The sequence below is a fragment of the Lissotriton vulgaris genome, unplaced genomic scaffold, assembly GCF_964263255.1.
Source record: "Lissotriton vulgaris unplaced genomic scaffold, aLisVul1.2 SCAFFOLD_451, whole genome shotgun sequence".
NCBI lineage: Eukaryota > Metazoa > Chordata > Amphibia > Caudata > Salamandridae > Lissotriton > Lissotriton vulgaris.
Window position 1 is genome coordinate 96,061 of NW_028248472.1, and position 72,089 is coordinate 168,149.

Below are 72,089 nucleotides of genomic sequence, written 5' to 3' on the forward strand. Positions count from 1 at the left end.
TCATTTTGGTGCGCCCCCATGAGTACTTAAAAATTGCCTAACTGATCTGGAGAGCACAGCGACGCCAAACAGCAGCTGGTGTTGGGGTTGGCTGCACAATATTTAACTGACGTGATCATAGACACCATCGGCACTGGAGTTTAGGTGCGGCATTTTTAAGGTCCGCTGCTGCTTTTTCGTACAAACAGCTGGCGTTAAGCACCTGGACCAGAAGGGGGGCCCACAGGGAAGAGGTGATCTTAAATATATCTATGGGGACCCCGTCTGGGCCAGGCGCCTTCCCGCTCTGACTTTTACACAGAGCTTTTTCAACCTCCTCGAGAGTGAAATGCAGATTTCTATTGGGGGGTACTCAAAAGCAGGAATCAAGGATCCCGCTTGTTGCTCACCCTCATATACGCTCGAGAAGTGTCTAACCCAATCTGATTCAGGGATTGCTTTTTCTATTTTCGGGCCGGCCTCTTCCCTAAGAAAGGGAGTTCTCACAAGTTTCCAAAAGCTCGCACTATCATTCCTTATAGAAGCAGAATGAAGACCCTCCCAAGCTTCAGACCTCGGAGTATTCTTCCTTTCTTTATTTGCCATTTTGTAATCCTTCCTACATCTACTAACCTCCTCAGCAGATCTAGGTTTTTTGTGCAGCACCTTCTTTAGGAGCGCATAGGCCCTGGTACACTTAGAGTCAAACCAACCTCCCCCTTTTTTTTTATTCTTAAATTGCCTCATAAGGGAAGCCTTAATTTCGTTTGAGATTGAGAGGAAAGATACAAGACGAATTTGAGGGGATGAGTCTGCCCTTAAACACATCATAATTTCTGAAAAGCATTTATCAACCACTGTTTTGATTATCTCTGCCTCATTTACCATAGCCCATTTTAGTGTATAGCCATTAACGCTACCAATAGCTAAATTCATGTCCAAACTGTCACTTTCTTTCTCATTAATCAGAGTGGATGCAGTAGGTAGCAGGACAGTCACACAGAGCGGAAAGTGATCGCTCGATACTATATCAGAAACACTAAAAGAGTGGATTCTAGTACCATATTTATTAGAAACGTTGACATAGTCTATAGTTGTAGAGCAACCCCTACCATTGAATGTTGTAGATGACACCGACGGTGAGGTACACATTTCGTTTGCAAACCCCAAATCAAATTTAGGTAGCAGACTATTAAACTGTTCCCCTAAAGAGGAATGATTAAAATGTACCAGGCCTTCACCTTCGTCCTGTGCTAGGCCACACCTATTATCCTGTGTTACATCACACAAATTACAGTTAAAATCCCCTAGCATAATTATCATCAATTTGTGCTTAAAGATATGTTCCTGTATAGTCAAAGCTTTACTCAGTTTTCTTAGAACAATCAATACATCACCAGAGGGAATATTATTATATAGATTGACAATAGCAATTGGAGTATCACAAACCAGAACAAGTACCAAAATTTGGAAATAAGTGTCTATAACAGGTTCAATAACTCTTACAAGATCTAACTTGTTGGACAAATAGACACTCCTACCACCCTTTGGTCTTCCATGCAAAACAGCAAGGGCCAGAGTATGAAAGGTCCTATAACCGTTCAGATGGACAGGTTCAAGACTCCACGTTTCCTGGAAACAGAGCAGGTCTTGTGTTTGGATAAAATCCCACCAAATAGGATTTGTAATTTTAGATCTAATTCCGGCTATATTCCAAGATGAAATTTTAAACACCAATAGGTCTGTCAAGGGAATAGGCATGAGAGCAGGAGTCACAGTAGAGGGGCCAGTTCGTAAGAAGGGGGCCATTTGATCAATTCCCCCCTCTGTGCCCTCATCTGCTGTCAGAACACCCTCCGCAGGTTCCTGAGCCTCACATATGGCTGAGACTACACATGATAGTTTCTCCCTGGTTGCACCTGTATTTTCTCTTTTACAAGAGTCGGGAGTAAGGTCTACCTCTATATCAGGTGCACTGGAGGTACTAGTGTCTAACTGTAGTCAATCATTATTTTCCAGACCGCTAAGAGTTTCATAGTAATTAAATGTTGGAATACCATATCTTCTATCCTATGGTTCTTCCAAGTTCAAAGGCGGGCAAGGGAAGGCAGGACACCTAATTGGTCGAGGCGGAGGATAAAAGTAACCAAGGGGAAGAATATTAACAAAGTGTGGATCATGTGTCCCCATGGCTACTCTCTCAAGCACTGTATGAACCAGTTGTAGGGATCAGAATGATGTAACTACACAGTCACCCCTCAGCGTTTTGTTTGAGGTGTCTACCCATCTCGCTCTTCTAGCCATTTTGAACTCCGAGAAAAGATGATTTTTGAGTCCGATCCTAGAAGATAGGAAATAAAGAGATTTGTTTCTTAGGGTCGACCAATCTTCAAAGGCATTGGGGGGGGTAATGATCGAACATTCGCCAGAACCACAGTATATGGTGTTGCTTCTGGGGGCAGATTTAAATTAAATGAATTTGATGTTGCTCTTGTCTCCAATTTATCCTCTGCTCTTCCGTTTTGATGAGGTGGTACAAAGGAAGATACATTAGAAGCTACCGAGACTGAGACAGGTGGTCTATTGTCATTAATTGCAATTTCCCTTCTTGAGTCTTTATGCTCTAGTCGACCGGTAGGCTTTGTGTTGGGATTTTTGGCTTTGTCTAGTGCTTTAGCTGGAGCTGGTGCATTAGCTGAAGCTGGTGTAACAATTTTAGAGTTTACATCCGAGCAAGTGGCACTAAGTTGAGGTAATTTAAAAGTTGAATTTTCCTCAGTTGGTCTCTGCTTCTTATCAACCTTTACCTCAATGTTGTTGCATGTTTATCTAGGTTCCGGATCGATACTGTGACCTTATGCCCCTATTCGGCTATAAATCCATTTATTCCCTATATTGGCATAACCGTTCAAGTGCGATTTTCTGAAAAGTCATCTCTGGCCTCACACGAACAGAGCCACATTCCAGCATAGTTCCCTGCCACTTCCTTTGCGACCAATTAGTGCAATGACAGAGCAGTAGTCACTATCTGATATTCCTAGATAACACTCCGAGTTCTTCAACAAGATAAAAACTCAGCAAACCTGGAAATCCCCGCTTGCTATGTTTTGATTAGTAATAGAACTCTAATGAGCAACTGATAACTATCACTTCCTAGTGACATCTTTAATTGACGTCTTATGTCCAGCAAACTTGCGTCAAACCCTGCACCTGTCAGGTATAAATATTACCAACGTTGCCTTAAGCAATGCCTGTTGTACGAGCTACTGAAGCCAGCTGCCTGCACGACCCCGTGTTGGTAAATCTAGCACTCTGTCGCTGCAGCCTGCTATCCTGTGGTGGTGAAGCTGCTGATACCATTATCGACGCTAAAGCGCGAACTATGGTACAGTACGCTTAAGGAGCTGAACAGCCGTCCTCTGCGAAGACATCCAGCAGATTCCAGCTGCCCGCGGACGCTGTCCCCCCTCCTTCCTCGACGCGCTGAAGAGACCCGCTGCCTTTCTCGTGCAGAGAAATCCAGCCACGGCGTTTCCGGTTTACCCTCGCGGGTGACTGGGATATCGAGAGAGACCCCTGAAGGAGATACCAATCCTCCATCATTCTATTCAGAGGTATGGTATTGACTAAACCCTTAGACGAGAATTCTTGAAACAAACCTTGGCAAAACCAACTTAACTTAAAGCTACTTACTTACTCCCCTTTCACGTGTTAGGCTTAGGTCAGGCACACTGGGGTAGGCTTAGCTAGAAGCACCAGTTGTGTATGTTAGCCTAATGTATATATGACTGTATATATGTTTTATTACTTTTAAACCCTTGTATGGCTAAGAAACCATATCAATGCTTTTACAGTTCTATTTCGCAATACTTATCTTACTGTACGTACTTTTTATAATAACAAATATTGCAATTGTGGCAATACATTTCTCTTGTACGAGAAGAAAGACTGTTCAATAAATGTTAACCCTTTATTGACAAACGCCCGTCTCTCTATTCTCTACATCTCGTGAAAGTAAACTGCACTAGACTGACTGAGTGAAATACATGTCTATTGTTTCACACGACCCTAGAGATTGACTCTTGATCTGAGGAGCAAAGTTGTCATGTTGCACGGTTGTTGGAAAGCTGAATCCCTTATTGTCTGTGCCAAGGAAGCTGATCACTTCCTATGCAGAGAAGAAAGTTTCCAGTGACCTCTGAGCTAGTTGGTAACACACCCAATTAAGTTTAGCATAGTCAGTGGAGGCCTGGAATATCCGCAGTTCCACGTCGATACTACTGTTTATGTTATTCCAATGCGCAGGGCCTAGTGGGAAACTAGGAACTACACTACATGGCGCCCAACGTTTGGTAAGGCGATAAACTAACGCAAGACTTTTAGAGTAACTCAGTCGTGCATATTTCACACCCCTTTCTCCCGTAAATACTCCAATAGACGTCTGGAGTGGGTGAAAGGTTAAAATCCGCCCGACCTTAGTAGGAAGAGATTCCTATGTAAAGCTCTGGTTTATTCAACGTTGAAGGATACAGTGTTCCAAAATATTGTGCACCTAATCTTTGTCTCCTTGGAGACCTACTCTGCAAACCTCGCATTTTTACAATGCCAGAAAATAACGGAACCTCTGGGGCCGCAGTAGATGCGACTCAGCAAGGTCCCGAATACACAGACCCGGATGCTATTATCATCCCGGTCCACTTAAGAAGATCTATAACTTTAAAACTTATAGAAAACGGACTGACACCTCAAGGTGGTACAGTAATTTTCGTGATAGAGGCTCACGAGTATCGGCAGACAGAGGTATTCTATTCATGGATAAACTTTCCAGCGGTAAACGCTAGAACAAAAGAGTTTCACTATTACAAAATAGAGAAACCTCCGGAAGAGTACGCTCCTTTCGAGGAGATTGAAATTCCACTTAAATTTCAAGAGCACCTGCTCTGGTTTAATGGCGCCCTAAAACATACTGATCACATAACCAGGCTCGGTCCTCTAGGTAGACCAGGAGCCACGTGGCCGGTTCTAGCCAGCTACACACCACATCCTGACATTGCAAAAATGTCTAGAGAAGAGCTGTTAGTACAGCTAAACACATTAATAAAAATACATAAGCAATTAGTCCAATATGTAATGCGGACTGCAACAGTCCAGCCAGCTGTTAATACACCACAGCTGACCCCTCATCTGGGGAACACAAATAAAATTACACCACAGAACATACAGTCATGTCTTGGTAAAACACCCGTAAAACGGGAACAAATTCCTTTCTGGTTAGCACAGAAAATCACTCAAATAGAGGCAGTATTTCCTGATACTACCCCTATAGAGAAACACAGAATCTTGACCATCTGCCTTCCTATGGGAATCGCACCACACGTGGAGGACTGCGACACTTGGGGTACAGTCTTTGCTTCCATTTACACAAAAACACACGGTGTTCCGTCTATGGCGGTAATACCAGAAGTGCTAAAACAGATTCAAAATGAATTCGGTCCAGAGCCCGCTTTAAATCTAGGTATGAAATTACTGAAAGACTTCAAGCAGGTCACGGCTATATTATTAGCCAATATAAGAGGAGAAGCAGCATCTGTGGCGATTCGCCAGAAGTTGAAGGAAACAGATATAAAAGATCCTGTTGAGCTTGCAAAAATCATAGAAAAATGCTATGAAGAATTAGGTAGAGACAGCTTGGGTGGAAAACCAGTTAAGCCCCAACTGCTCGAAAATCCTGAAACATTATTTATTAAAAATAATTTAAACACTCCTAAAAAGAGCTGGGATGGAAATAAACAATCCACTCCCAAGGGAAAAGTTTTCCAGTCCAGAGGAAGGTCTCCTCGACGGAGGGAAAGAACTCCGACTCGAGAACGCCAGTCTCCCCAGAGGGAGCCCTCTGAGAAAAGATATAACCTTAGAAATAGGGATAATCTGAAAAAACCTGATAGATATCAAAGTATCGATACACGTCCCTCTCGATCTTTTCCACAGAATTCGGAAAGAAGAGGACGGTCAGACCCAGGAGAGCACACCAAGTCCAAAGACAAGGAACCTGCTCAAAATAAGAAATCTCAATTTCAGAAAAAGGAGGTAGCCAGTATTAGAGTAATCAACCATGCCGAGAATACTGAGGACACAGTGAAAAACGGGGAGTGGGCATTGACAATGTTGGACAGTGCAGCAGAAATCAGTATAGCGCGCAAGATCTTGATGAGTCATCTGGAGACAGTGGACACGAATGAATACATTCAGGTTGAAACTGCCGACGCCAGACTTAGCGAGCCCCATAAAATATACGAAATAACATTGCGTATAGAGGGTGATAAGACTAGGAAAATTAAGGGTCTATTTTGGGATAAGCTCTCAAAAGGCTATGATATTCTGTTAGCTGAAAAAGATTGGCCCCCAGAGTTTGTCAGGGAGTGCCCTCGTGGCGAAGAAGTGATTATGCCTGCCTTCTCAAATCACATTCCGATTCACAAAAAATATACATATGCAAGGAAATGGGCAGTGGCCCAGGCACCTGCATTATATAAGAATCATGTAGGATGGGATGAGGATTCACCTCCTCACAAAATCCAACTAAAAAGTGAACCAACTGCCCAACGGCAGTATCCCATAAAGCAAGAAGCTAAAAAACAAGTCAGGGAGATCTTAGATCAACTTGAGTACCAGGGGGTGATTGAAACATGCACCTCTCAAATTAACAATCCTTTGTTTCCTGTCTCCAAGCCAGACAATTCATATCGTCTAGTTTTGGACTACAGACACCTTAATACATGTTGCAAAACTTTTGCAGTACAAAACTCGCATAGTGCAGCCCTAATGAATAACATAGTTAGGAAAAAATATAAAACGACATTAGACATTTCTAATGGCTTCTTTTGTCAAAACATTGCACCAGAAAGCAGATATTTGACCGCTTTCTCTGCATTTGGGTCACAGAAAAAATTCTGTCGACTCCCACAGGGGTTCAAGAACAGCCCAGGACTATTCTCAGCTAGGGTAACAGAGTTACTACAAATCTATGATGATCAAGCATTGTCTTACGTAGATGATATCTATCTCACAGACGACGACTTGGATACTCACTTGAAAAGAGTGAACACCATTATACTTGGGTTCGCAGCAGAGGGTTACAAATTCAACTTTAAAAAGTCTCGAATTGCCCATCTGACGGTACTATTTTTAGGGTACGAATTATCAAGTGAAGGGAAAAGCCTAGCGGACAACTTCTTAGAGAAGTGCGCTGTACTCCAAGCTCCAAAAACGCTGAAGAATTTACAATCCATACTAGGTTTTCTGAATTTCGGAAGAACTTACATACTAAATTACGCAGAGAGGGTTAAACCTCTCTACGAACTAATTAAACCTGATTTTAAACAAATCAATTGGACTCAAAAACACACAGAAATTTTGAGATCACTGCAAACAGACATGTTAGCAAAAACAAAATTAGATACACGTGACAACACACGTGATCTTGTAATCCGAGTCATCCCAGGAAGATGCGGATTCACGTACCTAGCCTCTAATGAGGGAGAAAAGGTACCTATTTCAATTAAATCTCACTTGTACACACAAGCAGAAAAAACATTCAGTCACACAGAAAGAACTGTGAAAGCAGTGCAAATCGCATTAGCAAATGAACGAGAACTAGCACACGGCAAACGGATTAATATCCTTACAGCGGAATCCGCCTTCGAGGCGCTATTCAGCCCAGTAAACCTGCCTACAGTGTCACTGGATCCGAAATGGATACAGTGCATAGATTCTCTAGGAGCGGAAGACGTGAAATACTATTTCGCCCCGCAATTTGAAGAACTGAATGATTTAGAGTATGAAGAAGAATAACCTCTGCCAATCGAAATTCTGCCTCTCCCACAATACGCCTGTATAATCTATACAGATAGCTTTGTACAGCATTTCAACGTAGAGAGAAAATCCTACGATGCAGCATGTGCGATCATTAAAGGTCGTTGGCTGTGCGGTAAATTCAGACCGAAAGTAACAAAAACTGAATCTGTAAGAAACTGTTCGGTTCAGAGAACTGAAATCAGATCTTTAAAGATGGCGCTAGAAAATGCAGAACGTGAATTCCCGACACTTATAGTGTGCGATTCTCATTTTTGCGTCAACTCTTACAACAATAAACTGCAGAGTTGGATCGAAAACAACTACAAAGATGACACAGGTGCCACAATAAAGCATAAATTGCTCTGGAACGAGGTAGCTCTTTTACACAAAGAACTACAAAAGACTCACGTGATTCACGCACAGAGTCTTCAACGTGATGGCGTTCACGTTGCAGGGAATTCATTGGCTAATACAGCCATAGCGGAAGCAACTAAACCGGCTTCCGTAGCAACAAAAAAAGCGTACAGATAAATACATAGACGGGGAAACCATGCTGGCAGTAAAAACGACCGTAAAAGGCGACTGTGCAGCACTACCCGTAAACTATCCACTCAATTATGCATACATAATCGATGCAAACTCTGTTCCTTTTGCTCGAATCCCTGGAGTGGGGGACAGAGTAATTCCAAACAGGAGCAGGAGGGGCTTCCTCTTACTGGAAGCACACATGGGGTTGGGTCTGAGACACCAAACAATCAAAGCCTCTCTGAAAGAATTACAATCAGAGTACTGGTGGCCAGGAATGAGTATAGATATTCAATGTTTTGCTCAAAATTGTGAAAACTGCAACAGAGATCGCAGAAATAACCAGGCCAGTGTAGTCTCAGGATCCCTTCTAGACAGCATAAGGCGGTCTATCTGCGCAATCAAAGAAGAGAAGCGCGTCCCAGTGTACACAGTTAAGACGAAAAGCACTTAAAACATTAGGCCTCCAGCGCTCGGCTGACGCTAGAACGGTTATAAAAGATTTGCGAGTCAATATCGGCATATACGCAATTACCACGTTCCATTCTGACCAGGGTCCTGCTTTCAGCTCTCGAGCCTATAAGGAGGCCATGGCCAGCATGGGAATTGGGTTGCGGTATTCTTGTCCGTCATACCCCGGAAGGGAACAGTGTGGTAGAAAGAAAAAACCGTGACATAAAGCAATCTATAACAGCGAAGGTATTAGGTTCAGGCGCTGGGTGAGTCAAACATTTAATAAGTGTCCAGACTAGTCTTAACAACATGCCAAGAAATTCTCTAAAAGGTTTCAGCCCATACGAACTATTGTTCGGAATTAGAATGCGAGTTCAGGACCTCGATAGTCAGATGTCAGTGGTACAAGAAGAAACAATAGACTTTGACATCAAAGATCGTTTGGCTGTTTTACAGGAACTGAATGAAACAAGAAAATCCTTAAGCAACGTATAGTTAAAGCAACAGCCAAGTACCACTGACGAGGCACCACCCGCAACAGCCCCAGCAAGGCCTGTCTGGATTCCAAAGATTGGGGATCTAGTCAGAGAAAAGATCGCGGTGAAGAAGGAATTTGGGCATTCTTACAGAAAAGCAGTACCTGTCTTAGCAGTCACCGGAACAAGATCAGTTGTGCTACCGGCCCTTGCTGGTAAAAAGGAGAACAGAGTTGTGTCTATCGATCTGGTAAAACCACAAGCATGTGGCCTATAATCAACAGTAGGCCCAGTGGACTCCCAAGAAACAACAGAATACCCAAACTTGCAACAATCCAAGAGGTTCAAACTGAAAGACTAATCACATTCGATCAGCCTGTAGTGCACAATGAAGGACTATGCAATAATGCCATGGAACTCGTGCCTCTTGAAACACAGATTGAAACAATTCGTCAAGAAACAACACCGGTCTACAATGATGTGGCATCAGAAAGTGCTACCGAGAGACAGATTGAAAGAACAATCCCATCAATTGACAGAACTGCCTCTGGTTATTTCATCAACTTCGACAACTTCTCTGAAGATTTAAATGACCCCGAAGTGATGCCAGAAACAAAAAAGATTTCTAAAGAAAATACAACAGGACTCCTTCAACAAATCAAAGAACTATATCTGGATTCACCGTTGATTGAGCATTGGATTATCTCAGGGGTATTCATACTCCTACTATGCCTAATTTTAGTTTTAATTTTAGGAAAGTTTATTACAATTGAATGGACACAGCAAGTCAGAACATCAACCTAGTCCTGAAACCACACAGATCATCCCACGTGAAGAAAAGAGAACTGTCAACAGTAAATGTCACAGCAATTCCAATACCTGGTGGGGTAGTATGGGAGAAAACAGACTATGAGATATATGGTCCGGTCGAAATCCTGAAGTATCCTCATCAAGTGAAGGTTTCCTTAAGTGACTTTGTGACACCAAGTACATTCTCTGATGATTGGCACTTTAACAGTATTAATGACATGATGTCTGATTTAGTAATGTCAGCTAGATTCACAGATCATGATTATTTACAAGGTTCATCTAGTTATGAGCAGTTATTCTGTTACACCCATTATGGGGATCATTACTTGCATAAATCTGCACAGCCTAGAAATGTTTTTATGTATAATCAATGGGAACATTGTTCTACGCCACCTAAAAGCAGTTCTAAAGCATTTTTTGAGAAATTCAAATACTTCTCAGGGTTTAACACCAGTGATGCAGAAACGTTTTATTATAAACTGTTAGATAAAACAGGAATGAAAACAATGCTGACAAATTCTAAATTGATATATTCAGAAGCATTTTATGACAAAATGATGACATTTGGTTTTGATTATTGGAAAAATAATATTGAAACGAAAACAATTTGGGGTACAAAAGATTGGCAGGTGCAAGGCATAGAAGCACTATTTAGAACCTGCATGATACCTGAACAAATGTTATTTTTAAATGACACAATACACCAAACATCTTGTCTTGGCCTAGCTAAGATCAAAGACCTTAAAACATCGTCTATTCCGAAGCCAATACCTGAGAATACAACCACAGATATTGAGTTAGACGTGTCACAAATTTTACATTTCAACAGAACACATCCTGATTGGAAAAAGTGGTTAATCTGGCCTACAGACACAAATAGCTGTCAAGATAGATTCCTGAATAAAACACAGGGGTTAAAAATGACCAGATTAGACTCAAGATACTCCCAGAGACAACATCCAGGGATTATAACAACATACAGTGTAGGGAAACTCTGCCTTGAATGGCTAACTTCGTCCACACTGGCTGAAATTAAGCAACACTTGTCTTTACTAAAAGATGGTGCTGATTTGCGCGATTTCATTCTTGGACCACGCAAACAGCGTCAAAAGCGTTTCATAGCGACCAGTATCTATGCTGCTTACAACGAGGCTTGGAAAGTAAAGCAAATTGAAACTGCTGGAAAAATACGAGAAATTGATCGTATTAATTTGGAGAAATCACTTTCTGTGGTAGACAATGGGTTAAAGACTCTATCTTCCAGAATATATTCGTTGGACAATATTGTATCCTCTGCCTTTGATGTGATAGACAGAGATTTGCTAATGTTACAACATGGCCAGTCTCAATTACGCTCTATTATAGAATTAGGCTGGACGCTGCAAAATCTTCGTTCAGGCTATGTGCCTTGGCGTTTAATCAACACGACGTCATTATTTTCCAGTTTTAACCTTGCTGATAAACAGATCAGTTTGGCACAGAAAGGAGCAGACTATACAATCCTGAGCATCGAAAAACTCGAGAGATTACCATTGACAATGTCAGAGAGTCCTGTCATTGAATGGATAATACACGGAATTATCACAATTCCGATAACAACTTTCCGATTTAAAAAGTGCCTTGAGTACATACCTGCTGGCCAATATGAACAATTGGGTAAAGGATATGTAAAATCCGAATGGAAATTACCATACACTCATTCTTGCTATAGTGACAGTGACAAAAATGTATTTCTTAGTGGTGAAAATTGTAAACATTCACTAAGCGGTATACTTTTGTGTCAGGGTATTAATTTACACGGAGCATGTGATGGAAATTCAAACAACCTTTCATGCCACCAGCTAGTCACACCTGCAACTCAGATAGAGCCCTTCTTTATGCAACTTTCGAACGGGAGTTACATTCTTAGAACGGATCACAGATGTTGTGGCCTCGTGCCAGGGAAAAGTTATCTAGTAGAAGTAACATCCATGGTCAAATGCTGTATGCAAGCATTGTTTCCGAGTGGGCCTCCAGACATAGTGACTCCCATCTGGCCTGGTCTGAATCTCTATTCTATACGAATTGATACATTAAGCAAAATGAAATCTGTACTTTTACAGACAACAGTGCCTATAACGTCATCTAAAGAGACGTATGATCTTCTAGTTGCAAGGACAGCTACTGAAGTTCATGACCTTTTATCAACAAATTGCCCCGTGCATTTCGTAGAAATGTTCAGCCAACTCCTTAACATGTCTAGTGCAACAAGCATCCCAGGCATATTTAAGACAGTCTTTACGGGACTGCTAACACCCTTCCAGGCAATTTTGGGAATCTTTCCTAATTTTGTGCACTCCATTTTTGGCGGCATACCATTATTTTTGGGACTCGTCGCTGGGATTCTATTTTTGACCCTCCTGCTTCGTTATGGCAAGCCTCGGCTCAGACATAGCTCCCATGGGAATGGAAGAAACAATCCTAGCAATGCGCTACCGGGACAGGATAACTAACGTTCTTGGATTGGCCAGGCTGAGAGATCTAAACATGACCTGGTTCCTTTCATTCAGACCGATATGGCAAAATTGCATTTTACCTGTGCTACGGTGTATGCTTTGCGGCGATGAATGCGTGTTGGACATCTGTCTTTCACTTCCATCAGCAGTACCAATGGACGTCGATACTTTGCTCAGTCCAATAACGGCTCACGCATTGTGTTGTCCCCATCGGCTACCAATCCTGATGACGGCATTCGTGGAGACTCCTGTACTACAGCCAAGTGGTAACAGTGGAGCGAGTGACAAAAGCAACATCATCCAGGTACAACGTTCTGTGAGCATTGCTGGTCCTGCCTTCGATGACAGCAATCATTCTCACACCTGCCAAGTTACAGCGCTATCTAATTTGGTTGAACTATCACCTGATTTTGTAGACCAATTCTTTGAGAGCCTGTCTGATACGATGTTCTCACCCATAGAGAAACAATAACTTTTTGAGAAGTTTTCCGACACACAGCGTTCCCATGAACTCTGAATTCGGCCTTCAGTTTTGATCAACAAAAACTGCCAAGAGCTTTGGAAATCTATTTTTCCCCGTTCAAGCAATTTTCTTTGAATTGGACAATTTTTCTAATATTGACCTTTTTTGGCACGAACAATTCTTTGCTTAACGTAAAAACTATTCTTAGAGAACAGAAGCTTCACACTTCTATTTCTTAACACATCTAGAGACATAACAACAGTACACCAGCCTCTAGCACACATGTTATTACAATGCATTTTTATGTGATGATTTATCTCGCCTTTTCTTCTGTCAGAGATACTTCATGTGTAATTCCTTTTGCATAATCGTTCATTGATTTCATATGCAATAATTTTTTGAATGATTACTATGCTTTAAAAAACGTACAGTACCTAAATTCATGTATTACAAGTACGCCTATTTTGAATGCATTTATGTATTTTGGGGTGGGCAATGTTACACATGCATCTAATTGCTTTAGTTTTAGTAATTTTGATGGACATTAACCCGTGGAGTGGGTGTTGCGTGTTTATCTAGGTTCCTGATCGATACTGTGACCTTATGCCCCTATTCGGCTATAAATCCATTTATTCCCTATATTGGCATAACCGTTCAAGTGCGATTTTCTGAAAAGTCATCTCTGGCCTCACACGAACAGAGCCACATTCCAGCATAGTTCCCTCTGCCACTTCCTTTGCGACCAATTAGTGCAATGACAGAGCAGTAGTCACTATCTGATATTCCTAGATAACACTCCGAGTTCTTCAACAAGATAAAAACTCAGCAAACCTGGAAATCCCCGCTTGCTATGTTTTGATTAGTAATAGAACTCTAATGAGCAACTGATAACTATCACTTCCTAGTGACATCTTTAATTGACGTCTTATGTCCAGCAAACTTGCGTCAAACCTGGCACCTGTCAGGTATAAATATTACCAACGTTGCCTTAAGCAATGCCTGTTGTACGAGCTACTGAAGCCAGCTGCCTGCACGACCCCGTGTTGGTAAATCTAGCACTCTGTCGCTGCAGCCTGCTATCCTGTGGTGGTGAAGCTGCTGATACCATTATCGCCCCTAAAGCGCGAACTATCGTACAGTACGCTTAAGGAGCTGAACAGCCGTCCTCTGCGAAGACATCCAGCAGATTCCAGCTGCCCGCGGACGCTGTCCCCCCTCCTTCCTCGACGCGCTGAAGAGACCCGCTGCCTTTCTCGTGCAGAGAAATCCAGCCACGGCGTTTCCGGTTTACCCTCGCGGGTGACTGGGATATCGAGAGAGACCCCTGAAGGAGATACCAATCCTCCATCATTCTATTCAGAGGTATGGTGTTGACTAAACCCTTAGACGAGAATTCTTGAAACAAACCTTGGCAAAACCAACTTAACTTAAAGCTACTTACTTACTCCCCTTTCACGTGTTAGGCTTAGGTCAGGCACACTGGGGTAGGCTTAGTTAGAAGCACCAGTTGAGTATGTTAGCCTAATGTATATATGACTGTATATATGTTTTATTACTTTTAAACCATTGTATGGCTAAGAAACCATATCAATGCTTTTACAGTTCTATTTCGCAATACTTATCTTACTGTACGTACTTTTTATATTAACAATTATTGCAATTGTGGCAATACATTTCTCTTGTACGAGAAGAAAGACTGTTCAATAAATGTTAACCCTTTATTGACAAACGCCCGTCTCTCTATTCTCTACATCTCGTGAAAGTAAACTGCACTAGACTGACTGAGTGAAATACATGTCTATTGTTTCACACGACCCTAGAGATTGACTCTTGATCTGAGGAGCAAAGTTGTCATGTTGCACGGTTGTTGGAAAGCTGAATCCCTTCTTGTCTGTGCCAAGGAAGCTGATCACTTCCTATGCAGAGAAGAAAGTTTCCAGTGACCTCTGAGCTAGTTGGTAACACACCCAATTAAGTTTAGCATAGTCAGTGGAGGCCTGGAATATCCGCAGTTCCACGTCGATACTACTGTTTATGTTATTCCAATGCGCAGGGCCTAGTGGGAAACTAGGAACTACACTACAATGTTAGTCAACCTTGATTCTATGTTCTTAACTTTTAGGGTGAGGGGTTCTAGAAAAGTCATTAGAAGGGTTTCCATTCTTTCCCAAAAGAAGTCATCTTTTGTTGGGTCCCTAACAATAGTTGGTGGAGCTACAGTTTCGGATTGATTATTCTCCTCTCTTCCTCTACTTCCACTTAACTTGTCAGCAACATAATTTTGTTTATTTTGGGTATTCCTTTTACTATTTGTAACAGTTTTAGTAGTTTGCCTTTCCCTAATAATATGTTTTTGGTAACATCTAGCCTTCTGCCCTCTAGTCCTCACACAGGGGCTATCACTGACATTTAGGACAGAAATTGGACTCACAGAGATACCTTGTCCCTCCTTATCTGGGACGTCCTCATGTAGAGGAGCAAGATCACCTATTTCATTACTGGTAAAAATTGTGGGGGTCACAGATAGCCTCGAGGTCGGAGGCAAGAGTTAAGTTATATCAGTGGGTGCCCCAAGAAGTATCTGATTTGGTGACATATTAGGATGTGCCCCAGGCAAAGCAACAAAGGATGGGGCTAATATGGAATCCTGGGAGTTAGTAGTTAGCATTGAGATGTTTGTATTGGGTAAAGGCGGAAGGGTACCTGGTGGGAGTGAGAAGCGTCTTTCTATGCTTTCAATTGCAGAAGCGACCACCCCAATCGTCTTCTGCAGCATTCGATCTATTGCTGTCAAACTAGGTAGGGGGGTGTGAAGACCTACGCTTTGTTTCCCATTGGAGATCGGTTGAATGGGAGTATTCTTCCCCATTTTTCTGTGATGAATGTAAGTATATTTAAGTGATGGCACAATCAAATTATAAAACCATGAACCTCCAAATAGAAGTTAAACCTTCACAATATTAGAACATTAATACTCATATAAAAATGATTGCTTCACAAATTAAAATAAGATACGCCTATGACTATTTAGTGGCCTATAGTATTTAATATACAATCACACCTAAAAGGTAAGGCCAAGAGGGGTGCCCAGCATAGCCCCCTCCAGCCCCGGATGGCCACAGATGGTCGCGCCCTTGTGCCGGGCTTCTCCCGGGACGCTCCTGGGAAACAGCCCATTATAGCATGAGTAGTCCTCACCTTCCCCTACGGCAGGGTGGATTAAACGCCCCAGATATGACATTATATGTTTTGGCACTCATAAAAAGCTAAAGAAAATCTTGGACAATCTTCCCGCCTCTGCAAGCAAAACTCTAGTCCACACTCTGGTGACCTCGCAGCTGGACTATGGGAATGTCCACTAATTGGGAGTATCAAAATGAAGCCTGCAACGGTTGCAACACATTCAGAATGTAGTGGTAACCCTAGTTCTCAATCTACCCAGATGGGCTTCAGCGACGAAAGCTCTGGACTCACTTCACTGGCTGCCAATCAGTATAAGAATTCTCTTAAAAGCTTTATGTTTCTGTCACCGGAGTCTACAGGGGAAAGGCCCTAGCTACTTGTATGATCTCCTGACCCACTACAAGCCTAATCGGTAGTTGAGATCGACAGGAGCACATGTGCTCAAAGTACCGAAAATTAAAAGGGCAAGGATGGGTGCACGCTCATTTGGCTATCTGGCAGACAAAAATTGGAACACTCTGCCACCTTTACTGCGTGTAGAAAAATCAGAGAAGATCTTCCGCAGAGGCCTTAAAATCTGGCTTTACCAGTTATAAGCTGTGCCTCTCGGTTTGACTCCTGCATATAACAGTTTCCATAGCGCGGGGACACACCAGTCGGTGTAGCCAGGCACTTTACAAATGACTTTATTATCATTATTATATGCACTATGTGCGCAGCCTCAATATGCCCACAACTGGACATACCCCATCAAATTTCAACCGCACGTGGCGGCGGAGGCAGACCTGGTACATCACACCCCCCCTATTCACGACACTATATCACCCACGTACAGAAGAACAGAAGTTACCATAACTGACTATGCAATGGGCATAGGATGGCCTAAGACATCGGGCATGGCTCCCATGCCTTTAAGCTCCTTCCATTCTGATAATCGATAACCCACTGATACCGGCACTGGTGGACTCCAATACTAAAAACAAGCATTTGCAATGCAAAAGGTCTTGCATTTGCGAGAGTTGAAGCTACTGGCATTATAAACGACAATGCCTTTAATTTATGTTTTAAAAACCAACACATACATAAAAGGTATTGTCATTTACAATGCCTATAGCTCAAACTCTTGCAAACGACAGACCTAATGCATTGCAAATGCTTGTCTCCCTAGACAGCGGTGCTTCTTGTGAAGATTACTATTTTTTCTCGGCTGTGAGCTATTGTCATCCCTCCTTCTTTTTTTAGGTCGAGCCTAGACATCGCAGCTGCCAGGTGATCTGTTGTATGAACTCTGTGGGGTCTGATCGATCCCAACGGTTCGGATTGGCTTATGTCTGTGTCATTCCAAAATCATAGCCTACAATTGGTTAATGGTTGGAACATGCCCTACCATTTCTTGCAAATTAATTCCCATGGAGTATTGCCTCTGGAACGAGCAGCACCATGCTTGTTGCTTGAATGCCTTTATCTCCTTTCCTTTCTTTGTCCTTACGAAGAGCTCATATTTTAAAGTGTTTTATTGTTATCCCAGCCATGAATCCCCAAAGCTTTCTTTGCTATTTGGGGACTTGGAACCCCTTTTTTGTCTCTTGTTATTTTCTGTGAGCACGTTTTGGGAATAGCACGTCAAGCACATATGAAAACATGCAGTTTAGTGCTGTATTGAACATTATGTTGTGGATAATTACCTTTGATGCTACTTAAAACACTCTCAAATGGGCCTGTCGACACCCTCAGCACCGCTGAATACCTGCACTTCCAGATCCACACTGATCCCAACACCACCTTCAGAGGAACCCTCGTCTACAGACCCCCCGGACCCGACCACAGTTCAGCGACTCCATTGCCGACTTCGTCAGTTCACACGCATTCGCCTCCACAGACTACATCCTCCTCGTTGTCCTGAACTTCCACCTCGAGAACAACAACAACACCAACTCCACCACCCTGATTGCCAACCTTGCCAAATTCAGACTTAGACAACTCGTCACAACACCCACCTACTCTGCCAGCCACACGCTTGACCCCGTCTTCTCTGCAAGCTCCCATGTCTCCTTCAACCACACCACCGAACTCCACTGGACCAACCATTGCTGCATCCACTTCACCTTCCGGAAACCCACCACGCACCACCGCACCCAACAGATCCCCCGACGCTGCTGGAGCAAAGTCCCTGAAGACCAGCTAACCACCACCCTCGCCCGGAGCCCACCTAGCGGCCCCACCGACCCCGCCACCGCCACTTGCAACCTCAGACAATGGATCGACGACTGTGCCAACAGCCTTGTCCCAATCAATAAACCCTCCAACAGACACACTAGCAAGAAAGCCAGCTGGTTCGCTGAGGACCTCCAGGCCTCCAAGCAAACCTGCCGAAAGTTAGAGAAGAAATGGCAACGTGAACAGACACCGGACAGCTACGCAGCCCACAAGAACGCCACCCGCAGACACCATCACCTCATCAGATCTGCCAAAAGGACCTCCTTCAAAGATCACCTAGACAGCAACGCGCACAACAGCAAAGAGCTCATCAACATCGTGAAGGAACTCTCCAACCCCAGCTCCAACACCAACGACATCCCAGCCTCACAAGACCTGTGCGATTCCCATGCCACCTTCTTCCATTGCAAGATCGCAGACATCCAGGACAGCTTCAATGCCACGGCCGCCATCCACACCGACCCCCTGTTCACCTGGATAAACATACGCAACGAATACACCATCAAAATCATGAACTCCATCCACTCTGATTCTCCATCAGATCCATGCCCACACCACATCTTCAACAGAGCCTGCACCACCATCGCACCGCATCTCCAGAAAACCATCAACCTCTCCTTCAAGACAGCGACCTTCCCGGAGAGCTGGAAGCACGTAGAGATCAAAGCCTTACTCAAAAAAACCAAGACTGACCCCAAAGACCTGAAGAACCTCCGGCCCATCACCCTCCTCCTGTTCACGGCGAAGGTCATCGAGAAGACCTTCAGCAGACAACTGACCCGCTACCTTGAGAAGAACAGTATCCTGGACCCTTCTCAGTCCGGGTTCCGCAGCAACCACAGCACCGAAACTGCTCTCATCGCCGCCACTGATGACATCAGGGCCCTGCTGGACAATGGAGAAACCACAGCCCTCATCCTCCTGGACCTGTCAGCTGCCTTTGACGCCATCTACCACCATACCCTACGCGCACGCCTCTAAGACGCTAGGATCCAAGACAAGGCTCTGGACTGGACCACCTTCCTTTCCGGAAGAACTCAGAGCGTCCGCCTCCCCCCATCGGCTCCGAAGCCACCAAGATCATCTGCGGCATACCCCAAGGCACATCCATCAGCTCTACATTGATCAACATCTACATGGCACCGCTCGCCCACGTCGCCCGACTACACAACCTCAACATCATCTCCTATGCTTATGACACTCAGCTGACACTCAGCTGATCCTCTCCCTCACCGAGGACCCTCTCACTGCCAAAACCAGCCTCCACGAAGGGATGAAAGTCATCGCTGAGTAGATGAAGAACAGCCGACCGAAGTTAAACTTAGGCAAGATGGAAGTCCTCATACTCGGTTCCACCCCCTCAGCCTGGGATGACTCCTGGTGGCCAACCGCACTGGGAACTGCTCCAACACCCACCGACCATGTACGTAACTTGAGTTCATCCTCGACTCTGCATGCTCCGCAATATCTACAGGTGGATCCCCACCGAAACAAGAAGAACAGTCACCCAGGCCCTCGTCAGCAGCAGGCTGGACTACGAAAACACCCTCTACGCAGGAGCGTCGGCCAAACTCCTGAAGCAACTTCAGCGCATTCAAAACGCCTCTGCATGTCTGATCCTCGACATCCCTCACTGCAGCCACATCATCCCACACCTGAGAGACCTGCACTGGCTACCCAACAAGAGGATCACCTTTAAGCTCCTCACCCACGCACACAAGGCACTCCACAACACCGGAACAGCATGCCTCAACAGGCGACTTAACTTCTACACCCCCAACCGCCAGCTCCGCTCCGCTGACCTCGCCCTCGTCTCCCATCACCTCACCGCCAAGACCTGGAACACCCTCCCCATCCTCCTACGGCAGACCCAGGACCTGCTAACCTTCAGAAGACCCCTCAAGACCTGGCTAATCGAGCAGTAGTAGTACCCCCCCTAGCGCCATGAGACGCTCACGGGTAAGTAGTGCGCTCAACAAATGTTTTGATTGATTGATTGATTGTCGGAAATCACACAGGCCAAGCCTCAGTTTTATAGCTTTAGAAGACCAAGGGCCACATGCATCAAGCATTGAATCAGCCCATTTGCGAGGGCAAAAAGGACTTTTCTGAAGCATTAAAAGCCTTGGCATTTGCAAATTGGGTAATTGCAATTTTTTTGCGATTACCTATATTTAGGAAATTGCAATTTGTCATTCCCTAATGCGCTGCAAGTTGCCTTTCCTAGATGCGAACTGTGCATTTAGAAAATGCTGATTACCATCAGCTTCAAGTTAATGGTAATTTGCGCATGCATTGAAAAATGCCCCAAAATGCATTTTTCAAAGTGCTATTAGGTAATATTAACCCCTTGTGTGCTTCATTCACCAATGGCCGTCGCGCGCACTACTTTTGTAGTGCTGCGCACATCCCTTGGCTGGTTTGGCCCCGCCCACTCATTAAACCCGCCGCACCTTGGCTGAATTGCCGCCGCGGTAAACGGGGTTAGGAATCACAATTTATTTTGCGATTTCTACATGCATAAGGATTTGCAATTCCAAAATTGCGATTCCTTAAAAATCGCTATTTAGGAATCGCAAATCCTAATGTTGATGCATGTGGCAGCCAATTAAGAAAAAAAGAATTATAAAAGAAAAAAAGATGTAAAATCTTTCAGAAACGTTTAAAGTTTCCGTTTGATCAAGCATTATGGCGCAGAAAGAAAGACAAGCAGCGTTTTTAGATAATTTCCGAAATGTGTTGCTTTTACTTTGAGGAGGCCAATTTGAAAATTGTCAAACATAAGACCACCAGAAAGTTTCTCCGAAAATGCAATATTATATTGAATAGCGTTGACTAATGCCCCATCATTTTTTCTATTTGGTGTTTTTATCAGAACGGAAAACATGATAAAACTGATTTGACTCCGTTCAACTTTATTGCCCTAAAAAGTTCCCCGGGGCGAAGCTACCCGCTGCCTTCACACTTCCGTCCACTTTAGAGAATTCACGCTGCTTGTTCCCCTTTGAAGTGGAATGGGGGAGCAGCTTCACTGGGTATTACTTTTGAGCCTTGGCTCATTGAAGGCTTTTAAGCGCCTGACGCTGTGTTGCGTGTTATGAGGTGATGCCTCAGCTGCTTCTTGTAACGTCCTTGAGGCCTGGATAGTCGGTGCTTCTTGATTTTACTCTTCAGTGGGATGTGGAGGTTTATTCGTTTTAGTGGGATACTCTCAACTTAGCTCTGTTTCTCTTCTGCATCTCTTGGGTTACTGTGTGAGAGTGATGGGAGAAGAGGTTAAACCGCTGCGGCCCTAACACAAGCCCCTGTGGCTCATGGGGTCCCACATTCCTGCAGGACCCTCTACTGTCATGGAGGCCCCCCACTGAATAGCTGTTAAATCTGGTATATTCTAGGTCAACTCATTACATTCTGCAGGGGGTGGCCCGCCCGCAGCATGCTTGGCCAGTGCTTACTTCCTGTCTCACTCAGTGCATACTTCCTGTGTCCCTCATTGCATACTTCCTGTCTCACTCAGTGCATACTTCCTGTGTCAATCATTGCATACTTCCAATCACACTCAGTGCATTCTTCCCATCTCACTCAGTGCATACTTCCCATCTCACTCAGTGCATACTTCCTGTCTCACTCAGTTCATGCTTCCCATCTCACTCAGTGCATGCTTCCCATCTCACTCAGTGCATACTTCCTGTCTCACTCAGTGCATACTTCCTGTGTCACTCATTGCATACTTCCCATCTCACTCAGTGCATACTTCCTGTGTCACTCATTGCATACTTCCTGTGTCACTCAGTGCATACTTCCTATCTCACTCAGCGCATACTTCCAGTCTCACTCAGCGCATGCTTCCTGTCTCACTCAGTGCATACTTCCTGTCTCACTCAGTGCATACTTCCCGTCTCACTCAGTGCATACATCCTGTCTCACGCAGTGCATACTTCCCGTCTCCCTCAGCGCATGCTTCCTGTCTCACTCAGTGCATACTTCCTATCTCACTCAGCGCATACTTCCAGTCTCACTCAGTGCATACTTCCTGTCTCACTCAGCGCATGCTTCCTGTCTCACTCAGTGCATACTTCCTGTCTCTCAGTGCATACTTCCTGTGTCACTCAGTGCATACTTCCTATCTCACTCAGCGCATACTTCCAGTCTCACTCAGTGCATACTTCCTGTCTCACTCAGCGCATGCTTCCTGTCTCACTCAGTGCATACTTCCTATCTCACTCAGCGCATACTTCCTGTCTCACTCAGCACATGCTTCCTGTCTCACTCAGTGCATACTTCCTGTCACACTCAGTGTATACTTCCAGTCTCACTCAGTGCATACTTCCCGTCTCACTCAGTGCATACATCCTGTCTCACGCAGTGCATACTTCCTGTCACACTGAGTGCATACTTCCTGTCTCGCTCAGTGCATACTTCCTGTCACACTCAGTGCATACTTCCCTTCTCACTCAGTGCATACTTCCTGTCACACTCAGTGTATACTTCCTGTCTCACTCAGTGCATACTTCCTGTCACACTCAGTGCATACTTCCTGTCACACTCAGTGCATACTTCCTTTCTCACTCAGTGCATACTTCCTTTCTCACTCAGTGCATACTTCCTGTCTCACGCAGTGCATACTTCCTGTTTCCCTCAGTGCATACTTCCAGTCTCACTCAGTGCATACTTCCTGTCACACTCAGTGCATACTTCCTGTCACACTCAGTGCATACTTCCTGTCACACTCAGTGCATACTTCCTGTCACACTCAGTGCGTACTTCCCTTCTCACTCAGTGCATACTTCCTGTCACACTCAGTGTATACTTCCTGTCTCACTCAGTGCATACTTCCTGTCTCACTCAGTGCATACTTCCAGTCTCACTCAGTGCATACTTCCTGTCACACTCAGTGCATACTTCTTGTCACACTCAGTGCATACTTCCTGTCTCACTCAGTGCATACTTCCAGTCTCACTAGGTGCATACTTCCTGTCACACTCAGTGCATACTTCCTGTCACACTCAGTGCATACTTCCTGTCACACTCAGTGCATACTTCCCTTCTCACTCAGTGCATACTTCATATCACACTCGGTGTATACTTCCTGTCTCACTCAGTGCATACTTCCTGTCTCACTCAGTGCATACTTCCAGTCTCACTCAGTGCATACTTCCTGTCTCACTCAGTGCATACTTCCAGTCTCACTCAGTGCATACTTCCTGTCACACTCAGTGCATACTTCCTGTCTCACTCAGTGCATACTTCCAGTCTCACTCAGTGCATACTTCCTGTCACACTCAGTGCATACTTCCTGTCACACTCAGTGCATACTTCCTTTCTCACTCAGTGCATACTTCCTGCCACACTCAGTTTATACTTCCAGTCTCACTCAGTGCATACTTCCTGTCACACTCAGTGTATACTTCCTGTCTCGCTCAATGCAAACTTCCTGTCTCACTCAGTGCATATTTCCTGTGTCACTCATTGCATGCTTCCCGTCTCACTCAGTGCATACTTCCTGTCTCACTCAGTGCATACTTCCTGTGTCACTCATTGCATACTTCCCATCTCACTCAGTGCATACTTCCTGTGTCACTCATTGCATACTTCCTGTGTCACTCAGTGCATACTTCCTATCTCACTCAGCGCATACTTCCAGTCTCACTCAGTGCATACTTCCTGTCTCACTCAGCGCATGCTTCCTGTCTCACTCAGTGCATACTTCCTGTCTCACTCAGTGCATACTTCCTGTCACACTCAGTGCATACTTCCTTTCTCACTCAGTGCATACTTCCCGTTTCACTCAGTGCATACTTCCTGTCTGTTAGACGGACCGGGAGGGTCGGCCGAGGACAAGGGGAGAGGTCTCCGAGGAGAGCCGTCTCCAGCGATCGTACAGACAAGTAACTTCCCCCCCACAGACGGACACCACACCAGGATAAGGTTCAACGATACTTTATCAGCAATTCTTTAGGTACGGTAAAATTATACAAGGAGGTCTGGACTCAGGGGTCCCCTCGATTCTGGTCTCTGGATTGGGAAAAGGGTAGCGGGACAGTCTTGTTACCAATAGATGAAAATAGCTCTCAATCCTCGAGCTCGGCGTTCTAGATGATCGGGCCGCGGCGGAGCCAGCAGGTCCCGAGATGGATGAAGGAAGCGACGGTCCGCGGCGGAGCCAGCAGGTCCCGATGAAGATGATGGTTACAAACGGTCCGCGGCCACGCCAGCAGGTCCCGACGACGATGATGGTTACGAAGGTTGCGGCAGCGCCAACAGGCAGGACGATGGTTCGCAAGGCAGGGCTACGGCAGCGCCAGTAGTCCGTCAAGGATGAGTTCTTCACTGCGTCTCTCGACTCCAGGATACAACTGCCTTCCTGCTCTGGAGCTGCCCCAGTTATAGGGCTGATGCCCTTTGATGTCCGGACCCTCGCACTTGGAGGTTGGGGGGTCCGGGATGAAGGGGTCCAGACACCCAGCAGGGGGGTGGAGCCAGCGCCCGGGGAGGTTGTGGGCGAGCGGCACCTGGCGAGGGAGAACCATCGACACCTCTTTCTCCCATTGACCTGCCAAGTAGTCCGCTCACCTCCTGGGTGGATGGTGGTGCCGGGATGTCTGAGGCCTGGCCAGGCCCAGGGTTGGGGTCGATCGGGGGCCACGCGGCCTCGTGGCGGAGTGTCCAAGATGGCGCCCAGGCTGGGCGCGCGGGCCAGTAATGGATCGGGCCCACGAGGTCGATATGTTCAGAGGCAAGGGTCCCGGAGGGGACGGAAAACGTGAAGTGGTGGTGTGTGACACTTGAGGGACCGGGCTCGGGCCTGGTCGGGCAGAGGGGGGAGCGGCCCGTCACGTGGCCTGTCCAACATGCGTCCCCCCCAGCTGAAGGCGGGGAGAGTCACCCATCCTCTTGGGGACTCTCCTCGTCGAGGCGGAAAAACCGGGACAGGCCATCTGCGTTGGCGTGATCTGGCCCAGGCCGGTGTTCAACAGTGAAGTCCATCCCTTGTAGGGAGATGGACCAACGTAGTAGTTTTGGGTTTTCCCCCCGCATCTGCATCAGCCACTGCAGGGGTCGATGGTCGGTCTGCACCCGGAAGTGTGTGCCAAAGAGGTAGGGCCGGAGCTTTTTGAGGGCCCATACCACGGCGAAGGCCTCCCTCTCGATGGTGCTCCAGCGTTGTTCTCGAGGTAGGAGTCGCCTGCTGATGAAGGCCACTGGCTGATCAAGGCCTTCGGTGTTCAATTGAGACAGGACCGCCCCAATGCCGTGGTCGGAGGCATCCGTCTGTACGACGAATTCCCGGCTGTAGTCGGGGGCCTGGAGCACAGGGGCGGAGCACATGGCGGCCTTCAGTTGTTCGAAGGCTGTTTGACAATCTGGGGTCCAGTTGACCTTCTTGGGTTGATTTTTGGACGTGAGCTCTGTGAGGGGCCCCACTATGGTACCATAGTCTTTCACGAACCGTCTGTAATAGCCCGTGAGTCCCAAAAAGGCGCGGACCTCGGTCTGGGTGATGGGGGGCTGCCAGGACTGGATGGCGGCAATCTTAAGCTGCAGAGGGGCCACCAGGCCGCTTCCCACCTGGTGTCCGAGGTAGGTTACGGACCCCTGACCAATTTGGCATTTGCTGGCCTTGATCGTGAGGCCAGCTTGCTGAAGGGCCTGTAGCACCGCTCGGAGGTGGTGGAGGTGGTCGGACCAGTGGTGGCTGTACACAGCGATGTCGTCTAGGTAGGCGGCGCTGAATCCTTCGAGCCCGGCCAAGACCTGGTTGACTAGCCGCTGAAATGTTGCGGGGGCATTCTTCATGCCGAAGGGCATGACCTTGAAATGATAATGGCCATCAGGAGTGGAAAATGCAGATCGCTCTTGGGCCCGGGGTGTGAGGCCGATCTGCCAGTAACCCGCCGTCAGGTCGAAAATGCTGAGGTAGCGGGCAGCTCCCATGCGGTCGATTAGTTCATCTGCCCGGGGGATGGGGTGTGCGTCCGTCCTGGTGACCGCATTCAAGCCCCGGTAGTCGACGCAGAACCGGAGTTCCGGTGTGGTGCCGGGAGCGGCTGCTTTGGGGACCAGTACTACTGGGCTGGCCCAGGGGCTGTCTGAGGGCTCAATGACCCCGAGGGTGAGCATTTTGGTTACTTCTCCCTGGATGCAAGCCCGTACCCGATCTGGTACGCGGTAGGCCCGGTGGCGGATAGGGGGGCTGTCCCCCGTGTCCACGTCGTGCACACACCAGGAAGTGACACCTGGGGTGAGGGAAAACAGGTCGGCGAACTGCAACAGAAGGTTTCGACATTCCTGGCGTTGGTCCAGGGTGAGGGCTCCCGAGAGCCGGACCCCATCCACGGAGCCATCTTTCTCCCGAGTCCGTAGGAGGTCAGGAAGGGGTTCGGAGTCTTCTTCGGCTCCATTGTCCGTGGCCATCAGGAGGCTGAGTTCTGAGCGCACAAAGTGGGGTTTCAGCCTATTAGCGTGGAGGACTCGGAGGGGGTTCCGTGAAGATTCCATGTCGATGAGATAGGTGACAGGACCCTTACGCTCGACTACTTTGAAGGGCCCCGTCCACTTGTCTTGCAGGGCGCAGGGCTCGGTGGGGGACATCACCCATACCTGTTGTCCGGGTTCAAATTCGATGGAGGAGGCATTTTGGTCATACCACTTTTTCATGTCCTCTTGACTGGCCTCCATGTTTGCTTTTGCCAGCTCTCTGAACCGTCGGGTCTGGTTGCGGAGGGTTAGGAGGTAGTTGAAGACATCTGGGGGGTCCTTTAGGGGGGGCATTTCCCAGCCTTCCTTGACTAGACTGAGAGGCCCCCGTACGGGGTGTCCATACAATAACTCAAACGGGCTGAAGCCGAGGGACTTCTGGGGGACCTCTCGATATGCGAAGAGGAGGCACGGCAGCAGCACATCCCACTGGCGACGGAGGGGCTCTTCCAACCCCCCAATCATCCCTTTGAGCGTGCGGTTGAACCGCTCAACGAGTCCGTTTCCTTGAGGGTGATAGGGGGTCGTGAATCGGTAGGTGACCCCACACTGTTGCCAGAGGGACTTCATATATTTGGAAATAAAGTTTGTGCCCCTGTCGCTGACGACTTCTCTGGGGAAGCCCACACGGGAGAAGATCCCCATCAGGGCCCGGCCGACCACCGGGGCTGTCACAGTTCGCAGGGGAATAGCCTCGGGGTAGCGGGTGGCGTGGTCCACCAGTACCAGGATGAACCGATGTCCTTGTTTTGTACGGGGGTCCAGGGGCCCCACAATGTCTATCCCGACCCTCTCGAACGGGGTGGTGACCACGGGAAATGGTTGCAGGGGGGCCTTTAGTTTGCGGCCGCTCTTTCCACTGGCTTGGCACGTGGGGCAAGATCGGCAATGCTGGAGTACATCATTCCTCATTTTGGGCCAGAAGAAGTGGGTTACTAGGCGGCTGTAGGTTTTATCCTGACCCAGGTGTCCAGCCAGGGGGACATCGTGGGCTAGGTTTAGCAAGAAGTCTCTAAAACGGAGGGGCACCACTAGCACTCGGCTGGCCCCCAACTCCGCGATCCTCTGTTCACTGTATAGCAGATCATTGTCCCAGTAGACCCAATGTGTTCCGGAGGTATCCCCTGCGCTCTGGGCGAGGGCTTGTTGGCGGAGTCCCTCGAGGGAGGGACAGGTCTTTTGCTCTTGGCGAAACTGTTCCTGTGTGGGTCCCCACTCTTGATGCCACTGGTCGAGGCCAGCGAGGTCCGGAGGTTGAGCTGGTTCTGGGGGGACGGCACGGTCGGTGTCTTCGACTGGGGCGACCGGGGGAGGAGGCGCCGGCCATTCGGGTTCCTCTTGTCGGGGATTGGCACGGGCGGCCATGGACCGGGTGGTGACGCACGCCCAGTCCGGGACGCCCAACATCCCCAGGTGTTCTCTTCGTTCTACGGCTGCCCAGGGAGAGCTTTCAAGGTCATTTCCCAGGAGACAGTCTACGGGAGCATCATCTCGGACCGTTACTTTCAACATGCCGGAGACCCCTCCCCATTCGAAAGGGACGCAGGCCATCCGACACAGACTTTCCGAGTTATCGGCTGAACGGACAGGGCAGAGAATGTTTGGTATGAACTGTTCTGGGGTCACCAGGTGACAGCGGACGGCTGTTACACTGGCCCCGGTGTCACGGAGGGCTTCGGCTTGGCGTCCATTGATGCTCACCCATTGGCTGTACTTCCGGGTGTTAGCGGGTAGGGGGACCCGCGGGACCATGTCTTTCCCCCCTAAGCATGCTAAAGTCATGGCGGCTGGCTCCCATTCTTGATGCTCTTGTTCGTATTCTTCCTGCTCCTCGGAGATCTGTTCTTCCCCTAGGGCAGCAGCGGCCACTTGGCGGGGTCTTGGGCTCTGGTACTGCGGGCAATTTGGGTCGTTTGCATAGTGGCCGACTCGTTGGCATCGGTGACACGTGACATTGGCTCTGTATCCCGGTCGCGCCGGGGTGCTGCCCCGGTTGGCCGGGGGGGTGGTGCTGGTAGCGGGGGCGACCGGAGCGTTGTCTCTTCCTCGCCCTTGGCCCCCTCCTCCTCCTCGGGGACGGTGCTGACCGTTGTTGTTCCGGTTCTGTTCATAGGATCCAATTCGGCCCACTCTGGTGATTTCCCACCGGTCAGCCTCGGCTGCGAGCTGCCGTGGATCAGTCAATTTGCTGTCGAGGAGGTGCTGCCGGAGCTCAATGAAGCAATTGTTTGATAGATGCTCCCACACCATGAGGTTGAAGAGTTGTTCGTACGTTGTGACATTGCTTCCTTTGATCCAGCCCTCGAAGGCTCGGCTAAAATAGTTCACGTAGTCCACCCAAGTTGTACCCGGGATGCGGGTGCAGTCTCGGAACCTCTGACGGTACATCTCGGGTGTGAGCCCATAGCGGGTGAGGAGGGCAGCTTTCATGTGGTCATAGGAGGTCATCTGATGGTCCGGGAGCTGTAGCAGGGCATCGCGGCCCTCATTGAGGAATCTCCCCCATAGACCGGCTCCCCAATCGCTTCGATCGATCCGGTGAGCGGTCATAGCGATTTCGTAGGCCTTGAACCATTGCTGGATGTCGTCCTCTCGGAAGTATTCTCGAACGACATCCTTGGGGATGTGTACCTTTTTCTCTGTTGCCCCTGGGTCGCGGGGTTGCTCGGGCACCCCTAATTCTCTGTTCTGCTTGCGTAAGTCTATCTCAGCTAGTTTGCGCTCAGGTTCATACGCCAGCCTCTTTTCCTCGAGCTCCTTTTGTCTCTGTTTTTCCTCTCTTTCTTCTCGGAGACGCAGGTGCTCTAAGCTTATTTTTTGTTCGGCCAGTTTAAGTTCAACATCCATTTTGAGCCGGGCCATTTCTAGTTCGTGTAGTCGTGTTCTTTCTCGTTCTTGGATCTCGTCTTGCGAGAGACCCGTTCTTTGCTCCTCGGGGGCCGTGGTGTTTTTTTCTACTGCTGCGATGTTTTGGTCGGTGGTTCCCACGGCCCCGGTTTCTGCCCAGGACTCTAAGGCCTGCTTAAAATCGTCTTTGGTACTTAGACCGGTGGTAGCGATACCTAGTTCGATGCAGAATTGTTTTAGTTCACGATGGCTGTACTCGTTCAATTTCTCCAGTTGAAATTTCTCGGTGGATCCGCTTTCTTTGGTTGTCATCGTGATTTCGTCGTGGGGTGAGCTACTCTCTCTACGATTATGCGGTGATTCGGATCGCGCCGCTGGCCACCAATGTTAGACGGACCGGGAGGGTCGGCCGAGGACAAGGGGAGAGGTCTCCGAGGAGAGCCATCTCCAGCGATCGTACAGACAAGTAACTTCCCCCCCACAGACGGACACCACACCAGGATAAGGTTCAACGATACTTTATCAGCAATTCTTTAGGTACGGTAAAATTATACAAGGAGGTCTGGACTCAGGGGTCCCCTCGATTCTGGTCTCTGGATTGGGAAAAGGGTAGCGGGACAGTCTTGTTACCAATAGATGAAAATAGCTCTCAATCCTCGAGCTCGGCGTTCTAGATGATCGGGCCGCGGCGGAGCCAGCAGGTCCCGAGATGGATGAAGGAAGCGACGGTCCGCGGCGGAGCCAGCAGGTCCCGATGAAGATGATGGTTACAAACGGTCCGCGGCCACGCCAGCAGGTCCCGACGACGATGATGGTTACGAAGGTTGCGGCAGCGCCAACAGGCAGGACGATGGTTCGCAAGGCAGGGCTACGGCAGCGCCAGTAGTCCGTCAAGGATGAGTTCTTCACTGCGTCTCTCGACTCCAGGATACAACTGCCTTCCTGCTCTGGAGCTGCCCCAGTTATAGGGCTGATGCCCTTTGATGTCCGGACCCTCGCACTTGGAGGTTGGGGGGTCCGGGATGAAGGGGTCCAGACACCCAGCAGGGGGGTGGAGCCAGCGCCCGGGGAGGTTGTGGGCGAGCGGCACCTGGCGAGGGAGAACCATCGACACCTCTTTCTCCCATTGACCTGCCAAGGAGTCCGCTCACCTCCTGGGTGGATGGTGGTGCCGGGATGTCTGAGGCCTGGCCAGGCCCAGGGTTGGGGTCGATCGGGGGCCACGCGGCCTCGTGGCGGAGTGTCCAAGATGGCGCCCAGGCTGGGCGCGCGGGCCAGTAATGGATCGGGCCCACGAGGTCGATATGTTCAGAGGCAAGGGTCCCGGAGGGGACGGAAAACGTGAAGTGGTGGTGTGTGACACTTGAGGGACCGGGCTCGGGCCTGGTCGGGCAGAGGGGGGAGCGGCCCGTCACGTGGCCTGTCCAACACTGTCTTACTCAGAGCATACTTCCTGTCTCACTCAGTGCATACTTCCTGTCACACTCAGTGCATACTTCCTGTCTCACTCAGTGTATACTTCCTTTCTCACTCAGTGCATACTTCCTGTCTCACTCAGTGGTTCCCAAACTTTTTAGACCAGCGGCTCCCTAGACTTATTGGCCGTTGGCCGTGGCTCCCCATTACGTTACTTTTTTGGGGTGGTGGAGAGGGGTCGTTAAGCCCGGCCTCAAGAGACTTTTACTACCTGAAGAATATTGAGATGTTTGTGTGTTGGGTGAAGCACGCGTCGAGTGTAGATGAGCGCTGGGTGATGTAGCAAGTAGTAGTTGGAAGGTAAAAGGTGACTGCGCACACACCTTGACTCAGCTTGTGGCCCATCTGTAAGTGGTCTCGTTAAGTCCTCATTATGTTTATTTGTAAGCCGGGGAATGTGGTCTCCTCAGTTAAGGTACTGATTGGTTATGAGGCATATTTGAATACTGGCTGCTACTGGCTGCTCTGATTGGCTAGAGGTGTGCCATCACTACCTGCTGATGAGAAGGGTTGTTAATGCATTCATTACCTGGGCAAATCCCTTAATATCCCTGTGCCTGTCGAATAATGAATGTATCCTTGTCTAGCATAGCTGGTACTCATGTACAGCCCCATATAAAATAAAAAAGTAAACTGCAAATAAAGAGAAAGGTTTCTTGTTCTTACTGTGCACCAGACAGGCTGGCAGCTTGGCTCCACTTCATATGCATTAACACTCACAGAGCTCACACGTCCTTATTCCTGTTATTGAAGGAAGCAAAGCTTCAGTGTCCTATGCTGCGGATTATTTTACAGACATTTGTTATCGGAGTTTATACGACCTAGTTTGAATGTACAATACTATAATAACCCGTAATATCCCTTAGAAAAGTAGTGTGCCTATCTACGTTTCGTGCCTTCCTACTAGCGGGCTGATACTCTGGCCCCGTCGTTCTTAAATATCGGCTCTTCATCGTTTTCAATGCCACAAAGCGCCCTGCATTTATATGAAAGTAAAGCAGCATTATGAGGCGCGCACAGGATTGTGGGTATGCATATTAGAGGGGAGCGCTGAAGGTTCCTCTGGAGCATCCCGACCTCTAGCGACAGGAGGGTGCAACACCTCCCGCTTCTTCGCGCATGCGCGGGTTTACGCACGGCGCCTGTTTCTGCGTCATGTGACGGCGCCTTCCTGTGACGAGCAGCGGGCGCTTCTCTCCTCAGCGGCCGAGGAGGCTCGACCGCCCCCACAACGCTTACGTTGGACCCAAGCACGGAGTTCCTTCCAAAGAAACCCTTCAAAAATTACTGAAACTTCCGCCTTACACGGCCTTTTTTTTTTTTGTAAAAATATACTTTATTTAAAATATTTGTCAGGTTTACATTTTAAGCAGTCCCTTATATTTGGGTGCTGTACATTTAACCATTCTCAAAGAAGCGCATCAGGCTATCTTTGGTGGTTTTCCATCAAGATTTCTCATTTTACCCATCCAGACCAACTCCTGATTTTCCAGGTTTCCTTTGCCCACTCTTGTCCAAATCTATGGGTGTCTATGCACATGTAAGAGAACATTTTAGTGAAAACAAGTTTTTGGCATTCTTTTTCCGTGATTGCTTGGTGTTTGTACAAGGAAAGGTTCCTGTTTTCCCACATCGCCTCTTTCACGCAGTTTATTATTCTCCATAGTGTCCTTTCTTTATTTGCATTGCAATTCATGCCCAACCCATATAGAACCAGTTCATAGGAGAGGGATGCCTGTCCTGTTAATTCCTTAATGAGCTGTCCCATTGCCTTCCACATGCTTTGTGCTCCGCCGCAGTTCCAAATGAAGTGCATCAGGGATTCATCTGCTGCACAGCCTGGTGTTGGGCACCTTGCTGTTTTTGCTAGTTTCCTTGCATGTTGGAATTGTTTCACGGGTAGGCATTTGGATACCATCATCCATGCCAAGTCTTTCTGGGAGTTTGTCAAGTCTTTGTGGTTCACCATCTCCCAAACCTTCCCTGATTGCTTCTCTGATAAGTTGTTTACCATTGTCACTGAGTCTGTTTCTTTCAGTTCTTTGCTTAAGGCCATCCGGGGTGTGATGTCCTTCGCTTGAATTTGTCTCTCTTTCAGCTTCTTGAAGAAAGGCTTGATGCCTTTGTACGCAGGGGGTGGTTCTAGTAAAAAAGGCTTTGTATTGTCCAGATTACATATGCCCTCTCTTGATAAGATGAAGCTTGTAGCAAACAGAGTGTAGGCAGCCACATGTGAGTCTTTCTTTGCATTCCCCAGTATGTTTTTAACAAAATGTGACATCAGGAAGTCATGGAGGTTTGGCAGGTCTTTCCCTCCTTTTGTGGGTAGTTTGAAAACTGTGTCTCTTTTTAGTTTTTCAATTTTTGACCCCCAAAAGAAGTTTGCAAAAAGTCTTTGTGTCACTTTTGTCCACCTGTATGATGGAGGGAAAATCATGGCAATAAACATCAGGATTGGTAGACATATTGCTTTCAGCACCAAGACTTTCCCTTCCAGGGAAAGTTTTCTTGTCGTCCAGAGCGCCATTTTCTGCTTGAGCTTTGTCTGGATCTTCTCCCAGTTTATTTCTCCCGTCATGTCATGTGAAAAAAGAATCCCCAGTATTTTTACTGGGTCTTTGGAAGGTTTCACTGGGAGCTGAGACAGTTTGTCCCATTGTCCCACCGTCATGCAGTGTGTTTTCTCCACATTCACCTGTAGCCCAGCTGCTAGGGAAAAGAGTTGGGTTATAAGGAAAGTTCTTTTCATGGATCTAGCGTCAGTGCAAGCAATGGTGACATCGTCCATGTATGCTACACATTTGACCTGTTTGCCTTGGCTGCCCGGTACCAGAGGGCCAGTTATGCACTTGTCCTTCCTGATGGCACATAGGAGAGGTTCAATTGCACATACAAAGAGTGCCGGTGATAAGGGGCATCCTTGTCTGACCCCCGATTCAATGTGGAACCCCTCAGATAGTGTACCATTTATAAGGACCTGGCTTTCACATCCAGTGTATATTAAGCCAATAGTTTTGATGAAACCTTCTGGGAATCCCATTTTCCTGAGCACTTTGAAAAGGTATTCATGACTTAGGGAGTCAAAGGCTTTCTGGAAATCAAGGGCCAAGATAGCTAGTGGATTCCCCCTGTCTTTCGCTAACCACAAGGTGTCTCTAATAATGGTCAAGCTGTCCCAGATTTTCCTTCCTGGGACCGCACATGTTTGGTCTGGGTGCACGATGGAGGCCAGCACCTTTCTGCATCTTCCTGCCAGGACTTTACTTAGGATCTTACTGTCCACATTCAAGAGGGTGATTGGCCTCCAATTGTTGATGTCCAGCTTGTCCCCCTTTTTCTCCAGCAGTTTTATGATGCCCTGTGGAAAGGAGGGGGGTAAAACATTTTTTTCCAGGCATTCTTTCAACAGACTCCAAAAATCCTTTGCAATAAGCCCCCAGAAAGTTTTGTAAAACTCCCATGGAAGGCCGTCTTGCCCAGGGGCTGATCCTTTTGGGGCTTCCTGAATGATTTGGAATAGTTCTTCTCCTGAAATGGGGGTGGTTAGAAATTGTTGTTCCTCTTGGGATAAAGAGCTCTGCAAAGACCCTAGAAAATCTTCACATGCACTTATATCTGATGGCTCTTTTTTGTACAATTGGGAAAAAAAGGCTGTTGTTATTTTCCCTACTTTCTCTGTGCCCTTTTGTGTTTGTCCATTTGTGTCTTTCAGTTCATTCATTACCTTATGCACTTGCTGTGCCTTTTTGAAAAAAAACCTTGAGCACTTTTCATCTTCCTCAAAGATCTTGACCCTGGAGTTAAAAATGTGTTCTTTCCCTCGTTGTTTCAGCCATTCTTTCAGTTCCGTTTTTGTTTTTTCTCTTTCCTCCCCTACTTCCATTCCACCCCTTTCCAGGTTTTCTAGCGTGATTATTCTTTGTTGTATTTCATCAAATTTTTGAAACTTTTCCTTGCTTTTGATCATGCTCTGTTTTCTGAAAAAAAGTTTTGTTTGTTTTTTTACCTCTTCCCACCATTCTGCTAAGGATGGGAAACTTTCCTTTCTGGTTTTTAAGTTGTTGTACATATCACTGTAATTTTTACATATATTTTTCTCTTGTAATAACAAGGTGTTCATTTTCCACACCCCCCTCCCCATTTGACACATGTTTGAGATTTCAACGGTTGCTTTCAAGATTTTGTGGTCTGACATACCACTCTCGTTTGTTTCATAATTCCTTGCTTTTATATTTTTGGAGGTGAAAATGAAATCAATTCTTGATTTGACTTTGCCACTTTCTGCTTCCCATGTGAACCTTTGTTTTGACCCTGATTTTGCCCCTGTATCTGACAGTTGCAAATCTTTACACATGTTTTTGAGACATTTTGCAGACTTATCAATTTCGTAACAATTTTTCTTGCCACATCTGTCTGTGGGGTTTATGATGCAGTTGAAATCCCCTGTTAACACCATTGGGGTTGCACCTGCAATAAAAAGTGGGAGCATTTCAAACAGGGACATTCTTTCATTCTTGTCGGTTGGTGCATAAATATTACAGACCTTAAAGGTGGTGTTTCTGTATTGTATGGTGACCATCATAGCCCTGCCTGGCTGTATGATTTTAGTATCAAGGATTGACATTTCTTTGTTTTTTATGAGAATGCCTATTCCAGCATTCTTGTTTCCACCCCCAGACCATTTGGAGGGGCCTTCTTCCCAATATTTGGATATGTGACTGTAGTCCGTGGAGTGGGGGATTGCACATTCCTGTAAACATATAATGTCCCCTTTTTGTACTTTGCAGAGCTCAAACACTGACGCTCTTTTCACTTGTGAGCCCATTCCTCGGGCATTCCATGATATGATGTTAAACATTATATTTACAATGGTGATTTCTTTGCACGATATACAATACATGTTAAACCTGAACATTTTCAAAGCTCAATGGCGACCAGATGCTGTCACTTATTTGCTGACTGCTTTCACTATTTTGCGTCTCTTGCCCGCCAATTTCTTCTGCTCCCCCTAAGTATGGGGACTGTAGAAAAAGGTCTTTGTGGGGGGTTACTCCTACCTCTTGTGAGAATAAGCTATATCCTAGGTCTTCTGAGTCTGAGAGGTCCCCTAATACACTATACCTGGACCCTGAGCAGTTCTCTCTTGGTAGAGTTTTCTTCCTATTATCTTTCTGTTCTGTTGCGGCCGGACCACTTGGGTCCGCCGTTTGCTTTTTAATTTTGATTTTATTTCTTTTTTTAACCATCTGCATTTGGCCCTCTGTGGTTTTTGTTTCCTCTTCTGAGGAGGTCTGTTCTTCTCTTTCCCTTTTTTCCTGTGCCCTGTCCTTGGCTTCTTTGATGATGTTATATATATCTGTAGGAATAAGAGTACAATCTGAATCTATTTCCCTGTCTTCCACTTGTGAGTCTATGTCTGACATCCCTTTAACTTTCTTTTCACTTTCCACTATTTCTGTCACTTGAGTCTCCTCTACTACCTGTGTACTTTCCTTGGTTTGTTCCTGTTCTGCCTGTGGGGTAGGGGTAGGTTCAACCTGTATTACTTGTTTTTTTGTGTTGGGTGTTTCCCCGGTGCCTCCATCACTAACTGTCTTGAAGATTAATGGTGCCAGTACTGCGGCGTAAGGTTTACTATCCCCTGGCTGGTGATGTTTGGCAGCTGCAGATGCCGCATATGAGAATCTTTGCTTTGGGCATGCTTTATAAAGGTGCTCTTTGGATCCACATAGGTTGCATGATTTGGGGGCATTACATTCGGTGTGTTTGTGGCCTATGTCCCCACAGAACTTGCAACTCTCATTTTTGCATTCTTCTTTAAGGTGGCCAAAACTTAAACAGTTCCTACACTCGAAGTGCGCGTGAGCTACGGAACGTATCCCACATAATAGCCCTTTATTTCTCGTTGCGCAGTCACAATAAAAGTGTAACCTACTACTAGTAACGTGACTTATAACATGTGACGTACTGTTCGCTCTCATGAATGCTTCTGTGTGCACAGCTACAGGCGCTCCTTATAAGATCAAATAGATACCTGTGCCACCTGTAGTGATGAATCGGGTGTTTGCCGCAGAGGCTTCTGGGTATGCAAATGATGTGGCTGGCCGCGCCTCCTCAGTGACAGCAAGGCTCCTGCAGCAGCCCCATGGGGACTTGTGCTCTGGATCCAGGCTGAGAAGAGTCTCAAAATCCATCAATAATCACACAGGCAACATTTCAGGACAGAATTACAAAGACACGGGGGTTTTTTTGAAGATAGGACTAAGGGGCGCGCTGCCTGGGTTAATACGTTACAAAGTGTGTAAAAAGCAAAACAGTAGTTTATGTAGTGCGTGAAGAGCAGACGGTAAACACCCTTAACCGTCCAAACAAGTCAAAAGACAAAACATAAGTACATAGCAAGGCTCTCGCAACTACATTCATGTATGTCCCAACAGGTACAATGACCAAAGTTTAAAGGAAGCGCAGAAGCAGGTTCTTTGATGTGGGTCCTCTTGTCACAGCAAGATGTTTATTTTCTCCAGACTTGAATTAATACAAACGCCGACACGTGTTTCGTCGTGTGCGGTTGAGTCACACGACTCATCAGGGCTGGTAATACAAAATAATGTATGTCATAGTTAACTAAACATGTTTTGTTATATACTGCATATGGTGACATTTGTGCACCCGACATGCAGTTTTATGGTGTTGAAATGTGGTAAGAAAAACTTGCATGGTGGAGCAAGTGATTGGACTATGGTGCTAATGTGCACGTAGCGAGTGAAATAAAGTTAAAAGACCCAAGTGTGGTCATGTGTCACTCGTACACAGTGGTCCTATAGTTAAGAGGGTGTTCATAGTGATGGTGAGTGCAATGTGAAATGTCCGAAGCATATAAATTTCTTTAACAAAATATCTATATTATACGTGAGGAGGTGTGTGTCTGACAAAGCCTATATGTGCTTAAGATCCAGAGAGCACAAACATGCAAATCCTATTAATCAAAGGATGATAAATATTACCTTCCACTCCAATAATTAATATGTGGATGGAGTGAGTCTGGACCTCTGAAAGCTCTGTCTTGAGCTAAAATACAGTGAAGGAAAAATTTCGGGATAAAGAAAGAAGGGGACTCATAAGGAGGCTTGCAACGAAGGAAATGTTTACAAAGCCGTTTTGAGTTAGGGCAATAGAGGAAAAACCAAAAAGCCAGACATTCTCTTACCAATGGCTATATTAAGAGATTATGCAACAGTAGATGCTGTGTGGCATAATGTTCGGTTGCAGTATGTGGATAATAGTTGTCTATCCCACTGGTAATTTTCTATGTAGAAATAGCACTATGTCTACAAAAAAGGGAATAAGTAAAAATTGTGTGTCAACATTACAAAGTGCCACTAAAATGCTGGAGCAAGTTGGCTAGGTCATGAGGATAAAAAACACACAACGCGTTTTACCCAAACGTTTGTTTCATAATCAATGTGGTCAGCACAATTATGAAAAATTACCTGCTATTATTTCGTAGTCAAACTGAAAGCCGGGAGGGGATTCTTTGTGGCGCCAAAAAGGGGAAGGAGACGGGTGCGTATCCTCACGCAGTGGTTTGCTATAAGTAAATGCATAATATCGAATGAGCAAACGTTTCTAAAGACGAGCGTGTAGCGCATTACATACCCGACGCTTGGTATACAAGACGCGGGTATGCGAACAGTTAGAGCGGCGGTGGGGAGACATGAAACTTACCCACTGCAGGCAATCCCTCCTCTGTAGTTTCCCGGCGGTCGTCTCTCGTGTACGGACACGTGACCCCGGGAGAGGAGGGATTAAGTAAGGAAAAAGTAAAAATGGACGAAGTACTATCACAAAGGAGATAATATGGGCGCCATTGTTAAAAGGGGAAACTTGTGGCGAAAGGAAGACGTTTTGGTTGAATTCCTGTACAATAATCCATCCTTGTTTATATTATGTCGCCACACTTATAAATGACGGGAAAGTAGTGAAAGTAAACTACTGCCTGATGTGAAAATAGATTTTTTATATAATAATAAGGGGGAAGCGAAAGATATTCGCTATTATTAGTACCTCAATGGTTATTATTATTTATATGGGGAAAGGGTTACATCGCTGTTGAGCATCAGAGAGAACAATCACCCCCTGTCCATCGAGGCAAAAGGTTCAAATTAATGGGTGAGGTAAAAGTAAAATGAGCCAGGCCTGGGTGTGACCAGATTGTTCTGGACTTATAGTACAAGAAGTGAAGCATGCAGAAATTAGAAAGTGAAAAAAAAGAGTGAACGAAAATAGTGAGGGACCTCATGTCTACATACATTTGGAGTAATTGAATTACAAAATCGCGAAACCAAAATTTCAGGATATATGTATAGACAGTAAGGATTGCAAATTAGCAAGCAATGTTTAAATTGTCACCCTTAAAAATCAAAAGGCATGAACAATCATCTAAAAACATGAAATATATACAAGGTTTATATTACAAACACATACATGGAAGTAGGATACATTTCTTCCCTAAAAAAGAGGCAATCTAACGTATTGTTATTTGTTCTCCTCATTTTAGGGTTCCTAGTGTTTGCGCAGTTGGTTAGTCTGAGTGCACCAAGGATCCCCCCAGTACATTATTAGTTTCCAAGAAAATATTGGAGCTCAGAATCATAGTTAAGCCCGTGTTCTACGCTACGTAAGCGCATGATCCACGTAGCCTCCCTACGCCTGAGCATCAATTCGCGATTGCCCCCCCTGATGTTGAGGGGAATTTGATCGATCCCAAAAACACGTACTTTGATATCATCCTCGTTAGGTTGACATTCCGCTACATGAAGTGCTACTGGGTATCTGGGGTCCCTCTTTTGTATAGCTCTCATATGTTCAGCTATCCTCTCTTTGAGAGCTCTAATGGTGCTCCCCACATATTTTTTGCCGCAATGGCATTCGATGATGTACACCACAAACTTGCTAAGGCAAGTGATGTTGTGTTTAATATGATATACCATACCATCATGTCCTGCAAAGTTTTTTGTACCGTGTTTGCCCCACATGCACATAGAACAGAATCCGCATCTGTAAAAACCAATTCCGCGTGTAGAAAGCCAGTTCTGAGCTGTGGTATTGGTGGGGACGGTAGGACTTATTTTGTTTCTCAAGGTAAAACCTTTTTTGTAGGTGATGGATGGTCTCTCTGGAATAAATTCCTTCAGTATGGGGTCCTCCAGTAAGAGTTTCCAATGTCTATTCAGACTCTTTCTAGTGAGCTGATTTAGGGCATTAAATTCTGTAATGAACCTGACGTGTTTGTCAGTGGTTTTCATCTCAGTACGTGTTTTTAGACAATCAGGTCTAGTGATGGCTCTTGTTCTGGACTCTGCTTTTTTAAGGGAGGTTCTAGTGTAACCCCTGTTCTGAAATCTTCTCTTCATGGTTGTAATACAGTTGTCAAATTCACAGGCTTCACTACAGTTGCGTTTAGCTCTAAGAAATTCGCCATAGGGAATTGACCGTATCTGATGCTCAGGATGAAAACTTGAAGCATGCAAAATGGAATTGCATGCGGTGGGTTTCCTGTAAAGTCTCGAATGTAACTGTTCGTCTCTTACATAGAATTCCAGATCTAAAAATTCAATGTGGGTCTGACTTTGTTGCATAGTGAAACTGATTTCCCAGTCGTTAGTGTTGAGGTATTCAAAGAAGGAGTTTAGGTGTTCTACAGTGCCGGACCAAAGGAGAAAACAGTCATCTATGTATCGACCCCAAAACACTATGGAGTCAGTGTATTGTGTACCTTTATTGCCCCAAATAAGATCAGCCTCCAATGCTCCCATAAAGAGATTTGCAAAGGAGGGTGAAAATTTGGAGCCCATCGCTACTCCTTTCTTTTGTCTGTACCATTTACGGTCAAACATGAAGAAGTTGTTTTCTAAAATGATCTTCATCATTTGAATTAGCATGTTTGTGTGTGCCCATAGTGAAGCCGGTCTGTTAGAGAGAACTTTGGTAATGGCTTCAATCCCTAGGTCTAGGTTAATGCTGGTATAGAGGGACACTACGTCCATCGTGACCAGTAAGGTGTCTTTCTGCCAATCAATGTCAGCCATGATGTTGAGTATGTGCTTTGAATCTTGTATGTATGAGGGAAGGTTTTTTACTAATGGTCCCAAAAAGAGGTCCACGTATTCAGCGAGCCTCTCGGTGGGACCACCAATCCCTGATACTATAGGTCTGCCAGGTGGGAACGGTTTGTCCTTGTGGATTTTAGGTAGAGTATAGAGCCAAGGGTATGTTGGTTTGTGAATCTTTAGATATAGAAATTCATTATCATCTAATAGACCTGATTGTTTCCAAAGTAACAGTTGTTCATTCACTAACTTGGTAAGTGGACCAGTAGGGTTGTAGTTGAGGGATTCGTAGCAAGAGCAGTCGCTCAGTTGGCCATGGATCTCGTTGTTGTAATCAACCAAATCCATGACCACTACATTACCCCCTTTGTCAGCCTCCCTAATGATGATGTTGGAGTTCTTATTGAGAGTAGAAAGAGCTGATCGTTCTCCTCTAGTTAGGTTGTCTTTGTATTTAAATTTTTTGTCTAGGTGTTTGGTGTTGGTTCGGTCTAGATCCTCTAGAACTCGTTTGTGAAAGTTGTCAATTGAATTGCAGCCCGATAGTGTTGGTATCCATTTGGATTTGCATTTCAGACCACTTGTTATACTGTAATCTGTTTCTATATCTAGTTCTTCTAGTAACTGCTCCATTTCTAATGGACTATCTTCCCTGTCCGTTAAAGAAAGAAGCAGATGTGTTGCTTGTATGTCTTTAATTGTTACAGGTACATCATCAAATACAGTTGGAACAAGAGTAGGTTGTGTTTGCGACTGTTGTGATCCCACAAAATGTTTTTTTAGTTTCAGGTTGCGTGTGAACTTGAACAGGTCAATTTTCGTTTGGCATAGATCCCCTGTAGCATAGGGGTTGAAGTTAAGACCTTTGCTGAGTAGGGAAATCATGTCAGGTGTCAATGCTAGTGTTGAAAGGTTGATAACTTGGACAATATCAAGTGGGGTTGTTAGTGTCTCTGTGTCCCTGATCTCAGCTTTCTGCGATACTCCTCGCTTGTTCCCGCGTTTGCCCCTGTGGGGTTTTGGTCTACAGCGGCCTGTAGGGGCTGGGGTCTGTTGCCCTTCCGCACCCGCTCTACTTCTAAAAAAAAGGTGGAATTGTTAGTTTGTGCGCTAGCAAGGATTTCATTTTCGATATCACTGAGTCCAGTAGAACTCAGGGAGGTGGTGCTAGAGTGGGCGGAGTTGGAAGTGGTTGGTTTCCCAGGCTGCGAGCTACTCCTAGGTTTGGGGATCAATGAGTCGTATTTACGGTCGAAAGTGTAGACTCTCCCATTTTTATAATCTGCCTCGTCCCTCTTGATTTGGCGTGCCTTTCTATTCTTTATTTCTGTCTGATGCTTGAGCAGAATTTCATCAAGTAAAGTGTAATTCTTTACGGTGGCCTCGGGTTTATTGAGATCTTTAATCTCTTGTTCAATAATTGAGATTTCCGTTTGTAATTTTGCAGTCTTACGATCAGCACTCTCAATAAGAATGTCCATGAGTGTGATAGAATTTTGATTTAATGAATCTTCCCATTTCACCATGAGATCCCGGTCGAGATCATCATAGGTGGGGAAGATGTGGGACCGTAAACCTCTAGGGACTATTTTGAGTTTCAAATAGTGCTTGAGAGTGGCCCCATCCCACCATCTGGAATTTTCTTGTTTTTTTAGTTTCTCAAGTTTCAGGAATTTGTCCCTAAGACCCTCTATTCGAGCAGGACCCGCTGCGGCCGATGCCTGGTGTGTGGGCATGCCTTTGGCAAGGTTCTCAAAGAGATCCGCTGCTGCTTTATCTCTGTCCATTCTAACTGGACAAAAGCCCGCTGTGTGGTAATTACAGTGGTGAAGTTGGTAACGTGGAGGCACCCAGTCCTAAGCCAAGTCAGAATTACAAAGACACGGGGGTTTTTTTGAAGATAGGACTAAGGGGCGCGCTGCCTGGGTTAATACGTTACAAAGTGTGTAAAAAGCAAAACAGTAGTTTATGTAGTGCGTGAAGAGCAGACGGTAAACACCCTTAACCGTCCAAACAAGTCAAAAGACAAAACATAAGTACATAGCAAGGCTCTCGCAACTACATTCATGTATGTCCCAACAGGTACAATGACCAAAGTTTAAAGGAAGCGCAGAAGCAGGTTCTTTGATGTGGGTCCTCTTGTCCGTACACGAGAGACGACCGCCGGGAAACTACAGAGGAGGGATTGCCTGCAGTGGGTAAGTTTCATGTCTCCCCACCGCCGCTCTAACTGTTCGCATACCCGCGTCTTGTATACCAAGCGTCGGGTATGTAATGCGCTACACGCTCGTCTTTAGAAACGTTTGCTCATTCGATATTATGCATTTACTTATAGCAAACCACTGCGTGAGGATACGCACCCGTCTCCTTCCCCTTTTTGGCGCCACAAAGAATCCCCTCCCGGCTTTCAGTTTGACTACGAAATAATAGCAGGTAATTTTTCATAATTGTGCTGACCACATTGATTATGAAACAAACGTTTGGGTAAAACACGTTGTGTGTTTTTTATCCTCATGACCTAGCCAACTTGCTCCAGCATTTTAGTGGCACTTTGTAATGTTGACACACAATTTTTACTTATTCCCTTTTTTGTAGACATAGTGCTATTTCTACATAGAAAATTACCAGTGGGATAGACAACTATTATCCACATACTGCAACCGAACATTATGCCACACAGCATCTACTGTTGCATAATCTCTTAATATAGCCATTGGTAAGAGAATGTCTGGCTTTTTGGTTTTTCCTCTATTGCCCTAACTCAAAACGGCTTTGTAAACATTTCCTTCGTTGCAAGCCTCCTTATGAGTCCCCTTCTTTCTTTATCCCGAAATTTTTCCTTCACTGTATTTTAGCTCAAGACAGAGCTTTCAGAGGTCCAGACTCACTCCATCCACATATTAATTATTGGAGTGGAAGGTAATATTTATCATCCTTTGATTAATAGGATTTGCATGTTTGTGCTCTCTGGATCTTAAGCACATATAGGCTTTGTCAGACACACACCTCCTCACGTATAATATAGATATTTTGTTAAAGAAATTTATATGCTTCGGACATTTCACATTGCACTCACCATCACTATGAACACCCTCTTAACTATAGGACCACTGTGTACGAGTGACACATGACCACACTTGGGTCTTTTAACTTTATTTCACTCGCTACGTGCACATTAGCACCATAGTCCAATCACTTGCTCCACCATGCAAGTTTTTCTTACCACATTTCAACACCATAAAACTGCATGTCGGGTGCACAAATGTCACCATATGCAGTATATAACAAAACATGTTTAGTTAACTATGACATACATTATTTTGTATTACCAGCCCTGATGAGTCGTGTGACTCAACCGCACACGACGAAACACGTGTCGGCGTTTGTATTAATTCAAGTCTGGAGAAAATAAACATCTTGCTGTGACAAGAGGACCCACATCAAAGAACCTGCTTCTGCGCTTCCTTTAAACTTTGGTCATTGTACCTGTTGGGACATACATGAATGTAGTTGCGAGAGCCTTGCTATGTACAAACATTTCAGGACAGGGAGGGGGAGATTTAAAATAGAAAATCCGGAGAATGAAAATCCCCCATTTTTGGCTTGAAAAATCTGTAGTCTCCCACCTGAATAGGGTCTATTGGCATGTATGAATAATGACCAAAGGCTCCGTGGGGTTAGGGTACTTCCACAATATACTCGTGTGCATACGTGCCAACAGGCACAGGACAGTCCCGACTTTTGCAGCCACAAAAAGCTGTCTCCCGCCTGACAGCTTCTTCAATGCAAGTCAATGGGGAAATGCATCTAGCCCTGCCCAGTACCACGCATCAGGAGTGAGACTAACACATTTTAGTGCTGGTGTCCGCATCAATAGACTAAAATGCATTAGTCACGCAATTATAGCGCTCGGGGAACACTGCAGGAGCCGTGCTCGAGGAACTCAGCTGCGCAGCCCTGAGCGATCGCACTGGCATGCGCTGTGCTAGTAGAGCATGCTTTCTCACTTGTTGCAATGTTTACACACTGCAGAGCCTCCTAAAAAAAGGCACTCCGGTGCCCCGTGGAGCATCAATCAGAGGGCAGGTGTCTCTGTAAATATTCCAGACATGGATCCTGGAGGCAGCACCTTGTCTCTTGTTCATTCCATACAACGCGCCCACCCCACTGTGACCTCGCACGGGCTGATTGACCAGAGTCAGACACCTACAGGCAGCAGCTTTATTTTAAGTTGCCGCAACAGCACATTACATCCAGAAATCACCGGCCTTCACCCGCGCCCAAATGAAGCCTACCTGCTACTGGTTTCAGATCGCTATGAGTAAAATATTAATAAATTCAGTGTAATTATGAGTGACATTTCAATGGCTATGAGTGACACTTACTCAAAAGCAAAATCAAGCAATGAAGACAAGGGAAACATATAAATATCAGAAGTTACACCCATTTGAGCAACAAGAAACTCTAGGAAGATCTTAAAACTGCTGCAAAGCACCAGAAATGGAAGGGCAATAGCCAGAGACAGACTGCACTTCTCAGTCACAGAGGGCAGGGGGCACTACAGCTGCTCAGAAGATGATCTCATTGGTCTGATCATTCATGGCCACGCACTATCCTAAAAAGCACATTTGATGGTATAGCATAGCAAGTGCAACTAGGGGATTATACCCTGACACCCAAGCACAGCCACATTTCTGATTATACCACCATATTGCCGAATCCATCATTCAAGTCTTAAGTATTGATGCGTGTAAGTCAACACTGTAAAAACCCTGTGAGTGATACACCCATACCTATACAATCTGTCCCTGCATCTCATGGCACCAAGGACAAGGTATGTGCTCTGCAGTGTTTGCTGGTTAAGAACGACTCCACCTCCGATAGGTAATATTAACTTCAAAGTGTTTATTCATGGGTTCCTGGTTCAATTCCCCTCAACACAAATAACAAACACACCAAAATAACAATAGATAAATGACACATGCTTATTTCCCCCTTAGAACACCAACTACCAGGAAATAAATATGCACACTGTAAATAACTAAAATATAATATTATCCCATCACAAACTCTTTAATATGACCAGGTAACTTACTGTTTCTCGCACTTCGAAGTACTCTCACATCTGGATCACTCTGACCTCCACCATTGGCCAACTCACAACTCCCACACATCTCACTCACCCTAGCGTTTGCTTCAACCTTTGACCACACCTCATCACCCATCAAGTATCCACCTACAGTGTCATGAATACTACACTCCTGACCATTATCTCCTCTAACCTCCTTGCACTCACTCACATGGCATAAATTCGGCACTCTCCCATCTTCAAGTTTCACTGCACCTTCCAACACCTTTACAATCCTCAATGGATCAGACCAATGAGATGCCCCCTTTTCCACTAGGCCTGGTTTCCTCACTCGCACATACTGACGTACCAAAATATTCAACATCTTCTTATTACCTGCGCGCGTAGATGCAAGGCACTCGCGCTATTTGTTTTTTAATTTTGAAATTGAAACTGATGTTTGTGTTTTTAACTGTTTTTAAATCAATTGCTGGCACATTGTACTTTTGGTTATCTTGTATGCAGGGCCGCTACCTCAGCCGCTCTTTGCCTCTTTTCCTCTTACTCCGGTCCATGGCGGGCTTGCCCGTTTGTAGTGTAGAGTATAGAGGACTGCCAGCTTCTCTACTTCCCTCTGCCTCTGGGGGCGGAACAAGCGGGTAAGCGCACTAGCGCCCGCTTTCTACTAAAACCTAGCATTTCCCTCGTGCAGCGAATACACTCAGCAGACGTGCGCAGCGGGCGTGCCGCTGGCGCACTTAAGGCACACCAAAGGCAGGCCCGTCTGCGCCTGTCCGCGCCTGTTCCGTGGTCCAGCGCCAGCCATGCTGCTGGGTGCCCCTCCGGTGCCCGAATCCTTTCGTCCAGGTCGCAACTGCTTGAAGTGAGAGATAAGTGCTGTGGGGCCCCGACCTTATGTGAGTTTTCTGGGCCCGTCTCAATTTAATTGTGCCGCTTGTCTATTCACTTTTAAGTTAGATCCCGTAGCCCCTCCTAGACTACACCCAATGCGCTTTGGAGCCGCAAAGGTTCAAATTGGTCTTCCACCCCCATTAAAGCCTGTTTACTCAATTGTAGATCGCTTCCCCACCATTCGGATGACATTTTGCTTTCCCTTGCAACTCATGCCTTGGAAACGTGGGTTAGGGACTTTCCTGATCCCGACCTCAATCTTGGCATCCCCCCTGAATATCATTTTGTGGGAATAAATAGGCCTAACAACAAGGTGGGTGGTGGGATTGCAGTGATCCTACGATCGGGCTGAGATATTTCTTCCAGGAAAATACCTAACATCAACCGCTTAGAAGCGACGTATTTCAGCATCTCTGCTGTATCGAATAAAGCCATGGCTGGAATTCTTATTTACAGACCCCCTAGCTCCCCGCCTCAACATCTTACAGATTTTTATAATATTGCGGCTGATCTGTCGTTTAAACATACGTATATTATAATCCTTATGATTTTAACTTACATGTGGATGATACTCAGTGCACTAAAGCTGCCCAGCTCCTAGAAACCCTGGAAAGCCTTAATCTTACCCAGCGGGTTAGAGGCCCTACCCATCGGGCTGGCCACACTCTAGATTTACTGTTTAAAAACAACCCTAATCTGTCCACGGCTCCGCCTGTACCTCTTACATGGTTAGACCATTTTTTTTATCCTGTTTAGTGTGGCTACTCTCTCTCAATCAACTAATTCCTCTTTGACCCGAGATCACAGTAGGAAATGGTTTAAAATCACTTGTAACACTTTGGCCCGCCCTTTCTCGCATCCATCTGCAGTTGGGGCGGGATTTGGAACTAGATGTATCTAACTTTAATTAGTGGCTCGCCTCTTCTCTTGATACGGTTGCCCTTGAGCAACCTATTGTCTCCTCTAGAAAAAAAACATCTGCCCCCTGGTTTACCCCCACTCTGTGAGCTGAAAAAGTCAGTGCAAGAAACTCGAACAGAATTGGAGACTATCCTATGAGACAGAGGCTAAATCAAATTATATAGCCGCGATTAAGAATTTTCACACACTGAAACGCTCAGTAATGAGAGAGTATTTTGTCAAGAAAGTGAACTCCGCCAGTAATTCTTCAAAAACCCTTTTTAGGTCTCGCCTACGCAGCGCGCATGAGCCACTTAGGCAAAAATACCTTTTGCAATTGATTCACTTTTCGCCCTTAAAACGTGCTTGCGTTCCATTGCCTTCAATTGCAACGTGTGCACGTTTGGAAATTCCCTTGCGAGAGCGAGCTTGACACCTTATGTTTGTAATTAATTTACCAACACATGGTGCTCCTGGCTCGCTACCGCAAAGGGAAACGCGTTATGTGCCTCCCACTTTCCCCCACTTGTGAGCACGAGGCACACAGAGGGCTCCAACGGTCCTGATAAGTCGCGTTTGCGGCTTAAGATGAGGAAATGGCCGCGCTCAAGTAGGTTGGAGGCTTCTTGCGAAGTATTTCCAGGCTTAATACGAAGGTTGAAAGAGTGGCAGGGCATCGCTGAGCGCATGCTGGCAGCAGTTGTATATTGTTGAAGTCTGTGTAACAGTGCCCTTGGTAAAGCACACTTACCTTTACTGGCTGCTTGTTTCATTGTTCCTCCCACTGCTTGTAGCCAGAAACACCCTCCCGCTCTCCCATTAACTGCCCTGCTTTCAGCACCACAGGTGAGTGCTGATGTGAGACTTTACTCCTGGCGGGTCGTTGCACATGACTCTGGGTCTAAGCAAGCGAACGCAACTACAGTGTTTTACCCTTGCCATGTACAACGCTTTATGGGTGCGGGCTTTCAGATGTTAAAGCCAGTCACTTTTTTATTAGTATATTATGACAATGTTTTTACATTTTTTCTTAACGCACTCGTTACGTAACATTTGAAGGTACCATAATGTGTGTGTTATTTGGAGTGGACAACGATATATACGTGAAATCATGTCCCTGAAAACATTGTGCGTTTAATGTCTTTGAGGCAAATTGCATTAAAATGAACGTTGAAAATGGGTGCCAGGTTTAATCTTCAGGTGCGAAGGTTTACTGTGGAAACAAGCTGAAGTCACACAGACTGATATTAAATTCAAATATCTTTATTCGATTGTAAGCATTACAATCATAAAAGTACAACACATGAACAAACAGTTAAAAACAATCCAAGTAGTTCATTTCATGTAACATGTAAGAGACACAACATACAGTATAAAGTAGAAAAGAGAGAGCAGCGGGCACTATGAGCATGAACAATATTAAATGTGTATTAAAAGCATAAATTATTTCATTATATAGATTAAAAAAATACCTAAAACATTTACAGCATAATTATCCATCCATACTTTTCCTGAAGGAGATAGCTTTTTTAAAAAAGTTACAGACAAATAAAGAGCAGTCACAATTCAGTAATTGAAGGTAGTAAAGTGCAGGTTTGATTTGTACAAAGTTCAGATTTTTGAGGCACGGTTTAAGATATAGTTTCCGTGGTATAGTGTAATAAGGGCAAATAAATAGAAAGTGTGCCAGGTCTTGAGGAGACTTCCCGTCGCAGCCACAAGCTGGCAACACTTCACCCCGATGAGCCACACTTGGAACCGCCAGTAGGAGATGAAATAGGTCAAATCGGAACCTTGTTAGCAAAAAACGTTCATAGCCAGTCATAGGCCATGACAAATAAGGTTCCATTTGTGGACAGGTTTTAAGTAGTAGGTGTTTCCTAACACTGTCCTTCTGAATTTCGACCTCTTCTCTGTCAGTGCATCTTAGTAATAACATAGCATTTTTTACCAAGATAACATCAGGTTTTGTGATCAAGTTAGGGGCAAAAAACAAATCAGGTCGGCCAATTGCCGTCAGACAATCCATTATATACTTCAACCACGGGACTTTAAACCTCCCATCTAGCGTTAAGGCTTCTTTTAATAAGGCTTGAGTGAGAGGAATATCGGTATTGAGCCAACAATTCAACCAGCACAGTACCGGGTTTACTGCTATTCTATCACTTAAATAGGGGACACCCAGCTCCTCGTGTACAGAAAAATTCCCGGTACCCCTTGGCAACCTCATTTTTTTTTCAGAACATTATTTTCTGTGACCTCTAGGTCCTTTATCTTGCAGTAGCCCCAAAGCTTGCTTCCATAACAGGCGACAGCAACACTTTTTGCCTGATATAATTTAAGCAAAGCGGCCGTTGGACAATTCCCAATTTTTTTTGCAAAGCCAAGTATGGCCGCATTAACACGTGTTGCCTCGCCCTCCTTTTTGGTAACTGCGGGGCCCCAAGATAGTTTATGGTCTAAGAGGACCCCAAGGTATGAAAAGGTATTAGTAGTAGGGATTTTCTCCCTATTTATGCTGAAAGAATTGATTTTCCGTGTACCCTTTCCTATTTTCATGACATAGGACTTGGAATTGTTAATGCTTAGGCCACGGGACTCCATGAATTTAAAAAAGGAATTTAATAATTTCTTAAGACCATTTGCTGTTCTAGATATAAGAACAGCATCGTCTGCGTAAAGCAGCACAGGAACCCCTTTGCGCTCTACAAAGGGGTAGTCTGCTTCAGTGTTTAGAAGAAATTCCTCCAATTCATTAATGTACAGATTAAAGAGGAATGGAGCCAGGATGCATCCTTGTCGTACACCCCGGTTTATTCTGAATTCGTCCGTTACTTTGAGATCTTGGGTGTATCAAACATTGGCTCTTGTGTCCGAATGCAGATCGGCTAAAAAGTTGACAAGATTCCTCTCTACGCCCATTTTCAACAGGGTAGCCCATAATATGCCTCTGTCCACGCAATCAAAAGCGGACGACAAGTCCATAAATGCCATGTAAACAGTTCCTTGTCTAGCCAGGGTGTATTTACTTAGGATCAGGTATAAGTTCAGACACTGTGTAATTGTCGAATGGCCGGGTCTGAATCCGTATTGTATAGGTGATAAAATAATATTATCTTTGGCCCATGTAGATAGCCTGTTAAGAATTATCCCACCTACCACTTTAACTACTGAATTTATTAAAGATATCGGCCTGTAACATAATGGGCTGCTACGGTCGCCCTTTTTAAAAACAGGGACTATAGTCGATAACCCCCACGCATTTGGGCACCCTGTAATCACTGCTGCATTCACTACCGCCGTGAGGACGGGAGCCCAAAAGGAAATACTGGACTTAAAAAGATCCGGTGGTAAACCATCCGGGCCCGGGGCCTTATTGCTAGTTAGACCCTGAATACCCCTTACAACCTCATTAACTGAAAAGCATAAAGGGTTTACGGATGGGGTTAAAAGGACATTTTCTGCCCGATGCTCATTACGCTTAAAAATTATACTGAAGTGGGTCACCCACTCCTCCTCTGAGATGTTTGTACCAAGGGCTATATCATTAGGGTTATCAAACAAAGGTTTGTTGATAATTTGCCAGAACTTGCTGCTGTTCCCCAACACTGAAGGATCAAGGAGGGATTCTATGGTATTAGCCTTGATTTCCTTTTTCCTATCGGCTAATGCCTTCTTATAGGTCAAACGAAGATTTTTTATCAGATCAGAATCTCTGGGTTTGATTTTTAAGGCATTCTTCAGATCTCTACTTGCCTTTGAGCAGTAAATGGTCAAACCATTTAGAGTTTTTCCCGCTTTGTCCTTTTGTTGGTGCTGTTAACATGAGGCCAATTTTTGAAACTATCGCCTCAAACCCGGTCAAAATGTTCTCGGGGGGTGAGTCAGAAGATGTGCATGCTAACAGTTCCTCCTCACATGCATTGTTTATTTTAGTGTATAAAATATCTTGATTTATCAATGTCCATTTTATGCGGCGTCTGCCATTTATACAGCTCAACGTGCCCCGATCATTGCGAGACGTTCGTTGTGTAAATAAAGACCCACCCAACCTGATAGCTAGGGGATTATGATCACTGTAAACACTCAAAAGGATAGTGAAGTTCGAGACCCAAATTGCAAGATCTGTTGATACTAATATGTCATCTATATAGGATCCCTGCCCATGTCCTTTTAAGGTTGGAGCATCATAGGTTTTTGTGTCAGGAACCATAGACATAGCTACAATTAAATTATTTTCATTCACTAAATGATTTAAGTTCTTGCCTCCCCTGGTATGGGCAAAATGGAAACCTTCGACATTATTACATCCCAGAGAACCCATTGGGGTAGAGCCAGGGTTGCCACAAGGGTGAACATTAAAATCACCTACTATCATCAGTTTCCGTGACACGGTGCATGCAATTTTTCTCAACATTTCTGTTAGGGACACAATATTACAGTCGCCATTACCATTGTTAGCATTGTAAAAATTTATCAGGGTCAAAACATTCTTGCCATTTTTTAGATCAATCATCTGGATGTTCCGATTATCATTATAACAGATGCTTATTTTACAAAACATGCCTAAATTAATGAAAATGGCCAAGCCTCCCTTTGCTCTGCCCCTAGTTGAAGCAACAGCTGGTATGATAAAGCTTTGAAAACCCTCAACGTGGACGTTTTTATCCTCCATCCAAGTTTCCTGAAGGCATATAATAGTGTATTTTTTGATAAATGTTAACCAGGCTGGATCACATATCTTATCGGCCAAGCCAGCTATGTTCCAAGAAATTTAGCTCACACAATCATCAGGTACTGTACATATGAGAGTTTCTCTGATAATAGGAGCAATCATTGGGTTAGGTGTCACTGTATGTGTAACCCCCAGGTCCACAGTGCTGTCCACGTCTGGTTCTAAGTTGACCAAGGTGGAATTATGAACCTCAGACAAGACAGGAGATTTGTTATTATTGGATAAGAGGTCCATAGTTGGCAGTGACTTACTGGGGTGGTTTTCCTGATATCCTACTATACATGCGCCCTTTTCAATTCCTCTTACAACATCTGTGCTTTCTGACCTCATAACAGGTAAAAGCAGTGAGAAACCCTCGTTTCTCCCAAGAGACACTGTAGTTGAAACAACAGGCAAACTACTATTCATATCAACATATGTTGCAGCAGTACATAGCCCTGTCTTTAAACAGCTGGTACCCTTCTCTTCATATGACCTTGAAGTGCATAGGACATTTTCAATCCCCCCGTCACCCTCTGTGCACCTTCAGCATCAATCGCATTCCTCCATGCCACTAAATGCCTCAAACCTATTTGATAACTCTAAGGGAGTAAATGGCATCAAATGGGTCATATTACCATTTTCTCCTATTTTGCGGCTTGTCGGTATAGTGTTCCACCCTTGCATCGCAGGGGTTGGAGCTAGTTGATGCATGTATGCAGGATTCATGACAGACTCCATATTGAAAAACTGGTTGGTGAGATGGGTATTGTTAGTTAAATATTGGGGGGGAAATACTGTGGATCTTGGATAAAAATACGTCAGAGGACGTGGTACAATACAGTTATTTTCATTGCCAAAAGGCCAATTCAAAATATGTTGAACTGCTTTTCTGTCCCTGAAATTTATAACAACAATATCACCCCCTATATCCTTCGCTCTTCCCCCCAACCAAGACAAGCGACGGACATGGACTATTTCACCATTTACCAGGTTGGGTTTGGGTCTATACAATGAGAGCCAGTGCGTTATCTTATTTTTTAATTGGAAATATCCCTCTCGTTTGCCATTTGACAATTCAGGAACCCCGGTAAGTACAACCACGTACGGTAGTGCTTCCGGTGGGAGTTCCATGGGTGGTCTCCTAGTCTGTCTCCCTCTCCCCTGGATGATCTCATTCCCTTCAGGTCTTGGGGGTCTATTTGGGGGGATACTTGATTCCCTTGTCTGGGTAATAGCTGAAGTAACAGTGTTGCTGATTGATGTTGTGGATGGTCTACCCGAAGCTATTATTTGCTCTATTGGCTTAGGTTTATTAGGGATTTTGCCAGCAGATGTTGTCACACCCGCAAGCAAAAGGTTAGAGGCAGCTGGGGTTGCTGCTGTCTGATTGTTACCAGTAGAGGACGTAGAGGGTGTAGTGACCACAGCATCTTTTGGGAGGATATGCACTGTCTTTGCAATTTTTTGTGGGTGTAACACTTTTAGGGGCCCTTGTGATCTGACAAGATTCCCTAATGTTGTCAGATCCCCCTCTATTTTACCCAACCTTAGTTCCATTCCCTTGAGTCTTTCTGCTAATGCAAGCATGTAACTACGTACAATCAGTTCTATATTATCCAAGAGAGACTTGGAGGAAGCTGATTGTAGGTCTTCTTCCATTGGGATATGGATGATATCTGGCTCTGTGACTGCTTGGGGCGACGGTATCACAGATATTGGGGTGGTGGAGACAGATGCTATTGCTTGCTTGGTAACAGGATCTCCCATAGTCAATGTAGTAACAGGGTTCACCTTCTTTCCAAACTCAGTATGACTTAGTTTGGATTTGTTTGTGTTAGTTATTTTTCGTCTCCTTTTGGGTGGTGGAGGCCCATGTATTTTATGTGGCAATGGCCTCTAGTTTTTGCCTCTTACTACTTTGCCAGGTCTGATTGTAGGCGAAATCATAATTTTAGAGGTTTTAGATGTGCTATTGAGGGCATTAGTCACAGATGGTAGCTCTTGTTGAGTTTGCGTGGGTGACACAGCAGGAGCTAAGCATTCTTTAAGAAGTAGGGGTACACTAGCAGTTGGTGATATATTGCCTGCTAATGTGGAGTTCAGGTCATCTTCCAGGGTGACAGACATTATAGGTTCGGAAAAAGTTCTGTTTTTAATACGTTCGATTGAACGACGACGATCTGCCCTCCGCTCTGCTAACAACAGTTCCTTATTTCCCTCAGGAGCAGATTTAAGGAAGTAGTCATCCAGGGTTCGATTTAGCGTGCCCCCGTTTTTATCTGATCCAGCAATAGCAGGGCTGGTAGCAGCTGTGGCCATCATGCAATGAAAACAGTGGGGGACTGAGTTGATAAATAGGTCACTACTTACAGAAATCAAGAACCAGGACCTCTGGCCCAGCCCAGCCTCTTCTGGTCGATGAGGGCCGTAGAGGGCCCGCCCTTAGCCCGGGCTTAGCCCGGCGTCACCCGCGCGCGTCCCCCGCTGCTTAAGAGCGCCTCCGGGCGCGTGCAGGGCGTCGGCGGCTTCCTGCCGCAAGCACTGCTGGGACCAGTAGTCCCCCTCACTCGGCGGCCGTGCCAGATGTCAGGAGGCCAACGGCGGCGGAGAGGGACTGGTCGGAATGCAGGGAGCCAGGTGCAAAATGGAGCTGCCCCCGTGAACAGTCTGCAGGGCAAGGCAAAGTTCCAATGATCAGCGTTCCACCGCTGGTAGGTTGCGGCGTTTGCAATTTTCACCCGCTCTGTTGAGAACCCCCGCTGCTTAAGAGCGCCTCCGGGCGCGTGCAGGGCGTCGGCGGCTTCCTGCCACAAGCACTGCTGGGACCTGTAGTCCTCCTCACTCGGCGGCCGTGCCAGATGTCAGGAGGCCAACGGTGGCGGAGAGGGACTGGTCGGAATGCAGGGAGCCAGGTGCAAAATGGAGCTGCCCCCGTGAACAGTCTGCAGGGCGAGGCAAAGTTCCAATGATCAGCGTTCCACCGCTGGTAGGTTGCGGCGTTTGCAATTTTCACCCGCTCTGTCGAGGACCCCCGCTGCTTAAGAGCGCCTCCGGGCGCGTGCAGGGCGTCGGCGGCTTCCTGCCGCAAGCACTGCTGGGACCTGTAGTCCCCCTCACTCGGCGGCCGTGCCAGATGTCAGGAGGCCAACGGCGGCGGAGAGGGACTGGTCGGAATGCAGGGAGCCAGGTGCAAAATGGAGCTGCCCCCGTGAACAGTCTGCAGGGCGAGGCAAAGTTCCAATGACCAGCGTTCCACCGCTGGTAGGTTGCGGCGTTTGCAATTTTTCACCCGCTCTGTGGAGGACCCCCGCTGCTTAAGAGCGCCTCCGGGCGCGTGCAGGGCGTCGGCGGCTTCCTGCCGCAAGCACTGCTGGGACCTGTAGTCCCCCTCACTCGGCGGCCGTGCCAGATGTCAGGAGGCCAACGGCGGCGGAGAGAGACTGGTCGGAATGCAGGGAGCCAGGTGCAAAATGGAGCTGCCCCCGTGAACAGTCTGCAGGGCGAGGCAAAGTTCCAATGATCAGCGTTCCACCGCTGGTAGGTTGCGGCGTTTGCAATTTTCACCTAAAACATATCTGCAACATATCTGCAACGCAATAGCTCTTGCAGAGGAGAGACCTATTGGCTTTGCCAATTTGTGAACTATGTTAGAAAAATAAATACAACTTGGGCAAGATGGATATACAAAAGTTTGCTCACTTCGTAGGAGGCTCAAAGAAAGCAGTTTCACCGATGTATCTCTCCACTCTCCAACGTGAAGCGTGTTTTTCTTCCTTAGGACAAAGTAGACCTAACTCCGCCCACCGCTATATCTTATATTAGTTAAGTCTAGCAAATCAATACAATTACAGTTATACCCCCTCATTGGCGTTTTTAAGCAATTGTACTGAAAGTTTTAACTTCCTCAACGGTCCGATGGATAGGAGATAATGGGGCATATTTTCAAGCCCTTTGCACCACTTTTGCGTCACTTTTAACATGGAAAAATTGGCGCAAGGGGCTTGTAAATCTGCCTCACTTATTTCTTTTGTGTTCCTCATGCTCAGGACACTGCACACTTCAAGTCTGCTGTGCTTTACATTCGTTTTGTGTTCCTAATCCTTTACATGCTCGTGTTACACTGAGGGTGCATGTTAAGCTTTTGTGCCTGTTGCAATTCACTTAATCTCGACCGTGCTGCCCTCCCACCACCACCTCCTCCCGCCCGGATTAGATCTAAACTCATCCCAGCTGCACAATGTTTGTAGCTTATTTGGAGAACAAACCCTACTGTGTGGTTCGCTAATAAACCTGCCATCTTAAAACTGCCAATATTCTCATTCTCAAAAAACACTAAAGCAGGAAAAGTGCATACATAAAAAAATGAATAGGAGTTAGACAATCATATTAAACATTTCTTAGATTTATTCATCAGAGTTTTGTGATTTATGGCACTTTATTTGCATACAATAAACCTGCCACTAAACCAGAAGAAAGGATTCATATAAATAGTTATAAAAATATAGACGCGTATTTTTTAATTATGCGTTGGCAGCAGGCATTAATAACAGCCATATAGTGAAGGAACAAGGTACACATCTTACTGGCTGGACGTCCAATGTCCGAATTACATTGGTGAGGGTGCACTTTCGAGGCGGGCTAGGAGTGAGGTCCGTTCAGCAGTTTTCTTGCACTTTCTTGGTGCTGCAATGCTGCAGACTGGTGATAGGGGTGGGTAACCCAATATACCCTTGCGGGCTTGGGCAGTAAATTGTTTAAGGAAAAAATTGCCAGCAAGGGGTTTATTTGTTAGTCTGAGTTAGACAGTATAGTACAGTCTGTATTAATTAGACTTAGTAGCTGAATGGAGCAGCAACTGTTCAGAGTGTTACGAATCTATCAGCCCAAAACTATAGAAACTACCACACTAGCCCCATAGAGTTGCATTGATTTGGACAGATTCAACAACAAATTTGCGTTTTCTGGCAGTAAATGGCGAATTAAATACAAATGTATAAGTAAGCAACACGAGAAGATACATTTTTGGAAGAAATCATTATTTTTATATTGAAATCAATCAGTGAAAATCAAGGGTGTACAATTATAAACAAATGCATATATTTCTAAAGTAAATGGAGCTGAATAAAACAATCCATAGATACAGAAGAAAGCAATCCAGTCAAGAATATACTAAATAAGTTGACTTCTTTCCAAGATGGTAAATAGAAAGCCAGATGTAAACAAGGGAGAGACTTGGATTGACAAGTCGACGTTTCGGTCTCAGTGGAGTAATCCAGAGACCATCATCAGGACAACGGAATAATGCAATAAGGATGACCCCTATAAAGAACATAATTAAAATTAACAATTGATACTAAAACGTGTTGCTGACATGTAAGGACAATTTTGAACACATATTTACATAAGTGACATTTATATACATTTAATGAATGGTATACAAAAAATGCAGTCTAACAAACTAGTCAGTGTGGTGACTAGGGAGAGGACTGATAAACATGTATGAACATGTGTGTACATGTATGAACAATGTAATTACACATGTTCATACATGTTTATCAGTCCTCTCCCTAGTCACCACACTGACTAGTTTGTTAGACTGCATTTTTTGTATACCATTCATTAAATGTATATAAATGTCACTTATGTAAATATGTGTTCAAAATTGTCCTTACATGTCAGCAACACGTTTTAGTATCAATTGTTAATTTTAATTATGTTCTTTATAGGGGTCATCCTTATTGCATTATTCCGTTGTCCTGATGATGGTCTCTGGATTACTCCAATGAGACCGAAACGTCGACTTGTCAATCCAAGTCTCTCCCTTGTTTACATCTGGCTTTCTATTTACCATCTTGGAAAGAAGTCAACTTATTTAGTATATTCTTGACTGGATTGCTTTCTTCTGTATCTATGGATTGTTTTATTCAGCTCCATGTACTTTAGAAATATATGCATTTGTTTATAATTGTACACCCTTGATTTTCACTGATTGATTTCAATATAAAAATAATGATTTCTTCCAAAAATGTATCTTCTCGTGTTGCTTACTTATACATTTGTATTTAATTCGCCATTTACTGCCAGAAAACGCAAATTTGTTGTTGAATCTGTCCAAATCAATGCAACTCTATGGGGCTAGTGTGGTAGTTTCTATAGTTTTGGGCTGATAGATTCGTAACACTCTGAACAGTTGCTGCTCCATTCAGCTACTAAGTCTAATTAATACAGACTGTACTATACTGTCTAACTCAGACTAACAAATAAACCCCTTGCTGGCAATTTTTTCCTTAAGCAATGCTGCAGAAACTTGCCCTGGAATTGATCTAGTGGTACAATGGGGTATTTGAAGCCTTTCGGCACTTCTCAAAACAAACAAATTCTACAATCTAACAAGTGAGCATCTGGGGCTTGTGTAATCAGAGGGCGCGATTTGTAAAAGTGGGGGGAGTTTTAGGGTTTGATTAACTGGTGCAGTTGAAGTGGGATATAGGTAACTTGCTTATAACACTTCTTGCCACTTGGTGCTCCCTCTTTATGCATCTGTAGCATGCTCTCCCCTTCTTTCTCACTCCCTCACACACTTTCTGCTACTCCAGCTAGAGTTCCTTCATCACTTCTTCATCCTAATTTCTATCTATTCTATACAGCTATCACCCACGTATTCAACATGTGACACAATTGCACTACATAAATATTCTGCACACCACACAATTCCACCCCATAAAATTCCACAACTAAGAATTCCAATTCAGCCCAAATAGCTCCACTCCAAACCACATACATCCACTCCACTCCAAACCAAAACACATAGATAAAATACATTGTAATTTTCAGTAAGCATGGGCCAAAAATCCATAACGCTCGCGAAATTTGCGGATTTTCGGTAGTTTCGTGATCCGCGAATCTTGCGAAATTGCTGAAAATTGGCAAACTCGCGAGCCGGCGGAATTGAAATTTTTTTTATGAACAGCTTACTCAAGGGACCCCTGCGCCCTTCGGCGTGATGGCATAGTAACACAAACATGGTCACTGGAGACAACTCGTCTGGCACTTTACGCAGCTGTAATGTAGGAAAAGCACTATACATTTACCCAACGAGGTAGCACTTACTGATTAGCCAGTAGAAAGTACTCCAGGTGAGTAGAGATATCGCACAAAATGGTGGCGTCTTCTTGGATAAATATGAAGGGCAGGGTTCATTCTGGCACGATGCTCCTATCACAAAAATTAAACCTCAACAGGAAGCACTTACAGCAGATGTCCGAGTTGAAGCTCAAGTTCAGTAACGCATTCATCAGACCAAAAACAATTATGAGCTTTGTCGAGGCTGGGCAGGTGTGTTTTCTCCCCATATCTACCGTCGAAAATTAGCTGTGATGCTGGAAAGAGGCCTCTGCATCCTTGACTTTCACGAGCGCAATCCCCATGCAGTTCCTGTGTCCAGGAGCTTTTTTCTCCTCATCTGCTGCTCTGATCGGTCTCTGACCTTTTTTACACACAAGAGGCATGTTAACTGACATAGAAGCCCGCCCGTTTGGCCCCACCCACACACTAGCTGTGTGCACCGCCTTCCCGCCATTTACCCACTATGATGGACAGCTCACTCAAGGGACCCCTGCACCTTTCGGCGCGATGGCATAGTAACACACACATGGTCACTGGAGACAACACTTCTGGCACTTTACGCAGCTGTAGTGTAGGAAAAGCACTATACATTTACCCAATGAGGTAGCACTTACTGTTAGCCACTGTAGACACTGGTAAACAGTCTTTTGGGCAAATCCGCGAGTTCATGAATTTTTTCGCAAACTCGCGTATTTTTTTGCCGATTTCGCACGAATTTGCGGATCGCAAATCCGCAAAATTCGCCCATACTTAATGTTCAGTGCCAATACCTCTCTCACAAATGCAAGACCTATTGCATTGTAAAGGCTTTTTTAAATAGTGAAATACTTTACTAAACCATTTGCATTATCTAGCATGTTTCCCCCAACTCAGAATCTCTGCAATGGACTATTGGACTTCTTTCAAGATAACATTTTAGACATTTACTCTACGTTCGGCCCTACTCTGGATTGCCCTGTTCAAAACTCAGTGGTAACTAATAGTGAGCCATTCACCATGTTTTTAAAAATTACTGCCCCATTTCCCTGGTACCTAAACCAGCCAAAGTCCTGGAAAAAGTAGTTCAGGAGCAATTAATGACCTATCTTGAGACGTGCAATCATTTACACAACTCACAATCCAGGTTTAGATCCGGATATAGCACAGAGACTGCGCTGCTGGAGGTTTCTGAAACCATTTGTGAATGTTTGGACGCAGCTGAAGCAGCGATGCTGGTGCTTCTCCACCTGTCCGCGGCATTTGATACAGTCTCTCATGATATTTTGCTTGAGAGACTTTACATTCTCCGTGTTAGACCTGTCTGGCTTTTTGGCGAAGTCCCTCCTAATTTTTATTTCTTTTGTCCCCTTTTTGCCCCTCATACCCTTATTAATTTTTTTTGTCTACTGACTTTTTGTAGGTGTTGGCCAGGGGGATAGGTGTTCTTTCTCCCCCTCATAATCCTTTACCTCAGGCCCAGAGGCCTGTTCTGACAGAAAAGTTGGCACCACCTAAAATGGTGGCCACCAACTGCCCCAACTGTCACAAACAGAACTTGGCCATAGCCTAACATAGGGCATTCCAGAACCTTCTGGTCCATTCTGGACCACTGAGAGGGCAGCCTATATAAGGCGGAATGCTGGACAGCCATTTTGTCTGTCAGTGAGGAGCAGCTAGAGTGAAGGCTGAGGTCTAGTGGGGGTAGGATTCTGAAGGGTGGTTTCCTCTACAAGAGTAGCCCTCTGTCAAGGTTTTCCCACCTCCTTTGTCCTAGCCAAGTTAGCTCATCCTGCTGATCCTGGACAGATAGGTGAAGGGGTTAATTCTAGTAGTCCTGGGAGCTGAGCTGAGAGTTCCCCTGTGCCCCTAGTCTGCCAAGTAAGGAGGAATAGGGGGTTAGTGCTAAGAAAGTACAATCTGGCTTTATCCTGAAGGAGCCCCCCTCCTCTTCGTTTTTAGTGAAGGAAGGAAATATCTTCATTGAACAACTGTCCTAATTCCTTACCATTGACTGGTCCTGTGGCGTGTGGCAAACCCCTCTGCCTGCTGAGTGGAAGGTGTGAGGTGAACTGGGAGCTGGACCTCTTAAACACCGATCGCGCTCTGTGCTACCACCCTCCCGGGATCCACTGAGCCTGAGAAGCCTGGCGAGGCTTCCCTTTGTGAGCGGGACCCCGGGGGCGCCGATCGCGCATGAGTCGCGTTGCCCGTAGCGACCTCGTCCTGAAGGAACTGAAGGAGTCACTGCGCACGTCCCGTCGGATGCAGCTATCCCCGGAAGGAGGGGCAGAGAGGTGAGTAGGCCCGAGAGTGTAGCGTCTCTCCCTGGAGCGGGATCAGTGGGAGGCGGCCTCGGCGAGAGCGCTTCCGCGCATGCCCGCCGGAGAAGTGACTGCGGAGACCAGCGCTGAGGAGAGGCGCCGGAGAGTTCTGTGGCTGGCTGAGTAATCGGCCCGCTTCTTCCTGCTCGAGCGCCGCGCTGAGGAGCCGGCCTGGGCAGGGAGGAAGAGTGATAAGGCCCGGCAGGGATCTGGGGGTTTGTGGTGCCACCCTGATTATTTCTAGCGCGAGTGCAGCGCAAAGGAGTCGGCCTGAGGCGAGAGAGAGCCTCTTCAGTCTTGGTTCCCCGGGCCCACGCGCCTGTTAACCCTTTACATCTGGTGCAGAACTATCCAACAACAACAGTCACAAGTAAGGAGGTAGCTACGTGGGGGATTGTCTTCCACAGGTTTAATTGGATATAAATTAAGGCTCTGACTCTGGGAGTACAGCGTCTATGAGGAATCCCTGTCAGGGTTCATTCTATTTATAACAGTTCTATAGAAAAGTGTCTTAAGTGGTGCTTAAACAATTTCTTCCTGAACAGGAATAGAGAGAGGACTGTAATGTTATCCCTGTAAAAGAAAATGTTGTTCTAATCTGTTTTGAGTGCTGATCTGGCCAAAAGTACAAAGTAATACAGTGACAAGAAATGTTATACAGCAAACAGAGTACAGTAGAAGCCTAACTGAGCTAAAACAAGTGTTAGAGTTACCTACCAGTTTTGGTTAAGTGATCTATCTATTCTATAAATGCTGGTGGTCATTAGGATTTAGAATTGGGAAGTACTTCTGCTATATTCCACACAAACTGCAGTGTAATTGAATTGTGTATCCTAGAGTAATAAGTGTAAGAGTACTGACAAGTTAATTGATTAATTGCTTAGCAGTTTAGTAATATAATTGCTGATACTAAAGTGACCTGAAATGTTCTGAGCTATTTATATTTGAGAACAGAGAGTATATTATTTTTATATAAAGCAGTACGTATTTTCACACATTTTTGGTGTAGTGTTTTCTTTTTGAGTGCTATTGCGTGGAATTACTTTTGGGTGGTCTGCAACCTTTACACTGTGCCTCTGATATGCTAGTCTTGCCCTAGGCCAGGCTACCCCAATTCCAACATATTGGTGCCTAGCGGTGGGATACTGACTTGGTTGCAGCTACTCACTAGTAATTTGACGTAATACACCAAACCTACACCAGGAGTTTTCTCCTTGCGGCCCTCCCAATTAGTCTTTTTGTTTTTTTCCAAATGTATTCCTGGTGGTGGGTGGAGTTGGCTTTAGGATGCCCTTGCCACTCTGAAATTTCTGGTGTGTATCTAGGTTTGCCTGACTCACAATGGAGTTCGCTGTGGAAAACCTGGAAGTCTATTCCGTGTCACAATTGAAAATGTTCTGCCAACAAATGGGGGTATTTTTCAAACATGGTGCCAGGAAGGGGGAGCTCCAGACCAGTCTTAGGGCCTGGGTGGAGGCACACCAAGGAAAGAAGGAGGAGGATGAAGAGGTCGACCAGGACACGGTGGGGGAGGTAGAAGAGTTATTCCGCCATGAGGGGGAAAACTTACTCACCGGACCAGTGTCCTACTCCAGAAGGGGCAGTAGCATCTCTGGGGGAAGCCTAACGGAAGCCGAGCTCACCAATAGGAGGGAGAAAAGACAGTTAAGGTGGGAGTTGGCTAAGTTGGAGCAGGAGAAAGAGGAGAGGAGGATGGCCCACGAGTTTAGACTAAAGGAACTGGAGCTCCAAAGTCTGCGACGGGGGTCCTCTCCTAGTAGGAATGGTGGCAGCGAACCAAAGGAGTCAGCCAGGGAGACCAAACCCTATATACCAAAGGACCTGATAGCGAGCTTCAGTCAGGGGGACGATGTAGCTAAGTGGCTGGCCGCTTATGAGGTTTCTCTGAGGGTTCATGGAGTGCAGGAGAAGCACTGGGGGGGTAGTTTGTACAAGTACATGCCTCCTGCTGGTCGGGACACCTTGCTGGCCCTGGATCCAGAGGAACAGACAAACTACCCCACCATGAAGCTGGCGTTGTTAAGGAAGTTCGGGCTCACCCCAGAAAAGTACCGACAGAAGTTCAGGGGGAGCCACAAGTTGAGCACTCAGAACTGGGTGGACTTCCTTGACTACGCCAGAAAGGCCTTAGAGGGTTGGGTCAAGGGCAGTGAGGTAAAAGATTATGAGGGGCTGTACGATCTATTTTTGAGAGAACACCTCCTCGAGAAATGTTTTCCCGAGCTGCGCCAACACCTGGTAGACAGTAATCAAACAAGAGTGCCTCCCACTAATCACTTACAGCCAAAAATCAAGGCAGGTTGAAGACGCTATTTGTCGTTTTCAACGCGGTACTTTTATTTATACCAGTTACTTTTTTTAGTTTATAACATGTTTGTCGTACACAACATATGATAAGCAGAAAAGACCTGTACATAACATAAATTTTAAACACAGTTTAAATTATTCAATGCAACATATTGTCAAAATTAAATGTAGACCTGATTGTGGTCAACAGACAGAAACATTAAACAAATATAACAAATACATGGTGCAACACATTTTTACATCAGTACAGGGTTTGATTAAAGCCAAAAGCTAACAAAGAAAGAAAAGATTAGAAAAAAGGAACGCGAAAGTGAATTTGAAACTCTATTTTATCGTCAGCATTAGCTTGACTTTGAATTGTCCTTTTCTAATTCGCCGACGCGTTTCGAATCCAGAGATTAACTGTCGGGATTCTCATCAGGGCATAGTTAATCTATCTGTGAAATTTAAAAAAAGGGGGGAAAAGGGGTTTAGTGTCGTGGTTTATTGCAGAGGCAAAACTCCTTACATTGTGACAATCAGCTATGACCTACCGCTTTTGAAAGAAGCTGATATCAGCAAGGGAATTAAAGTGCAGACTTGAAAGTGGGTCCAGAAGTGGGACGCCTACAATTAAAATGAACGGACATTTTAGCACAAATTGGACATTTAGATGCTGACACTTAGAAAACAAATTACCACTCAGCGTACCGTCATTTGTTTCAGAGTCAGTGAAAACGGCTGATTATTGCGGAGTGAGGGCTCTGCAGCGTGCTCGCAGTTGAAGAGGGGCCAGTGGCGCTGTGTGCAAAAAAGTATATGTATATCGGTACTTGAAAACTGAAGTCTAAGTGTTAAAACAGATCGTTTCCAACATGTGGAAATAGTACCTTTTAAATTTGTCACTGTATTGGTCCAAAGGGATCCTGTTGCCTGAAGGGACGTCTTGGCAAAGCCGACGTGTTAAGGTTTAGTGGCCATGCTCCATCTCCGCTATAGGAAAACGGAGTTGTTATTAGTATAGAGCTTGCATCAGTCCTTTGGGGCGCGCTGGGTCGCGGTGCTTTGCCGCAGGAGCATCGCTTACCTCGGTGTGGTTCAGTTGACGGCTCACAGCATTCTGCCTGGTTTCCCAAGATGGATGCTGCTACGGTTGCTATGGCAATGAGTCATTGGGGTGTTGCTTGGCATTGTGGGATTTGTAGTTTTGTGCCAATGTCACGTATTTAGTGGGGGAAGGCCCGTATTTCGATTAAAAAACAGAGGACAACTTACTGAGACGCGACCAAGTCGGTCGTCAGGAAAAACAAGACACTATTGGATCAGAGTCTGGCGACTTCAGATAAGCTATTAAGGCCCCTCTGCACACTGTTAAATTTCAATATTAAGTAGGCTTCTGTTTTCAAAAGCAACCTGTCTACATCTACATTGCTCTGTGCCGGGCGTAATGTATACAACACCGTCCATTTGAGATGATTGGCGTCATGGCCGGCATTTATGAAGTGTTCCACCATGGGGGCAGTCATGATTTTATTCTTGATCCTGGATCGATGTTGGCAAATACGTGTGTTCACTTGTTGTGTAGTTTTGCCAATGTAAATTTGATCGCAGGGGCACTGAACCAGATAGACCACATTTTTGGTCTTACAATTTGAAAAGTCTGAATGCTTCCATCTGGTAGTCCCATGTTGGAACTCGTCACCCTCGATAGTGTTTGGGCATACAACACAGGTGCCACACTTATGATGCCCTGTGATTGGTTTAAGGTTCCATTGGCTCAGTAGGTCACTTTTCTTTTTCGGTAAAGTGACGTCCGCCCTCATGATGTGTTGACCTACATTTTGATTCCTCTTGTAGGCAAACAGAGGATTAGATAGTGGGCAGTCTAAATTCGCCAATAAGTGCCAATTGCTCAGCACTGTTTTTCTCAATTTGTGGGTGTCTGGTCCGAAGGTGGTAACACAGACCAACCTTTCAAGTGTAGGTTTGGGCCGTACTTGCAGTAGAGTTTCGCGGGGGGTGAAGCGTGCTCTTGTTAGGGAGTGCTTGAGTAATTTTTTAGGATACCCCCTCTTCTGCATTTCTTGACAAAACGTCTCAGCATGAGACGTGAAGTCTCTCAGATTCGAACAGTTCCTCCTAATGCGCAACAATTGCCCATATGGAAGGTTAGATTTCAAGTTCCTGGGATGAGCACTCTTATGGTGCAAAATAGTATTTCTATCTGTGTCCTTTTTATGGAGAGAAGATTTCAGTACTCCATTGATGTTTATGATTTCAATGTCAAGGAAGGTCATCCTTTCATTGCTTTGTGCCATCGAGAATTTGATGTCAATATGCCGGTTGTTAAGCCAGTTATGGAAAGCTACAAGGTCAGTCTGGCTCCCCTGCCACAGGAGCCAGACGTCATCTATGTAGCGGAGCCATTGTAAGATGTGCTGTTTGAAGGGATTATTGCTGTCAATGAACATCTGTTCGTACTGCGCCATGTACAGCACGGCCATTTCAGGGGCATAAGGGCACCCCATCGCGGTGCCCTTGACCTGCATGAAGAACTCCCCATTAAATGAAAAGTAATTCTTTTTTAAAGCAATTTCGGCCAGTCTTAAAATGAATGCTGTGGGTACTTGGTGGGGCCTCTCTCTCAGGTTCAGGTAAATTTCCATCACCTCTAGTGCTTCCTCTTGCGGAATCTGTGTATACAGGGAGGTGACGTCCATTGTGACTAGCAGTTGGGTCTCAGAGTTGAACGCTGTGTCTTCAACCTTGAGGAGAAAGTCAGTCGTATCGCGTAAATACGATTTGACCGTCTTTAAGAAAGGTTTCAAGAAGAAATCCACGTACTGAGATAAGGGCTCAAGACACGAGTCACACCCGGACACGATTGGGCGTCCTGGGGGATCTTGGAGGCTCTTGTGGATTTTTGGCAGGAGATAAAGCACTGGAGTTCTCGGGTGTTTCTTTAGTAGATAATCATACTCTTTTTTGCCCAGAAAACCACCGTCTAAGCCATTCTGTAATGTGTCTGCAATTATTCTTTGGATGTCTTTGGTCGGATCTTCTTGGAGGCGTCTGTACCAGGTGGCATTGTTCACCTGTTTATTGCCTTCTGCTAGATATTTTTCACGGGCCCACACCACCACTGCCCCGCCTTTGTCGGCCTGTTTTATAATGATGGAATTGTCTCCAAGAAGATCCGACCAAAGACATCCAAAGAATAATTGCAGACACATTACAGAATGGCTTAGACGGTGGTTTTCTGGGCAAAAAAGAGTATGATTATCTACTAAAGAAACACCCGAGAACTCCAGTGCTTTATCTCCTGCCAAAAATCCACAAGAGCCTCCAAGATCCCCCAGGACGCCCAATCGTGTCCGGGTGTGACTCGTGTCTTGAGCCCTTATCTCAGTACGTGGATTTCTTCTTGAAACCTTTCTTAAAGACGGTCAAATCGTATTTACGCGATACGACTGACTTTCTCCTCAAGGTTGAAGACACAGCGTTCAACTCTGAGACCCAACTGCTAGTCACAATGGACGTCACCTCCCTGTATACACAGATTCCGCAAGAGGAAGCACTAGAGGTGATGGAAATTTACCTGAACCTGAGAGAGAGGCCCCACCAAGTACCCACAGCATTCATTTTAAGACTGGCCGAAATTGCTTTAAAAAAGAATTACTTTTCATTTAATGGGGAGTTCTTCATGCAGGTCAAGGGCACCGCGATGGGGTGCCCTTATGCCCCTGAAATGGCCGTGCTGTACATGGCGCAGTACGAACAGATGTTCATTGACAGCAATAATCCCTTCAAACAGCACATCTTACAATGGCTCCGCTACATAGATGACGTCTGGCTCCTGTGGCAGGGGAGCCAGACTGACCTTGTAGCTTTCCATAACTGGCTTAACAACCGGCATATTGACATCAAATTCTCGATGGCACAAAGCAATGAAAGGATGACCTTCCTTGACGTTGAAATCATAAACATCAATGGAGTACTGAAATCTTCTCTCCATAAAAAGGACACAGATCGAAATACTATTTTGCACCATAAGAGTGCTCATCCCAGGAACTTGAAATCTAACCTTCCATATGGGCAATTGTTGCGCATTAGGAGGAACTGTTCGAATCTGAGAGACTTCACGTCTCATGCTGAGACGTTTTGTCAAGAAATGCAGAAGAGGGGGTATCCTAAAAAATTACTCAAGCACTCCCTAACAAGAGCACGCTTCACCCCCCGCGAAACTCTACTGCAAGTACGGCCCAAACCTACACTTGAAAGGTTGGTCTGTGTTACCACCTTCGGACCAGACACCCACAAATTGAGAAAAACAGTGCTGAGCAATTGGCACTTATTGGCGAATTTAGACTGCCCACTATCTAATCCTCTGTTTGCCTACAAGAGGAATCAAAATGTAGGTCAACACATCATGAGGGCGGACGTCACTTTACCGAAAAAGAAAAGTGACCTACTGAGCCAATGGAACCTTAAACCAATCACAGGGCATCATAAGTGTGGCACCTGTGTTGTATGCCCAAACACTATCGAGGGTGACGAGTTCCAACATGGGACTACCAGATGGAAGCATTCAGACTTTTCAAATTGTAAGACCAAAAATGTGGTCTATCTGGTTCAGTGCCCCTGCGATCAAATTTACATTGGCAAAACTACACAACAAGTGAACACACGTATTTGCCAACATCGATCCAGGATCAAGAATAAAATCATGACTGCCCCCATGGTGGAACACTTCATAAATGCCGGCCATGACGCCAATCATCTCAAATGGACGGTGTTGTATACATTACGCCCGGCACAGAGCAATGTAGATGTAGACAGGTTGCTTTTGAAAACAGAAGCCTACTTAATATTGAAATTTAACAGTGTGCAGAGGGGCCTTAATAGCTTATCTGAAGTCGCCAGACTCTGATCCAATAGTGTCTTGTTTTTCCTGACGACCGACTTGGTCGCGTCTCAGTAAGTTGTCCTCTGTTTTTTAATCGAAATACGGGCCTTCCCCCACTAAATACGTGACATTGGCACAAAACTACAAATCCCACAATGCCAAGCAACACCCCAATGACTCATTGCCATAGCAACCGTAGCAGCATCCATCTTGGGAAACCAGGCAGAATGCTGTGAGCCGTCAACTGAACCACACCGAGGTAAGCGATGCTCCTGCGGCAAAGCGCCGCGACCCAGCGCGCCCCAAAGGACTGATGCAAGCTCTATACTAATAACAACTCCGTTTTCCTATAGCGGAGATGGAGCATGGCCACAAAACCTTAACACGTCGGCTTTGCCAAGACGTCCCTTCAGGCAACAGGATCCCTTTGGACCAATACAGTGACAAATTTAAAAGGTACTATTTCCACATGTTGGAAACGATCTGTTTTAACACTTAGACTTCAGTTTTCAAGTACCGATATACATATACTTTTTTGCACACAGCGCCACTGGCCCCTCTTCAACTGCGAGCACGCTGCAGAGCCCTCACTCCGCAATAATCAGCCGTTTTCACCGACTCTGAAACAAATGACGGTACGCTGAGTGGTAATTTGTTTTCTAAGTGTCAGCATCTAAATGTCCAATTTGTGCTAAAATGTCCGTTCATTTTAATTGTAGGCGTCCCACTTCTGGACCCACTTTCAAGTCTGCACTTTAATTCCCTTGCTGATATCAGCTTCTTTCAAAAGCGGTAGGTCATAGCTGATTGTCACAATGTAAGGAGTTTTGCCTCTGCAATAAACCACGACACTAAACCCCTTTTCCCCCCTTTTTTTAAATTTCACAGATAGATTAACTATGCCCTGATGAGAATCCCGACAGTTAATCTCTGGATTCGAAACGCGTCGGCGAATTAGAAAAGGACAATTCAAAGTCAAGCTAATGCTGACGATAAAATAGAGTTTCAAATTCACTTTCGCGTTCCTTTTTTCTAATCTTTTCTTTCTTTGTTAGCTTTTGGCTTTAATCAAACCCTGTACTGATGTAAAAATGTGTTGCACCATGTATTTGTTATATTTGTTTAATGTTTCTGTCTGTTGACCACAATCAGGTCTACATTTAATTTTGACAATATGTTGCATTGAATAATTTAAACTGTGTTTAAAATTTATGTTATGTACAGGTCTTTTCTGCTTATCATATGTTGTGTACGACAAACATGTTATAAACTAAAAAAAGTAACTGGTATAAATAAAAGTACCGCGTTGAAAACGACAAATAGCGTCTTCAACCTGCCTTGATTTTTGGCTGTAATTGATTAGTGGGAGGCACTCTTGTTTGATTACTATATATTTAGGCCCAGCCTCCTCACTTGTCCTCTAAGGGCCAAGCTCCCCTTGTTCTACTAACACCTGGTAGACAGCAAGCTGACCAATCCCCGGAAGCTTGCAGAGGAGGCGGACATCTGGGCAAGTACCCGGGTGTCCTCCAAGGGGACTGAAGGGGAATCTCAAAAAGCCGGACAGGGCGCTCCCCAGAAGAAGGAGGGGGGAGAGAAAAAGAAAGAGTTCTCTAAAGGTCCCCAAAATAACTTCCAAGGGAAGGGAACAGGTTTCACCCCTAGGGCAAACCCGCCCCGAAACCCTAATCCTGGCCAAAGCCAGCAGCCCAGGGTTCTCCACTGTTTTGAATGCGGTGGCGTTGGACATTATAAGGGAGATGTCAGATGCCCAAAGAGACCACCCCCTCCCACCGGAGGAAAGTCACCGGGAGTAGCTAGTGTAGCGCTCGGGGAGGAGTTGCCCTTAAATAAGGGGGGTGATGGGCGGGTGTCACCTTAGTGTCCCTGGGAGAACGGGAGATGGTTCCTAAGATCCAGGTGCCCCCAAATACTGCTAAGTATGGGCAATGGATCATCATCAACGGACAGAGAGGGGAGGCTCTGAGAGATACAGGAGCCAGCATGACTATGGTGAGAAGTCAGCTGGTGTCTCCAGAGCAGGTTGTTCCTAATGTACTCCACCCCGCCACGATGGCTGACGGCAGAATGGGCCACTATCCAGTGGCTGAGGTTCCCTTTGAGTGGGAGGGGGTTGCAGGTTCACTTCGAGTTGCCGTAAGCCCTGCCGTGCCAGTCGGTTGTCTGTTGGGGAATGACATGGAACACAACACTTGGAGAGAGGTGGAATACCGGACGCATTCTGCGATGCTGGGTACACCTGACTGGGCCTGTGTCAGCACACGGTCTGCGACTGCCCGGAGAGGGTGTTCGCCTGGGTTGGAGCCTGGAATAATGGCCCAACCCGCTGCTAAGAAGGGACAGACCCGGAGACAGAGAAAGCCTGCTCCGGCTTCCACACCCCATGAGACAGATCGACCACCTGCGGTGGTGGACCAGGAGTCCGTGGAGGGGGAAGTAGACTCTCTGGAGGATTTGCCCATCCCTGC